We start from the raw sequence: 72,089 nt of genomic DNA on the forward strand, positions 1-72,089 counted from the left end.
GACATTTTCTATGATTATGCCTACTCCATACTTTTTTTCCTTCTTAAGTTCTTAAGATTGTATGCCTTCTCTTGGTCCTGCAAAGCTAGGTTGGTTGTTGAAAAATCTCTATCTGCTTTCCTTTGGGTGGTGCCAAATTGTCAAGTTGTACTTTCTCCCAATCCTACAGTGTCAGGCTTGTTTTCTGCATGTGCTCACCTGCAAAGCTTGCCATCTGCACATCTGCAGTGGCTTGCACTTGCCCCCTTTGAAGCATGTACAGGCAGTTGGCCATAGAGTAGGATGTGTGGGGGTGAGACTTGCAGAATGTTAGGGGTAAAGTGAAGGTGTTCCTCTTACCTTCTTCAGTACATCCAAACTTGGCTATTTTTTTTTTTTTTTTTTTTTGGCTTCAACAGCGTGCTAGAACTTCTCTGCTGGATTTCTGGACCTCTGCAATGGTAATCTTATCTGTGGGTGATGGTCAAAATTAGTGTTCTTGAGAGGAAGATGGAAGAAAACTCAATTGTGTCATCCTGTTTTAACTCCCCTGATGTTTTCTACTTGAATCTATTCCATTCTATCTTTTTAAAAGATACTGAGAAAAATTTCATGTCTTATGAATTGGTCACAAACTACAGTTTATAATGTATTGATTTAGAAGGTTTACACTTACACTACATGCCTTCTTTTCTCCTAATTTAAGAGTTTCCATGTCATATAAAAAATCAGCTGTCATACTTGCATCCCTAGTTACCTTGACTATTTCAGACAAGACCGGATTCCCACTTTCTCTTCCTTTACCCCAAAGTAAAGGGATAAACCTTTTTGAAAGTTCCATTTAACTGGTGATTTTCATCTGTCTCACCACATCACCAGTTATTAGTCATGGCAGCTACAACTCTGCATCCCATTGGTGAAACCCTTCATCTTTAACTCTTGCTTCAGATCCCGTTTGTCTGTATATGTCCCACCTGGCACAGCACAGGGTTCATTCACTGTTGGCCTAGGATTTGATCCACAATTCCAGGGTTTGCTACCACTCCTGTTATAAATATGAATAACTTGCCAAGTGTAAGCTTGTAACTTTCTTTATTCCTGAGAATTATCTACCAAGGAGAATTACCAAATGATTTCTTTTAGGAGTTAGCTAAGAAGATAGGTCTGTTTTCCTGATATTGTTGAAAAAAATATCAGACACCTTCACTTTACCAAGTCGCTTACATTTCATTCAGGAATTAAGATATGGAAGCTTTTTATTTTTATGAAGTGAGTTTGTAAACCAAAAATAGGAAATATAGTTTCATTATTGGGAGCTGCATTTTGAAAGGATCAGGCACAAAATATTAATCTATTTTATGTCAGCAAGAGAAATCTATCTTTATTTCTTCATCTTCCTCTTTTATCTCCTTTATTCTTTTTAAAATTTATTTGTCACCCATTTAACACATATACATTGAGAGCTTAGCATGTACCAGGCAATGGGGTGCAAAGGCAATAGGAAAGTGTCCTAATTTATTCTTAGGGGGGCTGCAATCTGATGGTGGGAGAAAGTCTCCAGTTAATCAGAAGTGATAATATCATAATAAAAGAGACATCCAAAGCAGAGTGGAGCAGTCAGGTAAGAGTTTTCTGAGAAGGTAATATTTGAGCTAAGTCTCAAAGGGTGAATAAAAGTATCAAGAAGTGAAAGAAAGGGAAGTAGGGAATTTGTCTCAGTTTGGGTTTCATTGAAAACAGAGCCTGTGATAAGGACTCAGGTGCAGGTACTTAATTTGCAGCATGATCCGGAAGCTAGAGTGAAAGAATGTGAGGCAGAGAAAGAAGAGAAAGTCAATAAAGGTTGTTTTTGAGCTTATTACAACTGTGGACAACTAGACTTTAGTCCACTGAGGACCTTTGGAGAAACATGTAAAATGTGCCACAGAATTGTCTTCCAAGGACAAAGGGTAGTGTCTCCATCAACTCCTATCCTCATTGGAATATGATGCATGCACATGTGCAGTGGAAGGAGCATGTGGCATTGTCTGCCTTGTTTTCTAACGGGTGAGGACCCTCATTTTTTTGCAGCCAGTAACAAATGGGGTAGAGTTGAGGCATTCTAAATATCCTGTACCATTTTCCAAATGTTCTTCATTCATGTGAGAGTTGAGACCTGAATTTTCCTTAATCTACCTACAACATGCCTTACAATTTGGATAGATTCTTTACACAGTCTCATGTAGGTAATACAACCAATTTCAGTTTCTAGTGTTGTGGATGTTCATTTATTTTTAAGTTCTATGATTCAGTGAAAGGTTAAAATGATCTTAATGAGGACTGCTCTCTTGATGGCATTTTGAACTCTTGTGTGATATGGTATAGTAGTTTACCCTATTATATATACTTGAGTGTGAGAGGTCCTATATCATCTTCAATAGGAACATCTGTAGAAATCAGCTTTTGTTTGGTGAAAACATGTTTAGGACTTCTTCTTAGATCCTGTTATTTCTAGTTTTTATGAGTGCAAGAAAGTAATCAGAATAATTATATTAATTTATTCATGATTGGTAAGCAATAGAGACCAAACTCAGTCTCATAATTGCAATGTTAAAAAGACAACTATGTTGCTTCCATATCTTGGCTATTGTGAGTAATACTGCAATGAATGTAGGAGTGTATGTGTCTTTTCAAATCAGTGTTTTCATTTTCTTTGCAGAAAATACCCAGAAGTGGAATTACTGGATACATGGTAGTTCCATTTTTAATTTTTGAGGAATTTCCCTCCTGTTTTCCATATTTGCTGCATCATTTTGCTTTCCCACCACCAAGTGTTCCCTTGTCTCCATATCCTTGACAACACCTGTTATTTCTTGTCTTTTTGATTATAGTCCTTCTGACAAATGTGACATGATACCTTGTGGTTTTGGTTTGCATTTCCCTGATGATTCGTGATGTTGAACATCTTTTCATGTGCCTATTTGGCCACCTGTGTGTCCTCTTTGGAGGAATTTCTTTTCAGATATTCTGCTCATTTTTAAATTGGGTTGTTAGGTTTTTTGATATTGAGTTGTGTGGGTTTTTAAAAGTTGTGTGGGATATTAACCCATGATCAGTTTTATCATTTGTAAAATCTCTCATTCAGTAGATTGCCTTTTCATTTTGTTAGTGGTTTCCTTCACTGCTCATAAGCTTTTTGGTTTGATATAGTCCCATTTGTTTATTTTTGCTATTGTTGTCCTTGCCTGAGGAGACCTATCCAAAACATATTGCTCAGCCTGATGTCTGAGAGCTTACCGCCTATGTTTTCGACAGATGAATGGATAAAAAAGATGTGGTAAATGTATACAATGGAATATTACTCAGCTATAAAACGAATTAAATTTTGCCATTTGTGATAACATATGCTGAGTGAAATAAGTCAGACAGAAAAAGACAAATATGGTATGACTTCACTTATATGTGGAATCTAAAACCAAAACAAAACAGAAACAGACTCATAAATACAGAGAACAATCTGGTGGTTGCCAGAGAGGATGACGGTGGGGGAGTGGGGAAAGTAGGTGAAGAGAATTAAAAGGTACAAACTTATAGTTATTAAAAAAATAAGACATGGGGATACAATGTACAGCATAGAGAAAACAGTTAGTAGTATGTAACAACTTTGTATGGTGACAGATGGTAGCTAGATTTATCTAGGTGATCGCTTCATAATATATATAAATGCTGAATCACTAGGTTGTATACCTGAAACTAATATAATACTGTATGTCAAGTATACTTCAATCAAAAAAGAACACTATGCACTAATATAAGAAAAATGTGGGTAGGAAAATAATTTTATAATTCAAAAACAAAAAATAAATTTTGGAATAAAATTTACCAAAAAAATATTATTTTCCATAACCAGATAGAATAAAATTACAGGATCAGATTAGAATAACTTTCTTTATAATAAAGTAATTGTAATAGAACCTAGTCTCTTGAATAAGTAAAATGAATTTTAGTATAAGAAAAATAAAATCATTGCTGGAATTATTATTCAAATATTAACTTGTTCTTAATTCTTTATACTTTCCAGATTTTATTTTCAAAATGGCTAAGTTATCGTATTTTCCCAAACATTACAATTTATCATTTTTTTATTTTTTCAAAGGTGGCATACTGAGATTGCTTTTTCAGCAGACTCAACTAGTTACTGAAAATGAAAAAGAGTTGAGGTGCAAATAGCTGCTTTAAAGTAGAGTTTTATGGGATTTAAGAGCTTTTTTTTAACAATACTAACAAGAAAAAATATTATTTCAAATAATAATTGAAATATATACAGAAATATCTCACCACTAGCATATGTTTAAAAGTTTCTGTTTTTTCTTTTATGGGACGTTTTGAGTAAAACCTACCACCCCCCCTCTTTTTGGTGGATATCATGGTCTCAAATAATTAAAATATATTTTCAGGGGCAAACACCCATGACTTCAGAAAAAGTTACTTAAAAGGTTCACTGACCTTCTTATCAAAAAAGCATCTTATAAATGTACATCATAACATTGTAAAAAATGGACACGTAAGTATTATGTCTATTTTAAAAGTGGAGCCACTGAATTAAAGATTATAGTTAGAATGAGAGACTAAATGATACTCAGGGATATTTGCAAGGTTTACTTCCTGAGATACGTGCCTACCAAATGATTATGATCATATGTTTAATATCTCTTTGAATCCAAGGATCCAATCATCTTTCATACCCAATCTTCAGGACTACTTCCTTCCAAGGTTTATAGTCAACCTACTGTTAACTGTTGATGTTTCTATGATCACTAACAGCATTTGTTCATCGTGTTGCACAATGTTTTCAACATGATAGGAATATTAGAACTTTAAACTTAGAAAGGACTCCTACAATTATCTACATGTATGGAATGTTTTTCCATTTCAAAACCAGTTAGGTATCTATGATGCTGATAAATGTTAGCAATCAGCTCTCTTAGGGGGAAAAAAAACCCTCAGATGTAAAGAGTTTGACAATTTCTATGGTGTAAATACTCCCACTATGGCCAATCTCAAGCTTCCAATATGATGACCTCACTGAATGTGGTGTTCTTTATATAAAATTTTCACCACGTAGATACAGTATACCTAAATAACTTCAAGAACATAGATAATAGTAAAATACTTACAAAGCGATAAGCTTTGAATATATACTGACTTAGTGTTTTAATATAATTTACTTAGTTGTATATAGAATTTTAGTTTATATAGTTGTTTATAGAATTTAATTTTTATTATTGGCTGTGCTTAAAAACTGGCTTGAAAACTTCCTAAAAATTTAGCAAGTAGCTCTCATGAGCTGGTAAAGTCAGCTGGAGTACACCACTGAACTATAAAGGTGTTATGACTGCTGATTTACAGATGAGGAAACTGGGACTCAAAAGAAGGAAAGTAAATGAACATGCATTGACTACCTATTTGAGGTCATGCATGGTGTTGGTCACTTAATAAATCATAGCTCATAAACAACTCAAGGAGCCAGGATATCTTACTCCAGTTTTATGGATATAAAAACAGATTTTTCTAAATGTCGCAATGCTATTAGGTGACAAACTCAGGATTAGAGCTCAGGTTCTCTGACTCAGGAGTCTTGATTTTATTTATACCAGTATCACTTGCTGTCTAGGTTTTCACATAAACTATGGAAGAACACCAAAGGCAGACACTGAGATACAGCCATGAGCTGTGTGGCTTTTAAAATACTATTTTTTGGCAGTGAATATGGCTATAGATTTCAAAAATAACAATATATAAATAGTGGATAATTATGACTGCATTGATTTGATTTCAGAAATAAAGATACTTGTGGGGTGCCTGGGTGGCTCAGTGGGTTGAGTGGGCCAACTCTTGATTTCCCAAGGTTGTGGGCTCCATGGGTTGTGGGCTCCCTGTGTCAGACTCCATGTTGAGTGTGGAGCCTGCTTAAGATTTTCTCTCTCTCTCTCTCTCTCTCTCTCTCTCTCCTCTCTCTCTCTTTGCCCCTCTCCCCTGCTTGCATTTGCTCTGTCACTCTCTCTCTAAAATAAAAAAAATAAAATAAAATAAAGACACTGGTTTTAAATTTTTAGTAACTAAAAAGCTCAGGTAAAAATAAGACTAAGGAAGGACAGAGAGAAATATATCATAGTACAGTGGTTATAATATTGAAAAGTATGATGTAATGATAAGTAAAGTGTAACATTACAGACATTATAAATAATTACTTTTTGTAAACTCAGTACTGTGAGGACTGGTGGCTCAATATAGAAATGAGACAGAAGACACAGATGTTCAACAAAACAATGTCTAAGGTGAATCCTTTATTCAGGAAATCTATTTTACTAACTTTCTTTTACTGTATGTTGCTTTTAATCGGAGATCAACAACAGAAAGAAATCAGCATACAACAAACTAACCTCCATCACCACTGATTGTTTGCAGTCACTTTGAAGATTAATACAATGTGATATTATCATGTAATGTTACTCAAAAAGGCTTAATGCAGTTGCTGTAAGAAAATAAAAATTAAATAACAATAAAATATTCTAATTATGATCAAGGTACCTTGTAAGTGAAAATGGGTTTAGAAGTGAAAGATCCACCTTTTACGAAGTCTCACTGTAAGCACACCATGAATTCGTTAATTTTTCTTATATATATATTTTGAAGCAATATAGGGTGAGAAATTTCTGTATAAATATTACCATATTCAAAAATAAGTGTTGTTATGTTTTATTTTTTAAAAAGTATCAGGTACTGTGTATTTCACTTAGCATAAATAAAATCAAAAATCTGGAACCACTAAGCCACAAATCTCTTTGGGCAATAGGAACTATACTGCTTTCAGGAAAGAAAAGTACTTTAAATTCTGAATGTTAAAGGTCTTTTTGGTAATGTAAATTATTATGTGTCTTTTGTAATTCTTGTCTTCTAAGTTACTGAACATCCATCACAATTAATTTTCTTCTTTCAAAATTATACCACCAAAAGTGACATTTGGAACCAATACTGAATTTAAACAGATTTCCTTGTTTTCCGTCTGCGCCCTTCATGGCAGCCACAGCAAGAATCGCTTTTGGGGTGATCCACAGAGCTGTTTCTAAGCGGGAAGTTCCCTGCCTTTCCCCAGGGCATCAGCAACTCTTTGGCACATTGCCACTAGCATGAACAATTTCAGAAGGGTTTTGTAAGACGGGGCCTTACCTCTCTGCCTGCTGACTCGAGGCCTGACAAATAGTGACAGGTGAGAGTGACAAATGGCCATTACTACCATCCGAGATATCTCCCATAAGGGCAGAGCCTGAACATGGCTCTGAATATGCCTCCGTGACACTCCCAACTTGGAGAAAACAGACCCAGTAAAATTAAAATCATTAAATTAATCACATTATTTACAAGTAAATAAATGAGGAAAAAAAGGCACTCATGCCCAGAAGAATATGAAAACATGGGAACATAGAGTTAGATTTTATCCTGATGTGTTTCTAGTATCTTTAGACATCGCATTTTGTTTCACTAATAATTTATGCAGTCATATCTGATATGCAAACAACTTAGATTCTTTCTCACGCAGCGCTCTGATTGTTCTATACTGTAGAATTCACTGTAAGGCAGACTCACTGTGTATCTTATCCGAAGACAGTTCTTATTGGAAGTACAAGAAAACCTAATCAAAACGCTTTAACATTTAGCCTTGTCCTCCACTGTAAATCTCTGGCAGTGCGTGGATTACATGTATATCGTAGGGTTTAAACTATTGCAGGACAGTGTTACCATTACTTCTCTTTTTGGTCCAAGATTCAGAAATCTAAGCCTGGGTAGCCAAAGTCTGAGTTTTTATATGGTGATTCAGCCAAAAAACACTAAAGAAGCTTCCTCCCACAATTCCTTGCTTTACTCCATTATCTGTCCACCGCATTATTCTTCACACTATTAAAATGTAATAGAGACCATGGGGAAATTTCTCTCTCTTTTTTAAAGCATGTCTCATATATTTGTCTGAGTGCATAGGCATTATAATGATAGGTGCTTTCAAAGAACCTAGAGATAAAAAGAAGCATCTAAATCAATGTCCAGAATACCAGAACCATTATTACTTGAGATGAGACAGAGAAGCAGGTCATACTTTTGAACATTTTTCTTAGGATTAAAAAAAATGGAAGAAAACTTTTATGTTTTAGCAAGTAAAAAGAGACAGCAGCAAATTGCTTTGGGAAGGAGACTGGAATATGAGAATGTGGCATGGGGGCCAAGAACAGGTCCTTGAACCAGACTACACAGAGTCAAGCCTCCACTCCATCTCTTCTACTGTGTCTGTGTCACTGTGGGTGAGTTTCTTAGTCCTCTGTGTCTCAATTTCCTCAACTTTACAATGGGGATAATAGTATCCGATCATTGAGACTTATTAAGATTAAATAGATTTATATAAGTACTTTGTTAAGTAAGCAATTAATATTAGCTATTATTATATTATACACCATGTTTAATACCTCATTTTTGATGATGCCTGGGTTGTGATGAGCACTGGGTGTCATATGTAAGTGATGAATCATTAAATTCTATTCCTGAAGTCAATATTACACTATATGCTAACTAAATGAAATTTAAATAAAAACTTGAAACAAAAAAAGTAATAAATGAAATAAAATACCTCCTTTTTTGCCATTGTGTAGAATAAAAGAGTACACAGCTTTTCCTGCCAGACCATTATGAGGATTACACAAATAATTGTTAATTTAATGAAGTGGGTACCCACTTGGATGATTGGGACGTTAATAGTTGCAATTATTAATGACATATTAATCAGGTGTCACATGTAATACTATGATAGACGTGTGGGAAGTAGGGGACTTTTATTAATTGTATTTGTAATGGGTTTCTTGGAGATGAATTTGTCAATATTTAGTTTATTCAAGCTCAGGAAAGAAACACAATTATGCATATTATGAAATACGCTTTCTTCTTGGAAAAACTCCATGTGAATATGTTTTACCTTGAATAAACTGTTTAGGACTTTTTTTCTGCTCTACTGGCCCAAAATTTGGATGTAATGCATTTAGATTTCAGCAAAGCCAAAAAAAGCCACTTACTGAAACTGCTCAATAAGATCTATAATGATAATAGCATTCTTTCTAATTTTACATAAAAGAAAACTAAAATTTCACATTTTCTAGCACAGAGTAGGCACTTGATCAATTAAAACATATATAGTGAAATATACACAAAGAGATCTAATTTTATTCCTGACTCCAGCATTTAATATTTGTTACTATAAGTTAGACTTTAAAATGCCAATTTTAATTTAATATACAATGTTAAAAGATGAGCATAGACAATACCGACACCTGCTAAAATAGCACTGGAGTCCTTTTTTTAAGAACCACATTTGACTTCAAGCTCCATGAAAGCAGAGACTGCTCCACATGCCCTGAACGGTGCCAGGCACACAATAGGTGCACAATCAGTGTATTTGTTGCCATTAAAGTTCTTGAATTAGACTAGAAGGAATAAGACCTTTGTCTTTACACCAAAAATTGAAAAAATAAAGAACACAAATAAGGAGAGACTAATGACAGTACTACATTTGAGATATGGTTTTACTTTCTTTTCTCATCCCTTTTTGTGAGAATGTGGAATTTTGGAGGGCCCTGAATGCACTTATTTAATCTAGATAGGTTTTGGATCCCTGACATTTTCATGCTTTTTGAATAATAGGGTTTTCGAACCATTTAGGCCACTCTAAGGGGTGTGTGTTAGGGGCATAACATACATAAATATATAAGGTGAATAGAAATTTGTGGTTGAGATATTTTTTTAAGATTTTTTAAGACCATTTTTACTTTAGGTTCAAGATGATGCATTCATTTTTTTTGGATTATTATTAGATTTTTATTTCTTTTTGCTCTAAGAGAAGCCAGCATAATAACAAAGCTATAACAAAGACAGTATACCTGTTGTATACTGAGTGACTGCTATGGGCCAGGTGCTGTCCTGAGCACTTGACATGTCCTCACAGGGTAGCTGTGAGAGCGATCGTGCACCTGGGCACAGAGGTTCTCTGTGAAATTCAGTGACTTGTTCAAGCTCACACACAGCCAAGTTCCAATGCCACATTGTGAGCCCACTCAGTCTGTCTTCCACCCTCATTATCTGATGAAATCAAAGCCTTGAGATACTTTATAAATCATATCATAGGAATTACATACAAGTTATATATATGGTATAGGCTTCATTTTCTAATTCAATTAAAGGCCACTTAAAAACAATTTTCCCTTGAGGAAGTAGAATCACAAATGATAAAGTTTCCAAGAATTCGGAAATGTTTCTTTACATCTTAGTACCTTATTTTCTAAAAATCTCTCCTATCAATGTTCCTTTCTACATATTCACTTCTTTGAAAATAAATAGAAACAAAGTCAAAAGCTTATCTTGATATAGTTTAGAGTCAGCCAAATTCAGCTTTTAATTAAAAACAATTTTTTTAAGTAGGTTTCACACTCAGCATGGAGCTTGAACTCGCAAACCTGAGATCAAGAGTTACACACTCTATCGACTGAACCAGCCAGGAACCCCCAAATTTAGTTTTTGAAGAGTTAAAGTCAACCATAAGTGCCACACTTGGCTGCTGGAAAGCACTGGCCATCCAGTAGCATTAGATGATCTTCCCAAGCCTTTTCCCAGAGACAGAATCAGTGAAGAGAGGCTGCTGAGAGAGATGGATGAAGATTATAGGCCATCACAGTGTACAGGTCTCCTGAGTGAGGCATCTCCTTGATGGTCACTTGCCAGAGAGTAATGGCAAAGGAACAGATGTCAGCTTTGGTCATTATGGTCTCTCAGGAGCTCTGGTGCTTGTTGGTTGTGTGTGTCATCTAGGTGGTAGGGAAGAGTCTGTGGAAACACAGGAAGTATTCTAGCTTCTCAGAGCAACCAGTCACCAATTTTATAGGCATCTTGCTTACTGATCAAAATGTTTACCAGCTTCATGTACAAGTGCACAATGCTTTATGAGCAAAGAAAACCAGGCCATTCACACAGCTAGGGAATGCTTATTTCCTGAGATATGTGAAAGTGTACACTTTCCCAAATTTAATTGCTCTCTGGTGCGGGAGTGAGGGCCCCTTCCTCCTCCTCAGGGAAACTGATAGCACCATATATGACTTGGTATAAACTGACGTTGCCACCAAACTTCATGATCATGTTGTGTGTAGACTGTTAAAGCCCACAGGCCTGTGCTGGCAGCCACAACCTACAAAATATTGCCACATCGGAGCCTTGATATATTGAGCTCAGGCCAGAAGTTCACTGGGATTCCAGTAATACGTTTTTAAATATTTTTTGGATATGTATAGGAAGAAGAGTCCAGGAAGCAGACTGGTGAGAAAGGTAAAAGGAGGAACAAGGGAGAATGTTATTCTAGAGCCAGGAGAACATACTTGAAAAGGTGGGATAGACCAGGAGCATCAAATACTGCATGGAGGCCAAGTAAGAGAACAAAACCCGAGGCTTTAAGTTTAGAAACTTGGAAGCCATTGAAATGATCCTCACTAGAATAATCTCAAGGTGTGGTTGAAGTAGTAGCAAGCTGCAAAAGGTTGAGGGATGCTAAAAGGGATGTGGAGACAGAAAGTACAAACAACTTTTACAGGCAGAGTACTTGAGAAGGAAGGAGTAAGGATAGGTCAAAGGTAGGCTCTTCATTAAATGTGAGAAAGGTGAACATATTTATATGGTGCTGAGGGAGGGATCCAGTTGAGAGGAAGTTGGTGATGCAGGAAAGAGATGAGATCATTGGTAGTATAAAGACCTTAAGTAACAAAGAGCAAATAGGATCTAAGGAACAGAGGAACAGATGGAGGAGTAAGGCTTAGGGAGAAGTTTTCTTCCTTTAGGACATGAGAAAAAGATGGCACAATTATGGCTAAGCATATTTCTATGGAGAAAGGAGGGTGAGAAAGATCTTTCCTGATCGACACTTTTTTTTTTTCTTTTTTTCCCCCTGTAAACTGTGAGGAATTACCTGCTGAAGGAGAAGGGGTTGGGGATGGGATATGCTGCCTGGAGAGAGTGATGGATATTAGGGACAGCCACTGAAGGGAATAGGAAAGAGGGCTAACCAAAGCGTGACTCAGTGGCCTGGGGAGGTCAGCTGAGGTGACAGGCAGCATGATATTCTTTGTATCTCCAGGAGTCTGGGCACAGGAGCAGAGAGCAAGTGATAGGTCTGAGAAGGGTCTTCAATTAGCAGAGCTGGCACAGAGGGAAGTAATTCTGATGAGAAAGTTTTTGAAACAATGTGCCATGAAGTCTAGGCTGGATCAGAAGGAATTCAGACAGGGAGGTGTCAGACTGGGGTGGGGGAGTAGATGATGGCCTGTGAGAAAGTAGAGGTGGCCAGAGCATCAGAAACTTCAGTGAGCTTAAAGATCACATGTATCAGAAGTAATGGAGTGACATTTCTGGAATGAGGAGGGCTGTTATCAGCGGGATATTTAAGTTGTTTCAGGTGATGGTTGTTCAGGATGTGACCCTGGGAACAGGGTAACTGAAGAGGATCAAAGGTACAGGCTGCTAGAAATACGAAGCTTGGAGTTGGGCTGTAACTTAGAAACTAAAATTACATTTTAAATGAATTTTTCATTTATCCAGAACCATGAGGGTTTGTTCCCACAACTCAGCTAAAGTGATGGTGGGATTACTTTGGTGAATATCTTTTGGTAGTTAACTTTGACTTGTGAGGTGTTTTCACTCAGTGATGTTGCTATGCAAAAATGTTCACGGTTGTTCTCAGGAGGGCAGACCAACTGGTGAGAAATATAAATCTAAAAATGCCACTTGATCATGGTGTATGCTTCTTTTAATGCATTGTCGAATGTGGTTTGCTAGTATTTTGTTGAGGTTTTTTGCATCCATGTTCATCAAGGATACTGGCCTTTCTCTACTCTCTCTTTTCTTCCTTTCTTTCTTTTCCTTCCTGCTTCCCTCTCTCCCTCTTCCTTCCTCCCTCCTTTCTTTTTTCTTTTCTTTTCCTTTCTTTTTTTTCTTTTCTTTTTTCTCTTCCTTTTCTTCCTTCTCTCTTTCCTATTCTTTCTTTCTTTTCTTTCTTTCTTTCTTCTTTTTCTATCTCTTTCTCTCTTACGCTCATCCTTTCTTCCTTCCATCTTTCCTTCCTTCCTTCCTTCTCTTCTTTCCTTTGTTTCCCTTCCTTCTCTTTCTTCCCTTCCTTAGTTTTTTTTCCTACCTTTAAGAAACAGGACAGAATTAAATAAAATATGGATAAATTATACTTGGTTTCTTTCTCTTTGCTTTTTCTTTTCTCTTTTTTTTAAATTTCAGTTTCTGGAAAGATATCTCCAAAACATGTTAATACTTAGAAATCCATGTGATATGACTCGGTAGTGTGCTAAAACACACGTCAAAGGCAGAGATAAGGGAATTAGGTTATCTAACAGAACAGACAGGCCTACTGAGAGAAAAGAGGATATTTACTAACTGAAACAGGAGTGGCTGCTGGCTGGCCTCAGGATCAACACCACCAAAGTAGAACACAGTCTTCTTCTCAAAACAAGTTCTTCCTCCTTCTGACTGATTTCTGTTAATGGACGCTTGAATCCTCTAATCTGCTGGATTTAAACACTGATGTAATTTCCTCTGATGCTTCTCACACCATTATAAGTTATCAAGCCTCTTAAATAATCCTTTATCACATCTCCAACAACCTGAAGAATGACCTGTCAGGCTCATGACACTCTGTGGCTGGCAGTTACAATGGACAGAGGGAGCAGGTCCATTCTGCCTTAGCAGTCCTACCTAAAAGGTGACCACATGTGTTTCTCTGCAGATTGTTGGCAATGTCCTAGGGCTGCATCTGAGTACTGGGTTATGAACTTTACTCTCACAAGGATCTGCTCCCTTCCAACCCTGGGAGGAGATTCTGTTAATGGAATGTGACCAAATGCCATTTGAAAAAGCAAAATATTGATACAGAGATTTGTTTTATAGATTAAAAGCTTGAAGGAACTGTAAGAGTTCTATCTCCTCAAATGTAATTGATATACACACACAAACATGCACACTCACATGCACAAACTCCTTTTGAAAATTACCATTTAAAAATGAAATCTTGCCATTTGCAACAACATGGATGGTGAACTGGAGGGTATTATGCTAAGCAAAAAAGTCTGGCAGAGAAAGACATATATGGTATCACTATATGTGGAATTTAAGAAACAAAACATATGAACACAGGGGAAGGAAAGGAAAAATAAGATAAAAACAGAGAGGGAGGCAAACCATAAGAGACTCTTAAATACAGAGAGCAAACTGAGGGTTGCTGGAGGGAAGGTGGGGGGGATGGGCTAAAGTGGTGATGGGCAATGATAGCACCTGTTGGGATGATCACTGGGTGTTATATGTAAGTGATGAATTATAAATTCTACTCCTGAAATCAATACTACACTGTATGTTAACAAACTTGAATTTGAATTAATATAATTTTAAAAAGGAAAAAAAATGAATGTCTTTAATTCTGCTATCTAGTCAAACCACAACACTAAAGAGGTTCTCCTTAATTAGCAATTACAAAGATGTTCATGGCTGTACTTGTTAGAGTAGGCTAACTGGTGAACCATATAAACCCCAAACTGTATAATGGGACAAGCAAGAAAGAAGTTCTTGTTCTTGTAAAGTCCTGAAGGGGTTTTCCTTGTTGGTAGCTGGCTCTCTTTCAGGCGATGATTCAGGAACCCAGGTTCTTTTTTTCTGTAGCTCTACCATGTTCAACATGTGGCTTCAAAGGTCTGCTTCAAGCCAGTGGGGGGAAAATGAGTGTGAAGAATTGAATACACATGCAAGACTTTTCCAGGCCTGGAAGTGGCACATAGGAATTTCACTCACATTCTAATGGCCAGAACTCGGTCATATGGGAAAGGGACTCTATGTTTCCAGGAACATGACATGAGGTCGACAATTAGTAGTGTTTTCCACAATGGGATAGCAACTGGATCAATATGGGGAATTTACAGGAAGAACACCTGCTCTCCTGTACCAAGCGTGGTGATATAGGCACACAAGAGACTATTGGCAGAGGAATATATCAGACCTTTAAGTGAACAAGGAAGCAGTGGTTACATTTAAGGAGAAATATATCTACTACATATTCTAATAAAGTCTCCTCATTGTCTAAAATACACCAAAGGAAGTTTTCTTAAATGAACACAATTCAGTTAAACAAAGTTGGCAGACTGACAGATTGAGACGTGGGCAGTAGTGAGTTGAAGGAACTAGGCAAGAAGCCCAGACCAAAGAAGCAAAGTCCAGGCAAAATCCAAGAGTGCCAGGGCACTGCCGGCATGAGAAATGAAATAAGTGAATAGAAATCAAGAAGCCATAGAAACCTTGAACCAAAGTAAAATTGGAGTCACAAAACCTGGACGTGAACACTGGCCTTACAACTTACTAGCTGACATGGGAGAAGACACTCAATGCCTCTGAGTTTGTTTTTTCATTTGTAAACTTGGGGTAATAATATTTATTTCACAAGAATTAACTGGAGAGTCAAATGAGATGCTGTGTGCTAAAGCTCATATGGCCTGGCAAAAGGACAAGAGAGCTAATTTTAAATCTATTTCTGTTTTTGTAAGCTTAGGGTTTTGAGATTTGGAACCTGTTGTATGCATAAGTTAAGTCTCTAGTCATGAATCAAAAGAAGGAGGTGAAAAACTACCTAGTGTAAAGGACTATGTAAAGGGGAAACTGCGGATTCAGGTTCCTTTATAAAACTCCTTCCTTCTGGGGCTCCTTGGTGGCTCATTCAGTTGAGTGTCCATCTCTTGATTTTTGGGTCAGTTCATGATCTCATGGTTTGGTTCATGAGTTCAAGCCCTGCATTGGGCTCTGGGCTATGACTGTGCAAAGCCTGCTTGGAATTCTCCCTCTCTCCCTCCCCCCGCCCCCCCCCTCTCTGCTCCTACCCCCTTTGTGCTCTCTCTCAAAATAAATAAACTTAAAAAATAAAGATAAGTGTTGCCTTCCTGCATGCCTTTCCCCTTCATTCATTTTCAGTCTGCTTTTCTTCCCCCTTTTCTTTTTCTTTTCTTTCCTTCCTTCTTTCCCTTTTTTCCTTTTTTTTAAAAAAGTTTTTTTTTAATGTTTATTCATTCTTTTTTAAATTTTTAAAAATGTTTTATTTATTTTTGAGACAGAGAGAGACAGAGCATGAGCAGGGGAGAGGCAGAGAGTGAGCGAGACACAGAATCCAAAGCAGGCTCCAGGCTCTGAGCTGTCAGCACAGAGCCTGAGGTGGGGCTCGAACCCATGGACCATGAGATCATGACCCGAGCTGAAGTCAGATGCTTAACCGACTGAGCCACCTGGGTGCCCCTCTTTTTTTTTCTTCCCCCTCCATCAGGTTGCTTTGTTAGATGAGCCTGGCCATTAAGGAGGGTATAACTAATTTATAAAGGTTCTAAACAGGAGCTTGCTAAAGGTTGGGGTTTAAGGATTGATCAATAGTAGAAACAGAAAGAATGCATCGTTGATAAATGTGTTATTTGGTGGAATTCTTTGGGGGGGGAAATGCATAGTAGGTACTCTAAAGATAATTCCCTTTGACCTGCATTAATTCTTCAGAAGATCCATCTAAAGGAAATAATCATAAATATAAGGTCTTATCAGCAAAGATGTTCATCATAGTTTTACTTTAAGTGGTGAAAAATTTGAAACAGGCTAATTGCTCGACATTAGACAAATGATAAATAACTATATTATATTCACAAAGTAAAGCATTTAACTGTTAAAAATTGTGTTTATAAACAATTGTGTTTATAATTGTGTTTCAGTAATGTGGAGTATCACGATAATAGCAAATGAAATAAATAGACTACTAAGTAATCAAAACAGAGTCAAAATTACAGTCAGGAAAAGCTTACAAGGAAATATATCACAACAGCAATGGTTGTTGGCATGGTGAAAACAAGTACTTCCCGCCCCCCCCCCCAACTTCTTTCTACTTTTCTGCAGTCTATAATTTATAATACATCTGTATTATTTTTACATAAGAAAATATAAGTCACTTTTCCTTTTTAAAGAAGTGTTGATACTAACTTGCTTCATTTAGCCTAGTGCTACTGAACAAAAAGCTGGTGTAATTAACAGCAAAACAAGTTCACTTCATGCATCATGATGTGAATAATGCTGTTCAAAAGTAACTAGAAATACCTATATAGATATACAGGTACCCCATGTGAATATATAATATAGGTATTAACATTATTCATTTCCTCTCTTCATAAGTCATGGTTTTGCTTTACAGGATTTACTTGGTAAGAACAAAATGTAAATTTTTGGTGCAAAATTTTTACTCTTTGTCATTATGACAGCACAGATTCCATGATCTGACTTATTGCATTTGCATGAATCATAAAGACTGTTGGAGTCAGTTAGAGTGAGAGTAAACTTTGATAGGATTTGGTGAATCTTCTTAATTCTAGCCACTGATATCCATGGAAGTTGTACCTCCTTTGTAGAGAATGGTAATGGGGACTACAAGCGATGAAAATATTTGGATAATCACCTGTAGACATTGACAAACATTATCAAACATCATCACACCTCAGATGTTCTGGGGAGTGGCTGGATCTATTGCAACCCACATGAGAGATGAAAGAAATTTAATGTAGCCTTGTTCAAATGCCTATTTCCTTAGAAAATATTGATTTAAAGCGATGCTCTCCCAAGCTCTAGATTTAAATGCATTTGAGTAGTCACTGCTAGCTGAGAAGAGATGAATAGACTATCGGGCAAGCAGGCCATCAAAAGCTGGCCCAGAAAGTCAAAAGAATCATATAGTATTATAAGATATTACTAAAGGGATAGGGAAAGATGACCAAAGAAAAGCAAAATATTATTTTCTTTTTCAACCCAAAATAAGATTTTGTAAACCATAAAGAGTGGATGTGGAGGGTTCCTATCTTAATATTTATAGCTTTATTTGGATTCACTGAAAGGTGTGCCACCTCCTACAACCTGGTAAGATTGCATTCAATATTAAAATTACAGTACAGTAAACCATAAAGTTTACACATGAGACTGAAAATGACAGATTTAGAATGGGTAAGGAAAATAAACCACAGCTGACAGGGGAAAAACATGACCTGAATCTGAATTTCCTGCCTATGCAAATGAAGTGTACTAAGAGACCAGGGAGCATCATGGTCTGTTTATGATAATAGGAATTTGCAGGTGCCTGGCTTCAGGTGAACCTCTCTGATATTTGGCATCAATATTAGTACAGGCACAAAGCTGTATTTTACTTCCTGAGCTTTCATGATGAAATTGAAGATATTGATTTGTGATCACCACACTATAGATCAATCTAAACACATGGATTTTGTGCTTTGTTTTATTTAAAGGACCTGGATCAGAGATTTCTATTTCACTTTATGTTCAAAACCTCAAGTCGGTGTTTCTCAAACTCTAAGGTACATAAGAATCCCTTGGGGTTCTTATTAAAATGCAGACTCGGGAATAAGCAAAAGGAATCTTTTATGAAGGAAGTCAGAATAGTGGTAGTGGTTATCTTTGCAGAGGTAATGACTAGGAGGGGCATGAGGGAAATTTCTAGGATATTTGAAATGCAGTACATGTGTAAAGTGTACTGAACACTGCGCTTAGGAATTGTATGCCTTAATAAATTTGTGTTATTCTGCAGTTATTATTTTTATAAAACAAAAATAATAAAACTTAAACATGAAGATTCTGGGTTATGCTGCAGGAAAAAAAGTACTTTAAGGATAGACCCCTTGTAATAAGGCTGGGCCCATTGTTGGTTAGAGCCAACTTGTTAACCAAACATCAGACATGAGTAACAGAAAATGCAGACACATTTTAACTGAGAGAACACCACTGGGAGCAACCCTACCTCACACCAGTTTTTTAGCAAGCAAAATTTCAGCTGCTGCTTTCTATAGTAACTCAGAAACCATCATTTCCTACAGGCATCCAAATTAGTCGAATCTTGAAGGTTTTGTCTTTGTATAGCAAGGGGAATGATAATTGAGTCATAATTCTTAGAACTGCATAATTACTGTGGTTGGGAACTGGCTTTTTATGATTACTTTTAACTCTCTTGTCCCTTACCTTTTTAAGGCCTGCAGCAAAACAGAACCAGCTTTTATTCACATGCAGACTGAAAGGATCTATCAGGTCAGACTTAATCTCAGCAGAATGGAAGTATTTTCCCACCAACTGTCACTTTCCCCCATCTTCTCGCGTGGTTTATGGGACTCTTCAGTGGGCCAGTCACTCCAGAATTCTATTCCTTGCAGACATGAGCTTATGGTCAGTCCCCAGAGGATATAGTTTGGGTAATTCTTGCTGGCAGCATTCTCTTCAAGTCTGTCACACGTCTTATTGCCCATCTGCAGAATAAACTTCTGGAGGAAACCCATGAAAATACTGCAAATGACAAATGGAACATTCTCCAAAGCTAAATGAAAAACTCGTGAATCATACTCCCATGGTGCTGAGTTATACATGGTGGAGATCATGTAATGTATCAGGTCTACCTTGATAAATTCCTCTTGTTAACTAACCATGACACGTCTAGCAATGAACAGGGAAGGTAAAGGAGAAAGAGCGACCCCAGGACTAATTCTTTCATTTCCCCCGGATATAAACTCTTTTGTCTTCAGATGTTAAACAGTTGCTAATTTCTTCCAGGCTTTAACATGGTTTGGTTTCTAGTCATTAAACAAAAAGAGAAGATGCCAGTTGATATAAAAATCCCTCTGCACACAATGAGTACACACATTTCTGAGCAAACTACAACCAGACTTCAGATGCCTGAGAAATAGCATGGGCTGAATTGAGTCTCGGAGAACTAATCAGTTTTCAGTTGTCCAGCCAAGCTCATGTTTGTCTATTTGTTTGCATATTCCTTGCCCAAACAGCAACATCAAAGTAACAAGGAGATGCTAGAAACTAGCACTACTTTAAAAAAAGACACTGTCTTTAATTCGCTCATTTATTCAACAAATATTATGGGATACTATCATTTACCAGATATTGTTCTAGGCACTGGGGATACAACAATGAGCAAGAGACCTTTCTCCACAAAGGGAATTGTCCTCTCATATCACATGAAATGTCTTATGATCCAAAATGAGAAAATTATAGTAATGATGAAATGGGTGAAATAATACATAGTAAAATAAATATGTTTTAATGGGAGAGGGAATATGGCCAGAAAAATATTTTCCTCAAGCTCTAAAATAAATCTTTCTCCCAAACAAATAAAATTAAAGAAATCTTAGGTATGTCAACCTTTGTTTTAATTTTTATTGTGAAGACTGTACTCAGAATAAAATGGAAATGACTTCTAAACACATGAGGATAGATAAATATGGGTGTAGATATATGGTATATAACTCCCTATAGGTTTCTCCAGTCCTTCACAAAGGATACTTGTTGAACTTTCTCAAATCCATTAGGTAAACCAACAAAAAATGAAAAACTAGAGGCTCTTTCCTTCCTGCCACCTACAAAATCAGCTCAGAGTCCCTTAGATGAGGCAGAATTCTTTTTTTTTTTTAACTTATTTTCCCATTAGTAAGTCTAAATCCCTCTCCTTTGGGACCAAATATATTTTTATAACAACATTTATTGTGTAAGCATGAATGTAACCAGTGACTTTTTGGGGCTTTTAAATTAATTAAACTGAAATAAATTTTAAAAATTCAATTTCTCAATTATCTATCTACATTTCAAATGCTCAATATCCACATATGGCAAGTGGCTACCATAGATATAGAACATTTCCACCATCACAGAAAGTTCTATTCTAGTGCTATTCTAGGGAGTTAGATCTCCCTCTACTTTGCCTGTTTAGAGAGAGAAATTGGAATTAGCTACTTAAATCTCATTCATTAACATCAGTTTGATGGTTAGTATCAGGACACATGTGGGGTAGTCTTTGGGGGATTTTCAGTGCTAGTGGAAGGAAGGTGTTGAGTGAATCCTAACGAGTTATTAGTTCATGATATGTTGCTACCAATGTTACCTCTCAAATGTAATACCTCAGGGGTGGGCACCATAAAAGAGCATCTGACTGAGTCCACCTGGAACTATTCTCTTGTTCCTAAGTGGCTTAGACAAAGACATATATACATAGGGCCACAGAAGTGTGGTAGCAACAAAAGTCATCACTTTCCTAAATTCAAGAAGCATGGACCATTACCCAAAACCTGAGTCACCCCATGCCACATGCATCTCAACATCTGCTGTGGGAAGATTTATAAGGAAGCTTGGCAAATCTGTTGAACACAAACACCACTGAATCAGAGAATAAAGTCATTCAAAGCTTAATTAAGCCAAGGGAGTATTTAAATGTACTAATAAAGAAGCTAATGAAGGATGCCTTTGGATCCTAACCAAACTACAACAGAACATTCAAAACAGCACCATATTTACCTTGAAACTAAATGGTTGATATGAAATTTATTGCCAAATTGGTTTCCATACGACACCCAGTGCTCATCCCAACAGGTAACCTCCTCAATGCCCATCACCCACTTTTCCCTCCCTTCCACCCCCCATCACCCCTCAGTTTATTCTCAGTTTTTAAGAGTCTCTTATGGTTTGGCTCTCTCCCTGTCTAACTTTTTTTCCTTTCCCTCCCCATTTAAAATAAATAAATAAATAAATAAATAAATAAATAAATAAATAAATAAAATGATTGTTCATAATCAATATTGTTAAGCTGAATTAAATTTGCAACATCTTAATCTATGATTCTAAAATACAAAGAAGGCATCTTTGTGAAATGCTTAGTTTCTAAGAAGCATGCAATGCCAATAATAATGATTCAATGACTTGTTCTGTCTTCTTTGCCTTAAATCCTATATCGCAATTGCTTGCTCCCCTAAGAAGAAGCAATAGTTTTGCTCTTAAAGTCATTTTCCCAGTTATACCTTTCTGGTTAATCTAGTGTTTCTTCACACATAAATATTCATGATAACTCCTTAGTAAATATTTTTTTATTTGATATTACTAAAATACACCCAATAGTCTTGCAAGTCATGGATATTAAGGACCTAATCATACCCTATAGAATGCCACAGTTGGAAGGGACATTGGGAAAAATCTGGTATTTCTGATCACTAGTCCATTAGTTTTTCAATCATGTCATGTTACAGAAAGTTTATGACACCAATAATAACTATCATTTATTGAACGTTTACTATGTTTCATGCACTTTACCAAGGACTTTATTTGAATTACCTTTTAAATCTTTTCCACAACTCAGGGCACGTGTATGGCTCAGTCAGTTGAGCTTTTGACTTCAGCTCAGGTAAGATCTCATGGTTTATAAGTTTGAGCCCTGTGTTCATCTTGCTACTGTCACTGCAGAGCCTGCTCTGATCCTCTGCCTCTCCCCTGCTTACACTTTCTCCCTATCTACCTCTTTCTCCCTCTCTCTCTCTCAAAAATGGATAAACATTAAAAAAATGAAACTATTTTGGGGAGCTTGGGTGGCTCAGTCGGTTAAACATCCGACTTCAACTCAGCTCATGATCTTGAGGTTGGTGAGTTTGAGCTTCTTGTAGGGCTCTGTGATGACAACATGGAGCCTAGAACCTGCTTTGGATTCTGTGTCTCCCTCTCTCTGACCCTCCCTGGCTCATTCTGTCTCTCTCTCTCTTTCTCTCAAAAATAAATAAACATTAAAAAAATCTTTTCAGAGTGCATGGGTGGCTCAGTCGATTAAGAGTCCAACTTCAGCTCAGGTCATGATCTCACAGTTCATGGGTTCAAACCCTGCATTGGGCTCTGTGCTGACAGCTCAGAGCCTGGAGCCTCCTTCAGATTCTGTGTCTCCCTCTGTCTCTGCCCCTCCCCTGTTTGCAGTGTGCCTCTCTCTCTCTCTCAAAAATAAACATTAAAAAAAAATAATAAGAAAAAATCTTTTCCACAACTCTTCAGTTAATGCTTTAATTAACCTCATTTTGAAGGGAGGAAACAGAAACTTAGAGGAGTAAGTAACTTGTCCGAAGCCACACACCTGGTAAGTATCTAAGCCACGATTCAAACCCAAGTTAGGTCCCAGAGCACTCAGCCACCAAACTGCATCATATCTGAGCATCCAGCTCCCAGCTCTAGCAAGATGGAGAGAAATGTACACATGTCTAGTAAGAGCAAAATACCATTTTAATCATTAATGAAAATACTCTTCAAGGAAAGAACAGAACCAACAGGCAGAGGCTGGTTGCCACAGGCATTCTTTATATTTCAAAGGTAAGGTGAATGATGTTAGTAGAACAAATACAGACGGCAATGATAGGAATTTTAATTCATATCAAATAATGGTTGTGCACTTTATTCTATTTTCATCAAAACCAGAATGCAATGTTGACCTCAAAGGTAGGTAATAGGAATACATCTGTGACTTGTTTTCCTATCTAGGAAAAATTATTCTGTGGTTGGTTTGTTTGTATATTTATTTATTTGTTTATTTATATATTTATTTAACAAAAAGCAGTCTGAGGGGAAAATGTCACAAAAAAAATGCCAACAAATCTCAGAAAATTGGCACGAAGTAAATGGGGCAAAGGATTTTCCATGTTTTTGAGATTTATTCCTTAAAATATCCACTTATGTAATTTTCAGTTTGAACAAGTTCACTGAATGACCATTCTGGTGAATAGTCCTCAACAAATTCTCATACAATTAAGTATATTTTGTTTTTAATTATGTGCTATATATAACTATGTAACACATAATTCCTACTTATCAATATCTGAGTGAGAAAGTACACAGAAGAGATACATGAAACCGTAAGAATGGAATGGTAAGCAAGGAACTGAAATTGTTTACTGAATATGTGTACTTGTCATTGATCTACTCTGAGTGTTATGACCAGGGACATCTAATAAATTTAAACAGAGACCTATGCTGACTTCTTAACAGAGAATTTGACATATAATATTTTTTCTTTGATAAACTTTTCAATTTGTGTTAATAACATACACATAGCTAAAAATTCAAATAGCCTCAATATCCTTGTAATAACAAAATAATAATCTTAGGTTCCATGTCTTCCTTACTTCCCATCTCAGCTTCCCAGGGGCAACTATTGTTACTCTTTTATTAGCTTCTCCTGGTAGTTTTTCCCAAACCTCCAGTTAATATGCTCTCAGGCTGCTCCTTGATCTATCCATTCTAGACATCATGTACTAACTTCTTTATTGTGTCAGATGAGGGTATGGTTCCTACACACAGATGACTCTCTTACTACTATCCTCACAAAACAATCATATCATAGTTTTTAAATTAAGTTGATAAGGGGCGCCTGGGTGGCGCAGTCGGTTGAGCGTCCGACTTCAGCCAGGTCACGATCTCGCGGTCCGTAAGTTCAAGCCCCGCGTCGGGCTCTGGGCTGATGGCTCAGAGCCTGGAGCCTGTTTCCGATTCTGTCTCCCTCTCTCTCTGCCCCTCCCCCGTTCATGCTCTGTCTCTCTCTGTCCCAAAAATAAATAAAATGTTGAAAAAAAAATTAAAAAAAAATTAAGTTGATAATATATACATTATTTACTGGAAGGCTAAGAAGTATACACGAATTACATTTACTTTCTTTTACAACTTTTTTTTCCTTGGGTCTCTGTTGTTTTCCTCTCCTGCATATGTTTCCATTTTCATGTGTTCAGATTTCAAGTGAGACATTATAACAGATTGTCTTGAGTCCCTACTTTTTGTTGCCAGAGCTTCCTTTCCTCCTGCTCTAAGTTGGACTGGATATGCTGTTGGCCTGATACACAGTTGTGTTCTTGGGACTTCATATTTTGGATTTGCTTTTTCCTCTATTCTGGCTTTTTCTGTTTCTAAGTTTATGTCCTTGTTTAGTTGGACACATCTTCCAATAACTTCCTAAGAACGAGTACGTGGGAGGTTAAGTTTTGAGTCCTTGCATGACTGTGTTAAAAAAAAAGAATTCATGAGTGACTGAGTATAGAGTTTTAAGATAAAAACATTTTTTTTTTTCTCAAAAGCTTGAGCTTCTAGCAATGCTAGTGAGAAGTTCACTGCTATTTGGATTTTCACTTCTTGGAAAGTGATGTGTGTTTTTCTCTCTAGAGATATTTAGATCATCTCTTCATTCTAGAATTTATGAAATTTCTAATTTCATAAATTTTGAATTACCTAATTCCTTGGTGCGGGTGTCTGCCCATTTGAGAACTGAAAAATCAGTGGGACCTTTAAATCTGGACACTCATGTTGTCCTTGGCTCTGGAAAATTTTTGTCTGTTTATTCCTTGATTATTTCTTCCTCTTTGGACCTCCTAGATTGATATTTGATATTTTAGCATTTCTTTCTCAGTCTGTCTCTGTTTTGTTCTCATTATGGGAGATTTTCTAGACATTATCTCTCAGGCTGTCTATTGAATTTAATATTTTGCCAATCTCATTTTTAATTCTCAAGAACTCTTTCTTGTTCCTGATTGCTCCTTTTTTACGTGTGCTGATTTTGTTCTATGGATTCAATATCTTCTCAAATATCTCAAAAGATGCTAATTAGAGTGTTTTCCTTTATTTTTTAACTTCTTTTATGTTCTATGAACTGGCTTTGTTTTCTCCTAGATCTTTTTATTTCTGTCTTTACCTACCTTGTTTGTTTTCCCTGCTGTTCACCTTGGGGGATTTTTCACTCCTCATATTTTTAGTTGACTCCTCATATTTAAGAATGAGTCACTAAAAACTGATTTGGCTTGTTGACAGCTAGGCATTGCTTTAGGTGAATCAGACACAGAGCCCCTTTTCAGTTGAGGATGCTATCATGTTCTGCCTCTGGAACCATTCAGCTCCTCCAAATAAAAGACATCCAGTTTTCTGCTTGGGAGCTCAATTTCTGCTTATAGATGATCTCTGTTTCAGAATGATTTGCCCAATTTTTCAAATACATACTTTTAATTGACCCTATTATTTCCAGTCCTAGGGCTTCACTTACACTCTCACTTCACTCCACTCTCAAGCCTTTTCCAAGTCCTAGGAGGAAACTCTGCTCCTTCCTAGTCATTTTCTTCTAAATTCAGTAAGGTTTCAGCTTCCTCTGCCCTGTTTCATGAGCAACCATGACTCCTTCTCCTTTTGTTCTCCACAAACCCATTGACATCCCTGGTTCATGAATGATGGTGACTCTACCATTCTTTTTATCACCGTAGCTTTCTAGAGACTTTTTTCCTTTACTAGCATTTTAATAAAGTTTCCGGAGAGAGAGGACACAATTGTGTGTGCTCAGCCCACCATCTTTAATGGTCAGTCAGGGTAATGTTTTCCAGTGATAATTATTGTACTATTTTATTTTTTGTGCTATTTTAAAGAGTCAGTCTATTTCAAAATTTTTACCCCATATTTTAGCTAAAAGTTTTCTTTTATAAGGCTAGATTGGAAATATCCCAGGCCTTAAAGTCAAACAGACCAATATTAGATTCCTGGTTTTGCTACTTATTAGTCATATAACATTGGAAAAGTCATTTAATCTCTTTGAGCTTCAGCCTTATGTTAAGTATAATAGTATTTATCTTGAAGACCTCTTGTGAGAATTAAATGAAATAAGGCATATAAAAAACAAAGAACAGTGCCTGGCACATAGTAGGAACTCACTGTCTTTGCTATGTTTACAGTGAGTTGTCTGCTACTGTGAACCAATTATTTGAACTCAAATCTCAAATAATCAGACCCCTTGGATTAGATACCACCTTTTTCAGGGAAACCTCCCTGACTTGAGATTGAGTTAGAGGTGACTTCTTTGTGTTCTTGCAGCACTATGTTCATTACCTAGTATAGTACCTGCCACTCTGGAGTGGACTTGCTTGTTTAATGATCTGTCTTCTCTATAAGACTGTAAATTCCACAAGAACAGGGATGTGGTCTGGATTATTCACCTGTATTTGCAATGCCTACCACCATGCTTGTACACAGAATTGGTGCTCAATGAATACTTGTTGAATAAATGAATAATACCATCCCACTTTTAAAAAGCTAGCTATATTCAAAGATTTAAAAATATATAAAATGTATTCTATGCTTGAATTTTCTCCTTTTTTTAAAGTCATTGATATTTTTAAAATTTATTTACTTATTTTGAGAGAGAGAAAGAGAGCACAAACAGGGGAGGGGCAGAGAAATGAGAGAGAGAGAGAGACAGAGAGAGACAGAGAGAGGAATATCCCAAGCAGGCTCCGTACTGTCAGCGCAGGGCCTGGTACAGAGCTCGAACTCATGAACTGTGAGATGATGACCTGAGGCGAAATCAAGAGTCGGATACTTAATTGACTGAGCCACCCAGGCACCCCTTGAATTTTTTTCTGTAAGGATACAAGATGACTTTTCTTATTATTTAGAGAGATAATGGATTAATTATCTATTGTTAAGCAAACAATATCCACAAACTTATAAATATTGTATAACAAACCAGGACTCCCTGTGAAAACCAAATCCAATTAAAACAATCAACCCTTTGTTTCCATCCTACCCCACACACTGCCCTCCCCACAATGGAGCACTGCAGCTTTGTAGTTAAAGGAAATTCAACAACTCATTTAAAAGTTGGTGTTGGTTTTGATTTTGTTACTGCTTCAAAGTCAAGCTTCTACTTAATTGCTCTGAAATCTAAATAATTCCTCAGTCAAAAAAAAAAAAAAAAAAACAGTCTCTGGATGGTTTCAATTTGGTGGCAATGCTAGAGGCTATAAATAGAATCAACAAATGTGTTTCATTTTTCCTTCTGGAATGCTTTCTTCCTTATCCCCACCATTTGGATACAGCTTCCATCACCAGGCAAAGAGATACAGCCTTAGCAAAAGTGATCTACTAGGAATGTAACCTGCCTGTTTAACTTACTTATTGGATTGTCCTGAATATTCCCTTCTGTTCCAGGAGTAATTAGGAGAAATGGTGTCCCTTTGCTGTTCCTCTCTCTGAGGAAGGATAGAAGACCCTGGGGTTCTGAGTTAAGTACCCAGAAGATGTACAGTCTCAGATGATCAATCTATCTTAGCCTATTAGTAATTGCAGACTTGCTGGGTGTGGTTATAGCAAGACTGAAGATCAGTCTTTATATGTTCTGCCACTTTATTTAGTAGAATTATTGAGATGGGGACTCTGTTATTGATGCTATTATTATTATTTTTATTATTTTAAACTGGAAACAATCTTAGTGATTATCATTCTAAACATTTCATTTTACAGAAGAAGAAATTGAGGCCCCCAAAGTCTGAGACTTATCCAAAGTTAGTTTCAAATTTATACAATAATGAGAACCAACATAAATCTCACCAGACAGAAATACTAACTTCCTGTAAACAGATAAAACTTAACTGTATTTGGGGATATTATTTTTGAATATATGTGATTCAAGTACCCCAAACTTAATGCATTAGTTTAGACCACAGTTAAAATGTTTGTGATTAACTGCCTAGGTTTGCAGTGTAAGATGTATTTTTCAGATAGACAATATCAAGAATAGTTATAGCCAAACAACTTTTTTTCAGAGGATGTCTCTACTCTCATGTCTTTAATGCTTCAAGATACAGAGGCAGAAGTAGTACTCAGAGCAAGTCCACCTACAGACTGATAAGAGGAGACAAGGTGTGATGTTATGAATTATGTTTTGTTTTTAATTTTTTCATTTTTGTGAGAGAGAAAGAGACAGAGCATAAGCAGGGGAGGGGCAGAGAGAGAGGAGACAGAGAATCCGAAGCAGGCTCTGGGCTCTGAGCTGTCAGCACAGAGTCGGATGCAGGGCTTGAACCCGCAAACTGAGAGACTGTGACCTGAGCTGAAGTTAGACGCTTAACTGACTGAGCCACACAGGCACCCCACACCTTTCTTGAATTTTTAATCAAGGGTCTGTCCATTATAACAATTTTTATAAAATCATAGGTTTTAGGAAAATCATAAGTCTTATTTAACCTAATGAGTGACTCTTTTCATAAGAAAGATAAACATTGTGTGCAAGGGCATTAGTTTGTGAATAGCTATTAGAGAGTATTATCCCAAAGGTGGCAGAAAATCAATCACTTCATAAGTACACCAATTTGTACAGTGATTAGGCTACTGAGATGGACCTAAAGCATTCATTTTTCAGTGGGATTGATGTACTAATGCTAAGCAGTAAAGTCACCTACTGGGTAGAACCTTATTATCTTAGACATGATATTTTTGGTTTTTAAGGAAAACCTAGTTAGAATCCTCTTGAAATTTTCACTTTTGAATGTCCATAAATAATTTCTACATCCACATTGTCTGGGTTTTTTAAATGAATGTACAGGAATATTTAATCTGTCATTCTTCACAATTCTGTCATTCTTAATTCATAACTTGATATTCGGAATGAATTATTTCTGTGATGATACTATTAATTGTAGATAACAAAACCCAATAAAGATGGCCCCTGACTTATGATGGTTCCAGTTATGATTTTTTTTTTAATTTTATGATGGTGTGACAGTGATATTCACTCAGTAGAAACTGTCCTTCAGTTTTGAATTTTGATCTTTTCCTGGGACAGTGATATATGGTAGGTTCCTGTCACCATGGGACAGTCAGTGAGCCACAGCTCCAGTCAGCTACATGATCAAAGGGTAAAGAAAAGACACACTTACAACCCTTCTGTACTCATACAAACATTGTTTTTCACTTTCAGTACAGTATTCAATAAATTAGATATTTAACACATTATACAAGAGTATTTGTGTTAGATGACCATGCCCAACTATAGACTAATGTAAGTATTCTGAGCATATTTAAGGGAGGTTAATATAAGCTATGATGTTTGGCAGGATGGGTATATTAAATGCATTTTCAACTTACGATGGGTTTTTCTGGATGTGACCCCATCATAAGTCAAGGAAGATCTGTAATAGAAGCTTAAATAATTAGAGAATTTGATTGATGTAGAAACAGAAAAGTCCAGAGGTAGGGTGAGCTCCAGGCATAGTCCAGCCAGGACTCTGGGCCCCTTTTATGCAGTTTGCTCAGATGTTCCCAGCTCCATGCTGATGTCATCTTTAGGCTGGCTTCCTCCATGGTTTCAATATGGTTTCTTACACCAATGTCTCTCATGCTTCCTCATTCATACCAATGGTGGCTTGCAGGGTGAGGGGCAAGGAAACTGCAGAATTAAGAATATTTTCTCCACAAACTAAGAAATAAGAGTCCTGACCTTTCAGTTAATTGGACCATCCTTTATCAATCACACTGACCAAAGGCATGCATTTTCTGGTTGGATAGGTTATCAGAGTCCATCTTTGTGGGGGTGGGGAGGGGGTGAAGAGATCAATTACATTTGAACTCATCTTAGCCACAAAATGGGAAAGGTAAGAATGGATATAGTTAAGACAACCTCAATTTTCTCTACATTGAGCAAGTAGAGAATGAATTAATTGTATATAATTTTCATTCTAAAACTTGAGAATTGTAAGGATGGAATTACCATATAATCTGATGGTTCTCAACATTTATTTGGTTTTATAGTATTCTGCTGTACTACACTGAGAGAAGATAGTATCATTCATCATACTATGTGCCTAAGTAGGTTTGTTATGAAATTTTTTCTTCTTGCTCTACTCATATCTCTTTTTTCATAACAGAGAGAATGTTGAAATAATGAGAGAAAAACAGTGAGCCATCACATGTAGTTAAGAGCCTCTAGATTTTTGATAGAATAGTACCTACAGGGGTGCCTAGGTGGCTCATTCAGTTAAATGTCCAACTCTTGATTTCAGCTCAGATCGTGATCTCACAGTCTGTGATACTGCATCCTGCATCCAGCTTTGTGCTGCCAGTGCAGAGCCTGCTTGGGATTCTCTCTCTCTCCCCCTCACTCTGCCCTTCCCCCACTTGCATGTACTCTCTCATGATCTTTCTCTTTCAAAATAAATAAATACACTTAAAAAATAATAGCACCTACCAGCTATAGGTGATATGAATATCTGCTTTATTAGACATGGACCATACCAAAAGAGAAATACAAAGTTCTGTTAAAAAAAGAAAAAGCTTTGCTAGTGTATTAGGGTTCTCTAGAGAAATAGAACCAATAGAAAATACATATCTAGAAAGAGATTCATTGAAAATCGTTGGCTCACATAGTTATGGAAGCTGAGAAATCCTATGATCTTCCATCTGCAAGCTAGAGATCCAGGAAAGCCAATGCTGCAGATGTCAGTCTGAGTCTGAAGCCTCATATTCAGGAATGGTGACAGAAAGAGGAGATCAATGTTTCAGCCCAGTCAGGTTAGAGTTACTTTAACCATCCTCTGCCTTTTTGCTCTACTGAGGCCCTCAATGGATTGAATGATGCCCATCTATACTGGGGAGGGCCATCTGCTTTACTCAACCCACCAATTCAAATGATCATCCCTTCTAGAAACACTCTCATAGACACACTAGATATTTAACTACATATCCGGGCATCCTTTGACCCAGTCAACTTGATGGGTCATTAACAGCCATGTATAATGTAGTATAGTGAAAAGAACACAAGATTTGAGCCAGCGTGCTCTAGCAAGGACATGGGCAAGGACTGGGTGAGTCATTTCAATTCTCTGAGACTTAGACGTATAAAAATGTCTAACCTACCTACTGTGTAAGAAGTTGTTGAATGCTTAAAAGGGATAGTTTATATGAATTAAGTTTTATAGACTGTGACATGACACAAAATTTCAGTATGAATTGGAAGTTAAAAATTATTAGAGATCGCAAGTTCCTCTATAGATTGTAAGCTCCTATTTCTTGATATATTGGTTCTTGATATACATTCCTCCATTCTGCTTATCTATCATCACCTCTTTATTCAATAAAAAATGACATGAAAATAAGAACAATAGAGTTGATTATGATAATTAAAAAAATATTTGTGGTATTGGAGAAAATGAGTTAAGTTGAAGGAACCAATGATAATATTAGGTAAAAGCTAGGAAGACACAAGGAAAATGTGAATTCCTGAAATGAAGCTAACAATATACCATCAAAATATTTGGAGTACCCATAATCTACCATGCCAGTGGGATATCCACTGTCTCACTAAGAGTTGGAAGATAAGATTGTTAAAGGATTTGTTCTTATGGGAAATCATGTCTAACTTTTAAAAGACATCCAAGGGAAATGTGATAAGCCCTAAAGCTGAATTTGCTGGAAGGCATCTAGACCATTTAGCAAAAATATACCTATATTTCTATATTCTGTATGTGGCTAGGGGATCTACACAATTGATAAAGCCCTTGTAAAGCTCCAAGAAAGAAAGAAAAATCTTTGCTACTTCAAGTATGCTCTGTAGTCCTATAAAAATCAATGGTACTCTTCACAGGAAACATGGAGTTTTAGGCACATGTGTTTTCACTCTAAAACTTCTTTCTATAACCAAATGCAATTAGTTGTCACATGTCCCCAATTTATTGCCATTTACCAACACTAAAAATTTTGCTAGGATGTGTATAGAATGCACAATTAGATACAATTCCTGCTGTGTTGGGGGCAGGGTGAGTTTTCGCCATAAAATAGTCAGTGAGGCATCTTCTGCAAACTGCAATAGGCAAGCCACAGATTCCAGCTACAAATCTTGCAAACTGTACTATTGGGAAACAGCACTTTAACTGATGGTCTGGTATTTCCAAAAGATAATGTCACCATGACATTTTCAGTCTTTTAATATCCTTTTATTGAGTCCCTTTCGTATCATCCTAGAGCTGAAACCACTTGAGCTAGAAGAGATGAAATGCATTTTTGTTGTTTGCCATGCTCTGTTTTGCCTAGCCAGCTGGGCCGTCACAATATAACCTCCCAAGTTCTTAGCAGGAGGCAACTTACCCTCCCACCACTAGAACAAAGATGTCACTTGTTGTGAAATAAGAAAATGTTCCTTCTGCCATGGCTCTGTTTTCAGTAAAGGAATGTCTACTATTGAAAGTCTTCCTGGGTTGATCTGCCATTCTCATTCTATGTCACCCTAGAACTAATAGAGGTCAGCAATGCTCTTTGATCTATAGACTCAGACAGATATTCTTGGCCAAGATTGTGTGTTTGTGTGTACGCGCATGCACACACACACATGTCTCTCTGGCAAGGTTGTATATAAAACGCATATGCAGTATATAAAGTCATTTAACTAGATTATCATACAGGGGACTACATTCAAAACTAAAAGTTATCTGCATTTAGGAAAGAACACCATGAAAAGATAAATATTTTAATTGGTCATTTTCTTCCACACATTAGAGCAACTATTCCCATGATTGGTAACCCATAATCTCAATGTCACCATCATCTCTTCATACCTCTCTCAATTATTCATTTGCTCCTCTCTTAATAGATAGATGATAGATAGATAGATGTTGCATTAGGATTTTTCAGAGAAACAGAACCAATAGGATGTGTGTGTATGTATATATTTTAGGCAGTAACTTATTTTTTCTTATTCCTTGCCAAAAAGTATTCTTCCCACTATTTAAAGTAAATCACTACCATTGTGAAAAATTTGGAAAAGACAGGAGAATATAAGGGGGAAATACCAATCACTTATAATTATGACTAATTAAAAATAACAAAAAAAACCCCACCCTTTTTATTTTGGAAAATTGCAAACACATAGAAAAGTAAAAAGGATAATATATTAATTTTTTAATGTTTATTTTATTTTTGAGAGAGACAAAGACAGAATGTGAGTGGGTTAGGGGCAGAGAGAGAGGGAGACACAGAATCCGAAGCAGGCTCCAGGCTATGAGCTGTCAGCACAGAGCCCGATGTGGGGCTCGAACTCATGAACTGCAAGATCATGACCTGAGCTGAAGTTGGACGCTTAACCGATTGAGCCACTCAGGCACCCCAAAAGGATAGTATATTAAATGTCTATGTCCCATCACCCAGATTCCTGAATACCAATCCCTGGACAATCATAGGAAAGAGATTTATTTTTAAAGACTTGGCTCATGTGACTATGGAAGCAGGCAAGTCCAAGTCTGCAGTAAGGGCCAATAGGCTTGAATCCCAGGAGAGCCATGGGGTGGATGAAGTCTGAAGGCAGTCTGCCGGAGAATTCCCTTTGCTCTGGGAGGTTGATCTTTTTGCTCTGTTTAGGACTTCAACTGATTGAATGAGGCCCATCTACACTATGGAAGGGCAATCTTCTTCCTCAGAGTTCACCAGTTTGGATGTTAACCTCATCCAAAAGCACCCTCTTCAACTGACACATAAAGTGAACCATCACAGGTTCATATAGGCCTATATCTATTTCTGCATCTATTTTTATCTACCTATAGATATACAGACATACCTTTTGCTTTTTCTCTCTCTTAGTTTCATCAAACAGACCTGAATCCAAACCACAGCCCCCAAATTATGTGCGACTTATGGCAGATTGTTGAACCATCATAAGGGTAAATATTCTCATTTATACAACAAAGACATCACACCTATTCCTTAGGGTCAAACAGCAAGAGTGTTCAGGATGGAAATCCAGCCCTCTGAGTTCTGAAAAATGGCATCCCTTTTATTCTGCTCAACAGTGTGAAATGCTCTTGATAAGAATTTCTGACATAATGAATGTGAACTGTGTTATCTTTCTTCCTTGACGCCTGCCTAAAATGGACCGTGTGAATTGGTCTATGAGAAAAAGCATGTCAGTTGGAAGCAGAGCACACGAGAGAGAACACTGGGATACAGGTCCTACTATCAAAATCAAATGTCGGCTACTTATTATTTATTAAAAAAAAATTTATGTTTATTTTTGAAAGCAAGAGAGACAGAGCATGAGTGGGAGAGGGGCAGAGAGAGGGGGAGACACAGAATCTGAAGCAGCCTCCAGGCTCTTAGCTGATGTGGGTTTTGAACCCACAGATTGCAAGATCATGACCGGAGTCAAAGTCGGCTGCTTAACTGACTGAGCCACCCAGGTGCCCCTCAAATGTCAACCTTTTAAATATTAAAGGTTAATTTTGCTAATGAATCAATAGTAAAGCAGGTGGGACCCCAGGATGAGGCCTCTTCCAACAAACACTAACATTTAATGTTTAATATGAAAAGTATTTGATCCTTCCTGCACCAACCTTTGGACTCGATGAATGAAACAGGTATATGAAGTAACTCTAAATCTGACCTTTTAACATCTTGATATAAAAAGACAACAGGGGTGAGTCAAATAGAGACCTTTAACTCAAATTCACAGACTCAAGAAGGCCAGAACAACGCCTTCCTGTGAGGTGTAAAGGGAAAATGTTGCCACGTTTTTCAGTAATGTGTCTTTTTTTTTTCTTTCTTAAATAATCTGTTGATTTGGGTCTTCCATCAACTTAAACTCTGAAAAAACACAAAAATTAGATTTTTGCTACTTTGTCACGATATAAACAAGCTGTTTTAATATGGCAATTAGCAGTTTTGTTTTTCCTTTCCTTTGTTTTTTTTCTCTGCTCTTGAAGGGTTTAAAGTTTAAGTTGTCTTTGCCCTCTATGAAAAAGGGGAACTAGCTTTGATTGATTATGGCTCTGGGTTTGTTTTTCCAGAAGACTTAAAAGAAAAGGGATTTGTACCTACAGACAAAATGTTTTTTTAAAAGCAGACAGGAAATGGAAGTTTTCTTCCAGGCAAGAAAATATTTCCTCCTGCTGGGGAGGGGTGGGGGGGGGGGGGAAGGAGAAGTGAAAAGCAGCAATGCCCTAAGGGAGAAACTGTGAGAAACTTCCAGGTGGGTGGTCCCATGGGCCATTTTGCTGGGACTCCTGCACCCCAAGTAAGGCAAATGAAGCCAGGAAAGATACCCTGAGGGGCTAACAAATGGGGAGGGAGGGAGCCTTCATCCCTGGTACCACTTCATTCTTGCAAGCATGGCCCTGCAAGCATGAGCAATCTATGCCCAGACACATTGTTTCCTGTCCCTTTCATTGGTGTGTCATCACCTAGCACCTCTCCAGAGGCTGCGAACCAGGGCTGATGCTCGTCTGTGCCCCTACGCTTGGAGACCACGCTCTGATAGGGCAGCCGCCCTCTCAGCACCTCATGCTGCCCACACACATCAGCAGCAAAGTTTGATTGGAGCAACTCCAGAGCCTCTGAGTGAGGACAGAGATTAATGATGCCTCCTCTATACAGCTGATTTAGGAATTTATTTTGGTCCCTTGTAAATAAGCATATTTGTTTAATAAACCTTCTCGGGCAGCGCTTTGTAAAAGCTGGAAACTTCTTTGCTATATTTCCCTCACAGGAAACATTTGAACAATTATTCTCACTGATCCCCTAAATATAACACTGCAATATTGAATACCCTGAGTCCCAGAAAGAACGAATCACTGATTCTGCCTTTAGAAAAAAAATTTTTTTTAATAACAAACACAGCTTCTGCCTTCAACCTCCTAAGTTCTCTCTGTTCAATTAGCAAGAAACCCTAACTGTGGGAAGTGGATCTCCTGAACTGTTAGATTATAAATCAGTGTCACTATTTTGATGATTTCCAAGAGAGATGACTAAGGGAAACTGCATCCAGCTAAAGGAGAAGACAGAACTGACTGCCTGAGTTATTTCAGACACAACCTCTCACAGCCCTGACATAGTTTCCTCTTTGAGCAATTCCTAATGGAAAGGCAGCATTGGACCCTCCTCTTCAGGGGTTACCCAGAAACAGAGGTACACTTGTCCAACCCTCTAACTTGGGTAGAGGTATCTTTCAGATAATATCACAGACTCTGCCATGTATTCTCATCTCCTTTAGGAATACATTTCCTGCTCCCTTGGAAATGACATATAATTAGCATCGTCACTGAACTCAAAAGAGCTGGCAAGTACTTCTACTTACCCACTCCATGTCTCCACTGTCCACCTATACCATCCACTATATACCCATACAGATACATAGACACCATAATGCCTTCATAAAAACCATGACAAAAGTTAGGATTTTCTGAGTTTCTGATAAATCCAGAGTTAAAAGCTCCATAAAGGTTTCCTTGATTTGAATTATTTGAATCTTGCAAACATGTTAAAAAAAAATCACTGTGTATGCAAAAGGTTTGCTATGCTTTAGAGTTTGATACATATAATGCAGGTATTACAAATTTCCTTTAAATCTCAAGGTGAGCTTTTCCAAATGTCCTAAGTCTTGCCACCACAACCTTTCCATTTTCTGTAAAGAACACGATGCAGTCTTCCTGGCTCTGCCACAATGACTGGCTGACACATAAAACCGACAGATAGCTGTAGGCAATTGACTAAAGACATGTTCCTCCCCCAATTTATTGATTCCACTGCAATATAGCTGCATTTATCTTACTTTCTGGAAATTGCTTTTGCTAAGGTTACTCATGACCCAGCAGAGTTGACCCAATGAAAATATTTTGGTTCTCATTTTACTTGCTGTCTCTCTTATACTCTTTTCTTCTTCTCATTTGACATACTCTCTCCCTAACAAGATTGTGACTTCCTGATCTGATTTTCAGTTCCAATAGCTTACTAAATGTCTCTATTTGGGGGTCCCGCAGGCATCTCCAACTCAACAAGTTCTAACCATATTTGAATGTTTTTGGCCTCTTTCTTTATAAAATTGCTCTTCTTGAATTCCCTATCTTCCTTGGTGATTAATACTCTCCACATGTCCCTTAGAGGGATGAGAATGGCTGCGAAAGGGGAGAAGGAGCCCCAGGCTAAACAGGAGCCTGGAAGAGAAGTTTATTGGGCCCAAGGTAGACACCTAGGTTCGGGGTGTGTGCACAGCTAATAGCCAAGTTGAAGTGAGCTCTGGACCAAAGAGCGTATGATTGGATGCCAAAACCAGGGGGACCCAAAGCCAGAAGTCCGAGTGCCACAGAGAATGAAAGCCAGACTGGAAATCTGAGGAAACTGCTTGAAAAAGGCACAGTGGACTGAGAAAGGCCATTATGTACTAGAATAGTGAGCAGGCAGGGAAAGGACAGTCAGTGGTTTACAAAATACTTCACATTTTTATTTCTTTGAAGCAACAGCTCTGTTGCTCTGTTCCATCCAAGTTTAGGAAAGTCCAAATGGAGATGGGAACAACTGCAACCCCCAAAATGATGTTGATATTTCAACCATAGTTGTACCTCCTGTCGTAGTGTTGTTATTTTCTACTCTCTCCCACCTCTGCCTGTGACCCCTTGGCCAAAACAAACATTTGCCTTCAGTAGGCTCTTGCTACTCACCAATAATGCTTATTTGCCCAAAAAGCAACCAAAAAGGAATAGAAAGGAGAGTTGATGTACTATTACTTGGAGGGCTGAGACCAATTCATTTTGCCCTGGGATCACTACATTTACCACTCAGGTTTTTAAAAATTCTTAATTTAAAACTGCAAGTGTCCGGCACTGAAGTCAATCACCACAGAATAAGACCGAATTTTCTTCTATCTTTCTTTTATTTTTTTAAGCATTTTATTTATTCTTGAGAGGGAGAGACAGAACCTGAGCTAGGGAGGAGCAGAGAAAGACAAGAGAGGGACACAGAATCTAAAGCAGGTTCCAGGCTCTGAACTGTCAGCACAGAGCCTGACGTGGGGCTCGAACTCACAAGCTGTGAGACCATGCCCTGAGCCGAAGTTGGATGCTCAACCGACTGAGCCAGGCGCCCCTTCTTTTATCTTTCAATTGAATCTTTTTAAAAAATCAATCAATCAATCAACTAATCTTATTTATTTTGAGAAAGGGAGAGAAAGTAGGGGAGGGGAAGGGAGAGAGGGAGGGAGGGAGAAAGAGAGAATCCTAAACAGGCTCCTTGTTGTTAACATGGAGCCCTATGTCGGGCTCAATATCACAAACTGTGAGATCATGACCTGAGCCAAAATCAAGAGTCAGACACAAAATCACTGAGCCACCCAGGTGTCCCTTTCAATTAAGTCTTAAAATTGTCAACTTTGTTCAGAGGCAAACTTCTTGGCAATTCAGTTCATTTTAAAACATGACTGGCTATGACTACAGAATAGAGTATTTGCAAAGTGGGGGTTTTAACAAACAGGGCAAAAAAACAAACATCAAATGAAGCACCAGTTTCAAAGGCCAAATAAAAATTATCTAAAAAATAATGGCCAATATTTTCTTTGATGGATGTTTAGGAAGGCACAACCAGTCTCACAGTTCTACTCCATTTCATAAACTACAATCATTTATGGTTTATAGTGTGCTTACAGGGGCAGTGATCCTTAGAAGAATTTGCCATTATGTTGCCTAGATTATTTAAATTGCAGGAGTGTGGGACAACTCTAGGTAATGGACAATTCTGACTGGATTTTTTTCTTGTTTTTAGAGGGAAATTGGGCTGCTAAGCAAATGTTTAATGTTCAATTATATTTCCCTCATATGCCAAATACACCTTAAAATTATTTTTGCTTTTTTTTTAAAAAAATGTATATATTACAGAGCCAATGAAAAGTAAAACCAACAGCAAAATGAATCACACACAGTAACAACACTGCCCTGATATAACAATTGTTATGTGTGTGTGCTCTCTTCCACTGTTTCTTCAAACATATATGTTTTACACAGCAATAATATACAATTCCATTGAGTAGATATATCATAGCTTATTAAGCCATTCTCTTGTTTTACATTTAGATTCTTTCTGATCTTCCATTGTAAACATTGCCTTTTTAAAATGCTTAGTGGATAGGGCTGCCTGGCTGCCTCAGTCAGGAGAGCATGCAACTCTTGATCTTGCAGTCATGAGTTCAATCAAGTCTTGCGATGGGCATAGAGATTACTTAAAAAAAAAAAAAGCCTGTAAAAGGCTTGATGGATATAGAATACGATCACCATTATTTTTGCAAGGTGGAGAAAGGTGTTACCCTTACATACCCTAAATAAATATAAGCCCAAATTAACCTAAGAACCATTTTTGGATGTATATATTGTTCTCCTCTGGCCTCCAATGTGGTCAAATACATGTTTCCACCACTGACTGTCATTAAACCTGAAATAGCTCTGCTCCAAAAGACCTAGGGTCCTTTGTGTTAAGTGTTACACGCAAAAAATGGCTAACGCCTGCAACTGTAACATAATACATCCTCATTTGTCCCTCTAATTGCTCGATGAAAGGGTAGATCATATAAACTGAATTGTTTATCTCAGTGTAGCTCTGTGGTGACAAACCTGGATTTTGAAATCAAGCTGACCTAGGGTTCAAGCTCTAATTCTGCTCCTTAAAGCTGTGGACAGGGCAGCCACGTTGTTCAAGTCCAGAAACACAGTCACATTACAATCTATATGAATGGCACCCCCTAGAGTACAACAGTGTAGCCACCTCCCTATACCTCAGTGGGAATGCACTCAAAGAGTTATGTGAGGTAGCTGGCCAGGCTTTGGTAAATTACTTAATCTCTGAGCCTAAGCTTCTAAATTTGTAAGACTGGAGAGTGATAATGGTGTCTAATTTATCAAGCTTTGTGCAGATCACAGGGGAGAATATTGTAGGAAAGTCTTTAGCATAGTGCCTGAATGTAGTAAGATGGTAACTCAACACGGTAACTCTTATTACAATTTTCCCCACCATGTATACTTTTCAAAAAAGAACTTAGAAAAATTGAGTGTTTTTTAAAAATCCTTTCCCACTGTATGGTTTGCTTCTGCTCTTGGTTACCACATCAGTCCACTCAGAATGGAAGAATAGCATGAAAAAAGAAATGAATAGAATAACCATCTGCTTATATTCTCATTCCCGAGCCTGAAGGCTTATCTAATTTTATGTTAAACCAAAGTTTAAGAAATTATCCTGAACTAAACTGGTTGCAAACCAAAGCCTCTTGAGAAATCAGCCATAGGAATCTCTTTTTGCTTGGATGGGATTCAGTGAGGCCACAAGCTACAATGGGGACTCCTTAGCTAAGTTGAGGGAACAGGAGTAGTTAAGGACTAAGGACTGGGTAGAGCTGGAAGACATGCAGGGATGGCCAAGTTCAGAATGCTGTCAGAGGAGTCTTAAAGGCAGTCATATTCAGGAATAGTCAGAGCAAAAGAGTGTGAGTACCATCATACAAGTCTATATAAAAACCATTCATAAATCTAATAAACACTATTGAATGCCACTATGTACTAATTCTTGGAAATAAAGATGGAAATGGACATGAGAGATAATAACATTACTTATTCTCATTCTACTTTTGTTTGCATACTGGGGATAGGATGGGAATAGATTGAATCCGAGTAAAGAGAATAGAATAGACATGACACTGAGGTTTGAGTTCAATCTCAGTTCATACAGCCGCTCAGATCATTCCTAAGGCAGTTCTAGATCTCCAAGACTGTCTACCTTAATCCTCTAGTGGCTTGCAAATTAGACGGAAGGAGAACCACTGAGGTCAACGGGCATGTCTTCCTGTGCTGTCTCTTACTCCAACCCTAAAGGGATTGGGAACAGACCCAACTATTTAAGGATTTGACTGAGGAACTGGGGTGATAAGGAACATGCAAAAGAGCTGTCTAATTGGATACAGTTTAACCTATGCTGGACTTCCTCAAGGAACTAGTCTATAATGAATCAATTGGACTTTTGGACTTGCAAATCCAGAGAAGAATGTTCAAGAAGGGGAAAAAGGAATCTGGAAGTGGACAATATGCTGCAAATTAAGAAATTTTTTGGACCTGAACTATTATTCACAGGATGACAGTTTAATCACGCTGATTCCTCAGCATAAAATATTGTTTTGTCAGATAGATTTTAACCATAATTTCCTTTAACCACCCTACTGCAGTTCTAAGACAGACGACAGCCAACTCTGTCAGAGAGAACTCAATTTGTCCTTTACAGTGTCACAATGTTCTTGTCTCAGGTGAGAAGTCCCGATAACTATGCACAAATTTCTTCATAAATTACTTCTCTGTTAGATGCTGTGTATTTACCACTTCATGTGTTTCCTTTTAGGTTTAAGTTTGTAAGACATGACTCATATTATATTTCTAGAAGGCCAAAGCAAAGTAAATGTGCTTCAATATAGTAACATTCAAGGATGCAATTAATCTTGCAAGCTTCATTTAAAGAAGGTAAAAAGTAGGACAATAATTCACTCTAAAGTCACTTGTGTAGGCCCTGGAAGTCATTTTTTTAGCTATAAAAAGGGCTGTTTTCTGGAAGAAATAAAAGTATACACATGATACCTATAATAATAATGCAATATGTTCAATTCTTCTATGGAGACCTTTATCTATCTGTGACATTCTTGCTTCTGAGCCAGGCTGAATGTTCTCCCAAGTGAGTTAACATTTCTACACAATGGGGGAGAAGAGATGTGGTGTGAACAAGAAAGCATAATAGGCAGCTGCAGAGGAGGGTCTACATTCCATAAGAGGAGGAAGAAAACAGGGGGATGGTTGAAGATTTCAGGTTTTAGGGGCCCATTCAGAGCTAGTTCTAGATATAGGTAGTTAAGGAGGTTAAGGATTGTTTAGTTAGGGATTGTTTGGTTATAAGAGACAGAAACTCACTCTAGTGAGCTTAAGAAAAAGGTGCGTGTGAGGGGCGCCTGGGTGGCGCAGTCGGTTAAGCGTCCGACTTCAGCCAGGTCACGATCTCGCGGTCTGTGAGTTCGAGCCCCGCGTCGGGCTCTGGGCTGATGGCTCAGAGCCTGGAGCCTGTTTCCGATTCTGTGTCTCCCCCTCCCTCTGCCCCTCCCCCGTTCATGCTCTGTCTCTCTCTGTCCCAAAATAAATAAACGTTGGGAAAAAAAAATTAAAAAAAAAAAAAGAAAAAGGTGCGTGTGTGTGTGTGCATGTGTGTGTGTGTTGTGTGTGTATTTAAATACTTAAGAGCAAGAAGTATGGTCCAGTCTCACAAAAGAAAGAACCACCTCTGGAAAAGATCTTTGTCTCTCCAGGACCACATGGTCTCTTATCTTTGCTGTCAATGTTTTTACTTAGTTTTACTCTCTACAGACTGGCTTTCCATGTTTTGAGATCCACAGGCCAAACATGGCCACAGGCCTCATCTTTGCATCACTGCTTGTTCTAAGGTTGTCACAGACTCACAAGAGCCCCTGAGTCCCAAATCCAAATTCTTAGAAGAGAGATTCTAATTGACTCAGCTTGGTTCAGGCATCCATTGGGCTGGTTGCCCACTTAGTGAAGGTTATGGGGGTAGATTCTTTAAGGAGTATTGGGGTGGGAGAAATAATTGGCAGAGGAAATGATTTAAGAAACACAATAGCAGGGCACCTGGACGGCTCAGTCAGTTAAATGTCTGATCCTTGATTTCGGTTCAGGTCATGTTCTCATGGTTGGTGAGACTGAGCCCTACATCGAGCTCTATGCTAGAAACACAAAGCCTTCTTGGGATTCCCTCTCTCTCTTTCTCTCTCTTACTCTGCCCTTGCCTCATGAGCGCGCTCTCTCTCTCTCTCTCTCAAAATAAATAAACATGTTTTTAAAAAAGAAACATAATGGCAATCTTTAGCAAAATTTCTTTTCCCCTATTATTTAATTATAATCCCTCTTTTAGCTCCCTGAAACAGACTAGAAAGTATTATTAAAACATACATGCATCACTTCACAGGGGTAAATACATTAATCCACTAGCATCCATTTTAAGATCCTATCACAAAACAATCAGGTTAATCAGTCAATAACCCAATCAGCCTACAAAGTCTCTAAAGGGAAAATGTTAAGGACAAATAAAATGTGATTGCAGTTAAGGAGAAAGAGAAAACGGTTAGGGTGGAGGAGTTACCTAGATAACATGTAACAGATGGAGTTTACTGGGTGCCCACAAGCCTAACCAGTTTCAACTCTTTACAGAGCCAAACTCCTTCTCACCCCAGTGCCTTTGCACATGGACACATTCATCTCTTCTTTACCTTCCTAACTCCTACTGTCTCTATAGCATTGTTGGGGGTTGAATTATATCCCCCCCAACGATATGTTGAAGTCTTAACCCCAGGTGCTTGTGACGGTGTTATTTGGAAATAGGGTATTTGCAGATGTAATCAAATTAAGATGAGGTCATATGGGATTAGGGTGGGTCCTAAACCAAACAAATGGTTTCTTTACAAGGAGACAGAGATTTGGAGACACATACAGGGAAGAAAGCTGTGTGACAATAAAGGGCATGTGACAATGGAAGCAGTGATGTGGCTATACATCCTGCTATCCACCAAGGATCGCCAGTAGTCACCACAGGTGAGATGACGCAAAGAAGGATTCCTTTCTAGAGACTTCAGTGAGAAAAGATCACTTGCCAACACCTTGATTTTGAACTTCTAACTTCCAGCAATCTAAAAAACTATATTTTTGTGATTTTAAGCCATCTAGTTTGTGGTACTCTGTTATTGCAGTCACACACACACACACAAAACAAATACAAATGCTATACTCAGGGATTGCCACCCCTGGTTTTGCTTCCCAGATAATATTTGTACAGTTTGAATGTCTGTGTCCCCCTACAATCCATATGTTGAAATATTGACTGTTTAGGTAATGAATGGTATTAGGAGGTGGGGACTTGGGGAGGTGATTAGATCATTCATGACAATGAGCCCTCATGGCTGGAATTGGTGCCCTTAAGAGACCCCAGAAAGATCTCTTGCCCCTTCTACCACGTGAGGACACAGAGAGAAGACTGCTGTCTAGGAACCAGGAAGCAGGCTCTCACCAGATGCTGAATCTGCCAGCACTTTGATCTTAGACTTCTCAGCCTCCAGAACTGTGAGAAAGATCTCTGTTGTTTAGAAGCCACCCAGTTTATAGCTGTGCAGACTAAGGCAACATTCAAGGACTGTGCTAACGACCTTTCTCTGTACCAGCATACAGAGCTTCCCACTGCTGTATAGCCACCTCTCGCTCTCATAGCACAGGTGACACTGTTCTATAACTGTACTTGTCTGTCTCTGGATTGTAAATATTTTGAGGTACCAGAAACCGTCCGTATTTTTTATACCTCCCATGAAATAAAGATTATTTCCATTTTTATGAAATCTACAATGTTCTTGTGTGAAAATATTTACATTTCAAATATTTAAGACAAGCAAGTATGGAACAAAATAAACTCACATTCTTTAGTTTTACCCCATATGTTAAAATATGCTACAGAAGGGGGTGCCTGGGTGGCTCAGCTGGTTAAAGTTCCAGCGTCGGCTCAGGTCATGCTCTCACAGTTGGTGGGTTCAAGCCTGGCATCAGGCTCTGTGCTGACAGCTCAGAGCCAGGAGCCTGCTTTGGATTCTGTGTCTCCCTCTCTCTCTCTGCCCCTCCGCCACTCACGCTTTGTCTCTTTCTGTCTCTCAAAAATAAATACATGTTAAAAAAAAATTTTTTTTAAATATGCTACAGAAGAAATTGGGAAGCCAAATAATTAAATAACTGAATGTACCAACTTCTATTTGGTTGCCCCCCAGCCTCAGTAAAATAAGAAAAAGTTCTTTGAATTTAAAAACTACACCTTTTTGAGGAAAAAAGAGGCCTCCGGTTGGTTTTTTGAATTTAACTCTCCACAGAATCCCTTTCCATTCAAATAAAGTAATTGTAATTCATGAATTCTGAAATGTGGTACAAATGCAGATGAAGATAAATAGCACATGAGCCATTCGAGGCAGACAGATTCACGGGGGAAATTAGAAGCTGTCGTCAGGAGAGTTAATGGAAAGTCCACTAATCCTAATTTCAGACAGGATAAATGGGAGTGTGTGCTTCCCATCAAACTCACTTTCACCTTAGGTCTGCTCCTCTAGAGAGGATGGGACGGTGGTTCCATTTACCACCCCACCTCAAGTATGCATGAGCAGCCACAATGTCATTTTTGCAATGTCTGCTATAAATTTGGACCTGTTTTTATTTTTTTTAAATGAAGAACTAGCTATGAGACACTCCGTATTGTGTAGGGATTTAGTTCTCTCTAGTGTGAGTAATCACTACTTAATGTTAGACTGTTCTTCAGATAAGTGGCACAAATGGTCTGCTGAGTGGCACATAGTTCAGGGGGTGCTGAGCAAACAGTTTCATCAGCACATTAAATGACATCATTACACATTCTATCATGCATGTCACTATGGTAGTTGGGTCAACAGGGTCTATTTTTATCTACTTTTTTCTTTTATTCAAAAGAGCTTTTTGAATAAAAAAGCTCTTTTTTTTATTCAAACGAGCTTCAATTTCTAGATCAAGATTCTAAGCATAGTCACTGAGAATCATTCTTCCATTATATTTGTTACACTCACTTAACCAAGCTTCTGAAACTTCTTTCTCATATCCAGTTCCTTGTGTAGTAGACATTGAGGATCCTTTCCCAATTGTCATTCCATTTTGATGAGTATCCTAATCCAGGTTAAAGATTGGTTTAGGAATGGGTGTGTAACAAAATTCTGTCCAATGAGATGTGAGAGAAGTTTAGTGGGGGTGTATGTGCATATTCTAGGAAATATGTGCTTGCTCCTCACAGAGAGACAGAAGACATAGTTCCTCTTTTGCATCTGGTTTGGTCTGAATGTAAAGCCTGGGATTTTTGCAGCCATCTTGCCACTTGAGGAAGAAAGCCTCACCAAGATGGCAGAGTAGAGAAATGAAAGAATTTGGGCCTTTAACGACAGGTTTAAGCCAATAAGCCAAAGAACTTTGAGGTCGCCTCCACTTGGAAACTTTCTATTAATATGAAGTAACAAATCTCCTCATTATTTAAGCCAGGTTTTATGTGAATTGCATCTGAAGGCATTCAAACTTCCATACTCTGCTTAAATTCCATTGAAGAGATGACAGGCCAGTGACTAAGCTGCAAATCAATAGCTGAGTCACTACCTATAGTGGGCATGTCTTTTTCTGCCTAAACCTTCTTTGATACACCTTCCTTTCCAATTCCTATTCCATGTAGCTTCAGGGGCTAATCCAAATCTCCACTTACACAGGGGTTTGTGAACCGGGATCTGGCCATTGTAGTTACCCCAGCAACCTGGCTATAGTGACAGCTTCCAGGATGCGCTCATGACCAGTGAGCAGCATCACTAACAATCTGACTTCAGCTCTTGGAAAAGGGGGATCTTTTTCTGCCAGAATTGCCAATATGTGAGGTTATAATCTTAGAGCCACCAGTACCATTTTTGTCTTCTCATCATGGGATGAGAATGGAGCATGGAGGGGAAAGTAACTAAGAAAGATGAAGAAAGAGAAGGAGTGCACATACCATAACATACTTGCTTTGGTCCGGGCAGGCTGCTATCACAAATATCGTCGATGCAGTGGCTTAAGAAACCAAAATTTACTTCTCACAGTTCTGGAGGTTGGGAAGTCAAAGACCAAGACACTAGAAATTCAGCAGCTAATGAGGGTCCACTTCCTGGTGCACAGTCACTGTCTTGAATGGTAGCAGGAGCAAGAGAGCTTTTTGGGGTACTAATCTTTTATAAAGCACTAATCCCATTTATGGGGGCCCTGTCCTCATGACCTGATCGCCCTCAAATGGCCCTACCTTATAACACCATCACACCAGTACAGGATTTCAACATATGAATTTTAGGAGACACAAACATCAAACCATAGCAACGCTGACCCAAACTGTGCCAGAAGCTCAGCTCTACACTTGGATTTTTCAGCAACGTACACCCAAAAGGTCGCTTTGGCTTAAATCGGCTTGGGTTTGTTTCTTCACTTGTAATCAAAACTGATCCCAATGAATACAAAATTATATCATTAGCTACCATTTTCTGAACACCAATTATGTTCCAGGCATATTATATCATTATCTCTAGGCTCACAGTGACTCTGCAATGTATTACTTTACAAATGAAACAGCTGAATCTGAGAGGGTTTGAGTGATACGCCCACTTCACACACTATTGACAGGCAGAGCAGAGAAACAGACTCCGAAAAGACAGGGTGCTTTCCCTTATATCACCTCTCCTCAGTAGCATTAGTAACATCCACACTGCATTTCAGACAGCCATACTTCTTTTTAAAATTTGTTTTTCAAATACTAATTTATCCTTTTAATATAAGACAGAAATGGATTCAAATTTCTATTACTACTTCTTCCTTCATTTCCCAGAGGGAAATTACACAGAGAAAGCTACCTGGTGGAACACTTGCAATTTCTTAGCTCCTTTGTTCTTGTTTTCTTCTCCTGGAATTTTCTGCTGTTTCTACATGATCGAATCCCTGGCATCCTTGATGATACAGCTCAAATGTTACCCCTTTCACACAGTCTTCTCCAACACCTTGAGATCAAACCCATCTCTTCTTTGAACTCTCCTTCCACTGCATTTGTACCTTTCCAAAGACAATCTCCTTTTAACTCTTAATAAAGTTATTTGGATGGGAGCCTTTTATCCCTTAATAGCATGTAAGCTCCTTAAGTAATAGGTATTTGGTCCAACTTGGCATCCTTATAATACTTAGCATGGGAGGATTCTATAAATGCTGATTGAGTCAATGGATGAATGAAAGGAATTTACAGAGCCACCTGTGTCTAAACTGTTTTGGCAGAAAGGATGATTTGCTGTTACTTTTCTAACATCTGTTCCTCTGTAATTACACAATTCGAACTCATAATATATGTGCCCATTTTTAATGCACTCTTATAGATTAGTCCAGTCATGTATTTTCAATTCTAAGTTACCTTTAAAAATTCATGTTAAATAAATGCAGCTAGATTCTAAAGGGTGGGAGTGTGAACTTCATTGTCCAAATATAATCCTTAGAAGACAATTTTCATATCAAATGTGTCATGTGATGAAGTAAACTTAAAATTCCATGCAATACTGTATTTAAATATTTTAATATCAAAGTTACTTATGATTAGTGTGTTGAGAGATTTAAAAAAATTATTGCAAAGTCTCAAGTAAGCCATGGTGCACATTATCGCATGTATATTACAGATATATATTTTAGGGAGCCATATTTGACTTACTTTTCTTAAAACTTTTAAGGGAGAGTTACTTTGTAAAATTGTGTAAAAATAGGTAAATCCTGGTATTGGTTTCTCAGTTTAGCTCAATTTCAGATCCTTTAAGAGGAAAAAAAATCTCTAGTTCCTGAAAAGGAGAAACAATATCCTAATTCACAACAGTCATAGGCCAGAACTCCAAGTTCTAGTTTCTCTTTCCCACACTTAACTAGCTATGCAGAAACGGTCTAGTTCTTTCAGGCCCCCAGGTCTCACATGCCTCAGAAATCCTCAACTCCATTGTCCCACAGTCTACGTCAAGCTTCCTTTAAGGGCAGCCGTGACAATAGCAGTCTTTGCTTTTGGAGTTCATTATCTCATTGGGCACTACCATTTCCTAAAGAAAAGTAGTTACCACATTTTATAGTCTTATTTGATGTACAATGTTCAGCTCTCATTGCGTTTGAATACTTGAGTATCTGAACATCTCCAGAAGCAGAGTGATTTTTCATATATTTTCTTTACCAATATTATTACTGCAGAGAATTTAACATTTATAATTGAACATTTTAAAAGTCACATTTTGTACCATGATTATTTGCACACCCACAGATTGTGCAATATTACAGTGTTTTATAAGTTGACTATTATGTCATTAAATCTTATGATCTAGTAGCCTTGAGATCAATGGTTCACAACTTACTCTTTCCTTTATAGCTGTAGCTGATGGTTCTATTGTCTATCAGTTTAGCTATAGGACTAAAGTTTCTGACACAAATCCCTAGTTACCGACTGCAACCCACATAGATACAGATAGACAGAGACACACATCTACACCAACACGGTCACATCTACCAAATATGTGCGAACACTGAAAATGCTTTGCATGACAGAACAGTCTCACCACCTGCAATAAATGGGGACACCATTACCTACGAAGAGAAAGGAGAAATGCACAACAATGTTCTAAAGAAGCCGCATTTTAAAAATAATGCTTGAAATGCTTAAGGACAAAAAGTTTCTTGGCATTTGTAGAAGATATTGAAGGGTAAAGCATTATGATAAACTTGATCTTAGGTGATCTGCCCTTCAAAACTGTTCAATCCTCATACTGTCAAAGAAGCATTTTTCTCTCTGTAAGTGTCCTTTGCTCTTTTATTTTGTGTATAATAATCATGAAATCATTGCATTACACTAAAATAATTTTAAATCATCATGGTCATTTATACTTTTCTGCCTTATATATAAGTAATGTACTAAAGCTTATTTCATATTTATCTGTGAAGTACAGCCCCTCTCCTTTGGAAAAGATACAGATGCAATTATGATTTGATGTTAATATGCTTCAGTAGACTATGCAAATTTTACAATATAATTATCTCATTATGTTTATATATAATCAAGACAAAAAATTATACTAAGACTATTCAAAGAACTTAATTTTTATAATTAAGTGATTGCTATTATTTTTATGCTCTTATGTATTACCAAAGCACTTTTTTTTATTAAAAAAATTTTTTTTAATGTTTATTTCTGAGAGAGAGGGAGGGAGAGACAGAGGACAAGCAGGGGAGGGGCAGAGAGAGAGAGGGAGGGAGACACAGAATTTTAAACAGGTTCCAGGCTCTGAGCTGTCAACACAGAGCCCAACGTGGGCTTGAACTCACAGCTATGAGGTCATGACCTGAGCTGAAGTGGGATACTCAACCAACTGAGCCACCCAGGCACCCCCCAAAGCACTTGTAATGTTTATCCTTATTATGACACTTATCAAGCAGTATTTTTTTAATGTCTCCTCACTGGACTAGAACTAGTTCCTAGGCAAGGACTTCATAGTATTTATTCATTCTAATGTCTGTGTATTATCTGAGAAAGATAGATAGGGGATAGATACATACATACATAGATATGGATTCTGCCCTGTGGCTTTAATCCTCCAAAATCAAACAAATGATAATCAAGCTTGCTATCTTTTGATAATCACAGTTAAGTAATGTCTTAAATAGATAAAGCAAAAACCAGAAAATATTTAGGGATAAGGTTAACAAAAATTTTTAAATACTAAAATTGATTCTTCAAGGATTGATTTAAATTCACATAATGTGTTTACAGTAAGTGTTTACAGAGCAGCTAAACTGAGGAGGTAAACAAGCAAAAAGGATAAAGGAGGAGAAAAGTATTCTTTCATGACTGTTGAAACTCATTAATCTAAATTGAAGACTATGGAAAGCAAATGTGAAGACACTATCACCATTCTGAGTTGGGCTCAAAATCATTGAAAGCCAGATAATGTAACTAGAAGTTACCATCAACACTATAAAATATGAAAATGTGAATGGTAAACTTGGGACACTAGAACTGAAAGACAATTTCAGAAAACCTTAATAATCTGCCATAAATATAGATGTTGTCCCTTTCTGTGTCAATTGTGATAATATTGTCAATATCTTAGTAGTGAAGAGATGAAATTTTGGTATTTGAGGGCATGGAAAGAAACAGACTCCATATAAAGGGTAGAGACCATTTCTTTTTCCCTATAAATTCACTGTCCTTACAATAACTGGGTATGTCTAGCCCTCCTTTCAAGCCCTCTGCCTACATGTGGTACTCTTGTTAGTGTTTGGGAGTGGACCACAAAGGGATACCAACACCTTATACCTGAAGCTCTGCAGACTGGATTCTTCCTACCAGCATATTACTCTCTTTCTAGGTAGAAACTATGGGTCCAAAGTGAAATGCAACTAGTTTCTAACTACCACTTGTCTTGAGTGTGGTTGTGTTACTCATCTGTAATATATAGTAAGATCATTTGTTTTTGTTTCTATTCTAGTTGGGGTCACTCTCGTCTATGGATTTTCTTCTTTCTTACTTTTAGTATGTGAAATATTAACATGGTTCTAAATGTTTGATTTATATAAAAAGGTCTTTTTAAAGCTTTATCCTTACCCCCATTCCCTCTACCCTATTCCCATCCCGCTATCCCCCTGTATCTTTTTTGCACAACATGTAGCATATTTTATCACACAAAAAGTAGCACATTATACTCTTTGGTACTTTGATTCTTTCATTCAACAGTATGTTCTAGAAATCGCTCCATACCATTTCATAGATATTTCCCTTTTTCTTTTTTTATATAGCTGTATAGCTACATAGTACTCAACTTTGGGGGTGCATCAAGGTTATTTAAACATTCTCCTATTCATGAACATTTTGGTTGTTTCAAATATTTAGCAATTACAATGTTGCAATGTGTTTTGTGTATTGTGGGAGGCTTATTCTAAGAGTAAAGTCCTAGAAATGGGATTGCTGGGTCAAAAGGTAAATTTATGTGTATTTCTGTTATATATTTCCACATTTTCTTCCAGAAGGATTGTATCATTTGTATTTCTACCAGAAATATATGCACGGACCTTTTTTTTCACAATCACGCCAACCAAATGTGTTACCATACTTTTTAGTTTTCTAATAGGTCATAGATGATATCTTCGTATGATTTTTTAATTTACTTTTTTTCTAAGTATGAGTAAGACTGAATATATTTTCCTATGTTTAAGAGCCATATATATTGCTAACTAACTGTATTTTTATGCATTTTTCTACCAAGTTTCAAGTGTCTATTCAGACAAAATTCATAGAAATGAGATTTCTGACTCAAAAGATGCATGAATATGTAGTTGTGTTAGATATTGCCAAAATCTCTTCTAAATGGCTATAGTAGTTTGCATTCCCACCAGCCATGGGTGAGAACACCTGTGTTTCTATAGCCTTGCCAACAGAATGTGCTGCCATATACATTTTAGTATTTGCCAGTGCTATGGTCTGCATAATTGTGTCTCCCGGCCACCAGTAAATCCATATATCAGAATCCTAATGTCCAATGTGATGGTATTAGGAGGTGAAGCCTTTGGGGTGATTGGATCACAAGGGCCAACCTTCATGAATGGGATTAGTGCCCTTATCAAGGAGGCCTGAGAGGGGCACTTGGCTGGCTCAGGTGATAGACACTTTTGATTTCAAGTTCATGAGTTCAAGCCCCAAGTTTTGCATGGAGCTTACTTAAAAAACAATCTTAAGGAGGCCTAAGAAAACCCCTTTGCCCTTTCTACCATATGAAGTTGCAGGAAGAAGACAGCCATCAAAAAGGAAGCTGGGTCTCACCAGACACGGAGTCTGCTGGCATCATGATCTTAGATTTCCTACCCTCCAGAACTGTTAGAAATAAATTTCTATTGTTTATAAGCCACCCAGTCTATGGTATTTTGTTTTGGAGCCCTAATGGACTAAGACAGTCAGTCTGACAGGTGAGAAGGGTATTGTGCCCTCTGCAGATGGGCAAATTGATGGCCAGCTTCCACTCTAGAACATAGTGAAAGTGCATTATGCTAAACTCCCTTCACTGCCTGAAGTATCTCCCCAAGAGGCTCTTGTGTTCTCTCCTGCCAGCAAACCTCAGGCAGGAATATTCCAGCCCAACAGACAGGATCTTATCATCCTGAACCTCAAAAGGTAGGTGGTCATAGTCTCCCTATTTCTCCCAAGGAGTTGCCATCTTTGCAAAATTCCTTAACCCCTACTCACCCCTAAGTTCATAAATCAAGAAGTACCACAAGGGGAAGATTTTATGAACTATGCAAGTTCCTGATATACCCTTGTGCCAAGGAAATGAGTTGTCTCTCACTGACAAAAATCAGAGGTGCAATCTCCTGACTCTCTTGAGCAAAGATATATGTCCACCAGGACAGAGAAACAGCAACCAACATTAAATTGATAGCTTCTCAAAGTTCCAATTTACTGATGATTCCACTGGCCCAAAAGGTGCCATATCTAGGAATGCTTTTCCATTATCAAGTGCCTCCTGGTTAAGTCTTACCCTCCAAGAAGCTTGATGGACAGCTCTGGGGAATAGGCTGTCTAATTATGAAACCACTAGCTAATGTCATAGGAAGTGACAGAACTTCTGAGGAAGTTCTAATAGCCACTGCCAACATCCTTAACACAAGGACTCTTCTAATGTAGAAATTTGCCAATTGGCACAGACACTGAACTTTCCCCCAACACCACACCAGGGTTCTCAGGCCTCAGATATTAACTGTCTTCAATGAAGGAGCAGGGCAGTCTCTTTGTTCCCTACCAGGAGTGGCATCTGCCCTTGGTTCTCCCTTATCCTACTCAGCCAGCTCTGGATACCTGGCAGCTCTGTGGGATCTGACCTATTTTAACCCCCTATGCCCTGATGTAGCATTCACCACACTCAAAAGATGCTGAGGGATCAGAATAGTGCTAAGCTACTTCTATAAACAGACAACCCCAAAGTGGACTCCCCCCACCTAGCAAGTGAATAGCTTTCCAGGAGACCTTTTAATAGATAAAATAGTGCATGAAAGAGCCAGGAAGGATGACAAGGAGAGAAGTTTACAGAAGTGCTATGATATAACACCTTCTAAATCTATCGGTGGCCAGGCAGAGTGGCAACCTGCCTGCATATTTCAATTTTGTTCTTTTTTTTCATTATTTTGTTTTATTATTTATTTATTTTTAAATGTTTTTATTTATTTTTGAGAGAGAGAGAGAGAGAGAGAGAGAGAGAGAGACAGCAGGTAGGGGAGGGTCAGAGAGAGAGGGAGACACCGAATCTGAAGCAGGCTCCAGGTTCCGAGCTGTCAGCACAGAGCCTGATGCGGGGCTCAAACTCACAGACTGTGAGATCATGACCTGAGCCAAAGTCGGACGCTTAACCACTGAGCCACCCAGGCACCCCTGTCTATTTCAATTTTGATCACTTGTTTATTACTTAGCGAATATACAGTTAATAAAGAGCTATAATTTTTAAATCATCCAATATTCTTGCCACCTATTAAGTTTTTGTAGTTCGACAAAAGGAATAAAACCAAAAGCAAAACTGAGAAATTTGAATTAGATATTTTGATTATTCCCATGCCTACTCTCAAATAGTTGTGTCCCATGTATATTAAATAACTATGCAAATGTAAAGTATAGCACTAATCAGCTACTTTTTTGTATACAATCTGAATCCCACAGATAATAGATCAACTTCTCAAATAATGAAAAATCAACATTCATAAGCTAAGTATCTGGCATACAGTAAATGCTCAAATGGTTTTTGAGCATTTATTTAAAAAATTAAGTATAATTTCATATATACTTTTTCTGTAGAGAGAATCTATTTTCATTTTCAATGGACTTTTTTCCCCAAAAAGGTTAGCAACAACCAGAGTTGGGTATGGCATGTCTTTTAATCTGTGTTAAATATTACACACATATTAAAGCACTAGTCATTTCATTATGCAATCTTTTACTTTTCCTAAATAAGTAACATGGTCTTTGCCATAATTTTAATGACTATTTAAAGCAATAAAAATGAGATATGCAGACATTAATTTAGTACACTATATCCTTGAGCATTATTATCTATTTTGCTTGACAAAAAAATTCTCATCCATTTTTAACAACGAACAGGTTGGGTTTCCACCACCTACCCACCCACCCCCGCCCCCCTTCTTAATGGTATTTCCTTCTAAGGATATTCACTTTGGGAAAAATATAAATGCTCACAAATACAAACAAAAGAGATATTCACCTTGTTAAAAATTTCTATCAATCATTGTACTGTTTCAGGAGTACTAATTCTATTTGCCAGAAAATTCAGATCTTTTATATATCACGTCTTTATTTTAAAAAACAAGCCATTAAAGTAATGAATGAGTACGGAGATGAATTATGAGAAACTTACAGAAGTTTTTTTTTTTTTTAAGGAACTATGGTGGCTGCCAAGATAAAAAGAAGCAGCAAGATAAAAATCTAAAAGATGAGTAAATATTTGGCACTTGAACAGCACAAAGTCATATAAATCACTTCCACCCAGAATTATTCATTTAAATTCTAGTCCCTCCAGCAAAAAGTCATAAAGGAAGAGAAGCCATGAAGTAGCTCTTAGAACTTAATTTCAATCAACAAAGGGACTTGGTAGCAACATGGGAATGACAGAAATAGGAAAAAAAAGACCATGTTATCTGGGAATTCACAAAAGAAAGGGAATGAAGTGCTGGACATTCTGCATATGCAGACTGACTTAAAAGCTGACTTCAAAAAGTTCCAGGAATAATTAGCATATGCCCACAGCCAGAGACACAAGGGGAAAAACGACTCATGAAGATCACAGATCCTGAGCAACGAAATTCTGACTAAACATTCAAACAATTCAAATAAGAGCTGGAGGTGAGGAGGTGGACATCAGGACAAACTAGGATAGCTGTATAAGGAGCCCTCTGACAAGCTCAGGCTTTTAAAGGACATGAGTCAAGTATGAAGGAAATCAAGAAAAACAAAGGCAAGTATAAACAATAGCATGAATGTCAGGGAAGTCAAAGAATGAAGTGAGGAGACACTTGAGGAAAAAAAGCACTGAGGAAAATGCGGTGTTGTTTAAAGCATTTGATACATGCCGAGTGGTGCAGACCATGAATTACATGTTGTTATTTCCTCCATTTTATAGAGGAGAAAACTAAGATGCAAAGAAGTAAAGTAGCTTCTGTGATATCATGTGCCTTTTAAACAGTGGAACAGAGATTTCCAACCAGGGACCAACCCTTATTCTTTACTCATATCTGCTTCCATGTGGAGGGACACCCTTTAATCCTGGCCTTTCTCCATCTCTCTTGCCTCTCCACTGTGGATATATGATTAACAAGCTTAGAAGGAGAAATTTTTCTAGTCAGCCTCTTCCCCACACTCTCTTCTTCCTCTTCTTCTTCTCTCCAGCTCTCAGGAAAGAGATGCCTCTCTGAGCAATACTCTCACGCACTCTAGCCTTGATGCAACTTAGAGATGAGGGCTTGCCCCCTTGGAGAAGGTCCACAGTGGTCTAGAGCTGCCTGTGACTAACTGGGAAGGTCAGTCAAATCCTGGGGCAGTAAAACTCCAGCTCATTAGCTACCAAATATGTTTAATCCTCCCCTATCAGCTCTATCAATCATATAGATGGTATTTTTATTCCCAAAGGCCTCATTTTGGCGAGGTTCTGTTTCTTCGCTTGTTCAGCATATGGACTTCTCAAAGACCTTAACAAAACCTTGCTTTGTATGATCTCAGTCCCAAGCTCCTAACCACTTAGCAATATCATTTTGCATATATTTTGTGTAAGATGGAATAAAGCTTACAGATGATGGAGAGAACTACCAGGTTATTTTGTGATACTTTTTCCAGAAAATGTAATATTTTACTAAATTAGAAATGGCAAAGTATAATTAAGAGAACATTGAAAATCAAGACAAAAAGCGGGATAGTGGGGTGCCTGGGTGGCTCAGTCAGTTAAGTGTTTAACTCTTGATTTTGGCTCAGGTCATGATCTCACAGTTTGTTGGTGAATTTGAATGCTGCTTTGTGCTCTATGCTGACAGTGTAGAACCTGTATGGGTTTCTATCCCCGCCCCCCTCTGCCCCTTCCCCTCCCTCTCTCTCTCAAAAAAGAGGGATAGTAAAAGACCCTGCAAAATAATTGAATAAAATCAATTCTTTAGACCCAGAAAACTGAAACTGTAGCCTAACTAAATAGCATAGGTTACACCTCAGAGCCACTTTTGGCATTGCTAAGAAGTCATGGAGTATGGGGAAATGTCTCCAGAAAAAGTGGAGATGAGCAAATGTCCCTACTTTTCAAAAGGCTAAAAAATGGCAAATTCTCAGTAGGCTTGACATCAATCCCCAGGAAACTCATAGAACAAGTTTGTGAGAGAATGATATAATGAAAAACCATAGGCAAGTTGGGTCTGCTAAAAAATGTAAGTTACTCCAAAATCATTCCATTAACATTTTTGATAAGTTTACTAACGTGTTTATCAAGAAATGTTAAAAAAAACCATAGGGTATCTTTATTTCAGCAAAGCACTGAACAGACTTTCATAATATACTTGATGCAATGGTAGAACAGGAAATACATGGTTACCCTGTTAAATAGCTTGGTATCTGGAAGATCAATCATTGTGAATGTGAATGCCATTTGGGAGGTGAATGGGGTACTGGCCTTCTCATCTTGTTGTACCCTATTTATATACAATTTTTGCTTGTCAGTTATGTCTCCGTGATGCTGGGGAAAAATAAAAAGCAAATACAACCTTTAAGTAGAATTAAAAGAAGAAAAAGCCCCAACTCATGGAAAGAAACACTCTCAATGCACTCTTCAATAATAAAACCAACCATATTTTGAGTTTTCTGTGAGATTCTAGGTACCATCTATTAGGAGAGATGATGACAAAGAGGAGCATGTTCAGAAAGCAGTGAAGAAAGGGGGAAGATCCTGGCAATCAGGTCCATTAGAAGAAGGCTGAGGGAGTTTGGAATTTCAGTTGGGAGACTATAGGGCGGTGGTAAACATGGAGAGTGGCTTGGAGTCATTTAACTGTGTTGGGCCTTAGATTTTGCTTGTGTAAAATGAAAGGGCTTTATGAACCCAATCTTTTTTAAAAATTCGTTTAATGAGTTTTATTTTTGAGAGAGAGAGAGAGAGAGAGAGAGAGAGAGAGATAGTACAAGTGGGGGAGGGGCGGAAAGAGAGGGAGACACAGAATCCAAAGCAGTCTCTGTCAGCACAGAAACTGACGCAGGGTTAGAACTCATGAGTCATGAGATCATGACCTGAGCTGAAGTTGCATGCTTAACCAATTGAGCCACCCAGGTGCCCCAAGAGATCCAAATCTCTTGAATTGCATGCTTCATCATCTACCCAAACATTTGAAAATTTATAGTAAAGGACAAAAGCATTTGATCCCTCTTACTGAAGAAGGCAGAATCAAAGCCAATGGGTAACTGCAGCAAAGAGGTAAAATTTTTAAGAAAGCATAATAGAACTTTCTAACAATGAAATATATCCTAAAGGAACGGGGTGTTGATGGCTCATACCTAGACTGATAATGGGAATATTATGCAAGCAGTGGGTGGATGATGAGAGGAGAAGATGATGTTTATTAATATTTAATTATAATTTTGTCATTACAATATATTAAATGTCTACTATATGTCATGCTCTGGTGGGGCACTTTACATATGTTATCACATGTATGGGTGCGCTTCTGTCAGAATTGCATGGTAGAGAATTCTTTAGTGGCTGGAAAGATGGTCTACATGGGTTGTTCTCAAACTCTAGTATTTTGGAATTGGTAAAACGCAGATTGCTAGGTCCTGCTGTCAGAGTTTCTAATTCAGTAGGTCCAGAGAAGATCCTCAGAATTTGCATTTTTAACAAGTTCTCAGGTAATCCTGATGCTGCTGGTTCAGGAACCACAACTGGAAAATGACTGATCCTGAATATTTTCAACTTCACATCAATGCTAAAGACTCAAAGTTTTAATAACTACCTTAACTTTTCTCCATGAGAAACAGAGATCCTCATTCCCTCAGAACAAGACCTGAAAACAGCAAAATAATTTTTAAAAAATCAGATCGCTTAGAAATATCCATTGATTTAACCACTTAGGCTACTATGCCCACCTTTCCCTCACTCCTTTCTTAAAATGCTGTTTTCTTATTTTTTTTAAGTAGTTAAAACGCTATTATAGTTTTGAAATGGGCAGACAAAAAAGCAAATTTCCTTTTCTTTGCCTCAGTTCTTCATTATAACACAATGTCTGACACTCTCATTGTTATCTCCCAGGATCTGGGATTAATGAAATCTAATTTGAAAAAAAAAAAATCTAATGCTGTAAAAGAAATTATTACCAGTATGATGTAATGAGAATATTATTAAAGGGTTTCAAAATTCTGGAAAGATAAACTTTTTGGCTGAGAGTGAGCATGAGAGTATTTGAAAATGGTGTGTGTGTGTGTGTGTGTGTGTGTGCGCACATATTCCATAAAAAAGTAACATTTCATCCCTCATTGCGTCAGGTGACTTCTCTCTGCTATTTTTTAATGCTTTCATTATTTGCATTTGCAGCACCCCAGGGGTCTTTAGCTATTTCAAGAGGTGTCATGAAATCCTGAAAAGTTTCTCAAAATAACATTTTAAGTCACTTCAATGGAAAAAAAAACCCACATATTTTCTGCATAGAAATTTTCCAGAGTGGTGAAAGGGACAAAGGGGGAGGTTTAGAATTGAAATAAACAAACAAACAAAAAAGGAAATTTGCTGATATGCTATTTACTCTTCCATTCTGTGCTGGCTCCCGAATGAATTGCAAAGTTGTATTCTGTGCCCACAGAGACTGGGCATCTAAATCAAATGTAAAATGCCCCACATATTTTGAAATGAAAAAACACCTCATATTTTCAGGCAATTCTTAATTATCTCATTAACAGACTGCTTGTAATGGCTGAAAGCCCTAAATGATGGTTTCTCTTTAATCTGAGACTATTTTTATATTTAGAGGTGAAAAGCTGTTTTCCTAATGTCCTAAGAATTAATGTTAAAGGTGTCACTAAGAGGATCTGGAAGGTGGTTCACGGCCCTTTTGCAAAAGAAAGTTTTCTCAAATCATGCAAAGCCTCTTTTCTCTTAATGCCATTCCTAGAGCTGGGGAAGGGAGAAAGCCAGTATCTGGATTAGAAAGAGCTTCCGGACCTCTAAGTAAAAAGAGGGAGTTGAGATATTAACCTTCTAATCACATCAATTAGGTCTTAACACAAAATTATTTGATTTTTAAAACTAATAAGCTGCTATGTCTGTATATGATGAAGGAATGAGTGCCACGTTCTTTATTTAAACACCAAGCAGTCATTTTGTTCTTCTCTCTAAATGAGCAGCAGATGGGCCAGGGAGGATCTGGGATATCTGCAGATTGTGCTGGCTGCATATACCCACGAAACAGAGCAGTGGGAAAGGCCTGAATTCCCAGGTTAACCCCGTCACTCCAGTGGTCTCTGTTCCTCAGGTGCACCTCCTGGACCTTCCACTCTCCCTGGACTCATCGCGAGTGCCCACTTCCCCCACTCCAGTTTTCAACCCTTTCAAACAATGCCAACTTTTTATAAATATAAACATCTCATTCACGCCGCCCCCAGAAACTCAAACATGTCCCTCAGGATTAGGGGAGGGGAAATTCTAGTCTGCAATCTCTGTTATTTTCTTTGTAACCTAGCAGCAAAACGGGTGTGGTTGTGTTTTGTTTTCTGAAGCTGGCATTATAAAAATAATAGTTTCGTTATACTTTTCTAAAATAAAAACAAATGACAAGACCGCTTAGGTCTTCGAAAAATTTTCAATCGCCTCCTCCAACCCCCCTCTTTCCATCCCCCAGAGATTCTGGTATTTCTCTTAGAACCCATTCCTCCAAGTGAGAATTGTTGCTCGAATTTCTATGTCATGACCGGGACTGGCTACATAACTTGTGGGGCTCAGTGCAACATGAATATACAGGTTCCCTTGTTCAAAAATTATTAGAAATTTCAAGACAGCAACAGCAGCGCCTTAAACCAAAGGTAGGATCTTTCTAAGCTTGGGATCCTACGCACAGATCATACGCTATGAAGCTGGTCGTGACTTCCACTTCTGCTACTCCTATGACTCTTTCTCGCTGTGTTTCCTAACTCTGATTTCCAAGAGAGATAGCATTTATTCAGGATATTTCAATGGTTGCTGGCAAGCCTATTCACTGGAGATCCCTTGGTCAGTTAAGTAAGTTGGGACCAAGCAGCTGCTGCGTGTGACCAAGGGTGAAGGGGTTGGAAAGGGAGTAGAGAATGGATCTCCAGGCACAGGACATGATCACCAATGCAAAAGGAACAGTGGATGAGGCAGTTTTCCCTAGGAAGGGATGTAGGTAGGCCGACAATCATTGACATTGTTAGTATAAAATATAGCAACATGTATTTACGATTTGAGCCTGGTGTCTGTGTGCGTAAAATGGAGTCATAATATTTTGGATGATAGTTTAGGGACTACAAATGAGATAGTGGCCTAAACAAGTGGGATGTAAAGCCCTAAAAAGTAATTGTTATTGCTACTGCAACTAAGGGATCTCATACATAGTGAAAACCAATTTAATATTTCAAACAACCCAATACTTAAAAAAGTACGTGTATAATACTAGGCTATTAGGACATTGCTCTTATGGTATGTGCTCAGGATGACTATTATCGTGAACTAAACAACACAAATTCCATGTTCTGAGGACAGACACACACCAGGGATTGCATCTTTGTTCAGATATACAGAGCAATTGATACTAGAACTGAATAAGAACCAAGAGACAATCTATTTAATAGACTGTAGCTTGTAATATTTGTAATCTGTTGATGAAATAACATGTTTCCTTAGAAAAGAAAGAATTTTCTAACATTCTCCCAAGAAAGGTTTAAGCTGCCCTTGATTCTGTCAGTAACTAGGAGTGACTGTCTCTGGGTCATTATCACTGTGATCACACCGGTTCCTCCTCTAGGTTTAAAGAACTCATTCCCATATTTTTCCCTGGTGAGGATTTTTGTCTAATCGATGATCTCCTTTCAATTTAACTACTGGATCTAGTCATGGGTTGTTAACACCAGACCCCACTTTTTACCCCTTCCCTTTCCTTTGTCCTATTTAAGTCAAATTTTATAATCTGTACAAGAATTTAAGTTGGTCACATGAAGGATTTTGAAACGTTAAGGATTTCTGAATTCCAAAAATGAGATCAGTTGCTTTTAATGTTCAGGATTCCACCCCTCCCCCCACCCCGCCCATATATGAGACTGGGTGTGTGTATATGTAAAGACTATTTAGATTTACAACAGTATAAGAAAGAATTCAAATTGCAAAAGCCAGGAGTTACACCATGTAGAAATTTTGACACAGTCCTATGGGATAAATGCTACTCGCCAAATGAATTGTGACAAAGAAACTTTCACATTATTCTATTACTAACAAGAATCAGGAAAATAAAAGTCTACAAAGTTCTTTGGGAAAAAAAAAGAAGAAGCAACCCACGACGGAACATTTTGTCAGTAGATGAGGATCATTAACCAATGGTTAAGCCGGGAATGCCTGCTCTCTTTGCTCAAGCAGTCACAGGCAGAGCAGGCATTCATCTGCATAACCCTGTTACTTGCAGGGTGTTGCCTTTGCCTTCCTGGTGACTTACATTTGTTAAAACACTACACTTAGGATGCACACACCACATTAGCAGTTCCAACATGTTTCCCAAGATCAGTTTTAGCCCTGTGTGAGATTCTACTAACCACCCTACAAATACTTATTTGAAGAATATGTGTTGTATGTGCATGCAACTATGGGTTCGTGTACTTAGCCAGCATGCTGTAGAAAACTGGTTTTTTAACACTTGCGTCTAGGCAGAAGTAATTTCAAAACCCCTTAGTTTCTTTGAATATTGATTACTGCACCAATAGAAAAAAAAATCACATGCTTAGAGAAAACGGAATTATAAACAGCCTTAGGATATTACCCTTTTCCTTCCACCATTCAAAAGTCAATTAACTTTCTTGGGGCGCCTGGGTGGCGCAGTCGGTTAAGCGTCCGACTTCAGCCAGGTCACGATCTCGCGGTCCCTGAGTTCGAGCCCCGCATCAGGCTCTGGGCTGATGGCTCAGAGCCTGGAGCCTACTTCTGATTCTGTGTCTCCCTCTCTCTCTGCCCCTCCCCCGTTCATGCTCTGTCTCTCTCTGTCCCAAAAATAAATAAACGTTGAAAAAAAAAAATTTAAAAAAAAAAAAAAAAAAAAAAAAAAGTCAATTAACTTTCCATTTTGGTACCACACACTAGGACAAGTAAAGAGTGCATATGAAAAGTAAGATTTCAAAAATGTGGTAAGGAGTGTATCAAAATGCCTTAAATAGTTCTCAATATGGGGGCAGGAGAATTTTCAGCTAGCAGATATTCCAGTGCTCTGAGGGGTTCTTTGCAAGAACATATCATCATAGGTTTTAAAAACCATCAATCTTGGGGCACCTCAGTGGCTCAGTCAGTTAAGTGCCTGACTCTCGATTTCGGCTCAGGTCATAGCTCAGCACTGGGCATGGTGCCTGCTTGGGATCCCTCACTCTCTGCCCCTCCTTGGCTCTCTCTCTCTCTCAAAATAAATAAATAAACATTAACAAAATCAGTCTCATGAAGAACAAAATCTAAATACTTTTACTATTAAGAAAATATCTTACTTTTCTCACCATGTAGGTGAAATCTTACAGACTAACACAAACTGTTAGTTTGTGAAGGAAGCATAAGAAAATAACTTCCTGTGTGCCCAGATTGGGGCCAATAGAATTTTGAGTACTTTTAAGATCTTTCTATTTAGACTTTCCATAGAATTGATAGAACCCTGATTCTTTGATCAGAAATTCACTTTGGACTATGGTTAATATGACCAGATGTGCCATTTTCCCAGGGTAGTCATAGTTTGTGCCTGGTATCTTGATATCTCATTTGCTTTAGTATTAGTTCTGAATGCATTAAAGCATTTTTCAATAATAAGTTATTAATGGTGGCATTAAAATGAGCCAGAGTGAGTTTCATAGGCCTTCATTTTATACTTTCAGTTTCTGATACAATCTCATCTAGTAGCATTTAAAACACACATGTAGTGATCACAGTTCACACTTAACATGTAGTTAAATGTGAAGGATGACCAGTGACAGACAATTCATCTTTCCTTGGCTGACCCTTTCCAGACAGAATTTAATTAACACCTTCTGTATCAGCTATCTATTGCTACATATTAAACCACTCCAAATATAATGGCTAAACATAAGAATGGTTTATTATTTTTCGCAATTCTGTGGAATGACTGAGTGGCTCTTCTACTAACCTCATCGGGGTTACTTGTGTGGCTATATTTATTTAGTTGGTAACTGGGATATGTTGGAAGACCCCAAATGGCTTCACTCATATGTCTGGGGTCTTGGTGCTGGCTATCAGCTGGCATGCTGTGATACTCTTCCATGTGGCCTCTGAGCTGGACTTCATAGCATAATGGTCTCAGGGTTCCAAGGTAGAACTTGGAAGACTTCCTATTAAGGTTTAGGCTCCAGAATTCATTCAACATTATTTCTAACATATTCTATTTGTCAAAGCAAGACATAAGGTCAACTTATATTAAGAGAATAGAAAAACATATTCCATCTCTTGATGGAAGAGTGACAACATTCCATTGCAGAAGGCCTTTACACTGAAAGGCAGGATTCATGGGAGGCCATTGTTTTACTGATCTACCACACCTTACTTTAAAGGATAACATGTACAGCTCTTGCTGTAGAATTGAAGTATGCTTAGATACAAGTAGTTGGGACACCTACCTCATTCTGTTCTCTAATAGTGGAGAGAAAAGTATTTAATAGTTAAAAAAATTGTTTTTAATGTTTATTTATCTTTGGAGGAGAGAGAGAGACAGAGCATGAGTGGGGGAGGGGCAGAGACAGACGGAGACACAGAATCTGAAGCAGGCTCTAGGCTCTGAGCTATCAGCACAGAGCTCGAAGCGGGGCTCAAACTCACAAGTTGTGAGATCATGACCTGAGCTGAAGTCAGATGCTTAACCAATGGAGCCACCCAGGCATCCTAAGAGAAGCATCTGATATTGTTAATTCTACTGGCCACTTGATGAACCAGCTGGTTGTACCTTGTTCTGCATTGAGGAGTCTAAGAAGCACAAAGCTCCTGGACTTCTACCCAGCAAGGTTGCTGAGAGACATGGACAAAAGTCGATTAGGCAAGTATGAAATATGTGTAGAAATTAGAAGCTAAGCAGTTCTACAAATATTGATTTAATTTTTTGCTAACACTTTTCTCTTTTGCAATAAGTCATCTAAGAAGCAATGGACTTTTAAAATGTTTGTGACTTAGGGGGTACCTAAGGTGGCTCAGTCAGTTAAGCATCTGACTTGGTCATGATCTCATGGTTCTTGAGTTTGAGCCTTGCGTCTGGTTCTGTGCTGACAGCTCAGAGCCTGGAGCCTGCTTCAGATTCTGTGTCTTCCTCTCTCTCTCTGCCTACCCCCCACTCATACTCTGTCTCTCTTTCTCTCAAAAATAAGTAAACATTAAAAACAAAAGTAAAAATTTCATGACTATGATGAATATGGAACTTAGACAAGACACTTGCTAACATTTAACCCCACTGAAGCCACAATGCCATCACTATTTCAGAACTAGAAGATACATATATGATGAAAAAGATTCAGTATCTACCTAAAAATTAGTAGGATTTTAGAAATACTGTGCCCAAAGATAATGATTTAACACACAAAGCTGCAGATGTTAAGTTTACATAAAACTTCATAAAGCATGACTTACCATTTAGATCCAATAACTGCTTCACTCATATACCCAAGTTTTTGTGCACATGTGAGAAATGAATTATTATTATTACTTTTGGTTTTTGAGAGAGAGAGAGAGAGAGAGAGAGAGAGAGAGAGAGAGAAAGAGAGAGAGAGAAAGAGCGCGTGCACAAGCAGGGGAGGGGCAGAGAGAGAGGGAGACAAGGAATCTGAAGCAGGCTCCATGCTGTCAGTGCAAAGCCAAAGTGGGGCTCAGACTCATGAACTGTGAGATCATGACCTGAGCCAAAATCAAGAGTTGGAAACTTAATTGACTGAGGGCTCCAGGCATCCTAGAAATGAATTATTACTAACATGTTGGTTCCAGTACTAGAAAAAGAAGTACAAATAGTGGAATGACATTAGTATCATCAAAGGCTTCAATAGAAAATCAATTAAATCAGTAATAACTTTGTTTTTTAATCTAATTCATGAAATTATAGTATTTTATAATTTCATTCTGTCAAAAATAATATATATCTCATTACTATGAATGTGAAATCATTTTAAAAGTTCATCATTGAAGGAAAATTAATTGCTTTTCTGGTAAAAATACAAATTCAAACTTTGGTGAATAAGGCATCATGGAGAAAACAATATCTTTACTAAATTAAGAAAACTATAGATCAGAAATATACTTGGAATGGTGTGGGTGTGGTTCAGAGCTAATGTTGAAAAAAATTAGCAGGGTAGTATGAAATTTCTCTTTTGGTTTCCCATCAAAAATTGGAATTTTAAAATGTTTGATACTTTAAAAGACTGATTTTTAGGTAAACCTAATGTACCAATCTGATATTCTACCATGATAACAAAATCTCCTATATTAATTGGGGTTGTATTTTGTTTCAGATTAATTGGACATCTTTAGTCAAATAATCAGCAAATGGAGTAAAGTTTAACTTTGAAGTTTTTAGCAAATTCCAGTAAATAAACAAAATTTATAAATAACGTATCCTACAAAAGCAAAACAGAAAATAAATGAAGTAAGCCAAGAGAGTTCTCACAGTGTATAGGATATAATTTTGAAATTACATAATTGTACTTTGGAATATCTTAAAAAAGAAACTTTTGATGTAGCTTATATTTCAATCATATAAATTTATATTTTGCCTTGGAATGAAGTAAAATTAATAAAGCTTAAACATATTATAGTATTTAAATTTGGCAAAACATCTACATGAATAATGAGTACAGGCAGCTTACTGGTGAGTTTTGTCTTACAAAAATATTTGCTGAAGGAAGCTAATCTAAATGGAAGCAAAAAGTTCTTGAGGAAATATTTTGACACGTAATGTAAAAATATATCATTAGCAATATCCTCCATTTGTCAGAATTTTCTCTGAATTTATCAGTTACATCAGTACCTAAAGAAAGAGCATTTTCTCTATTGAAAAGATCATGATCTATAGAAATGAACCAAATGAAAATACAACTAACCATAATTTGAACCTCTGAAGATTTCAGGCATTTTTATGAAAAAAAGAAAAGAATACTATATTGAAAAAATGGTTTTTCAGGAAATAATATTAATGAAGTGGAGAAATTATATAAATACATTATAAGAACTATTACCTGTTTTTGTAGTTTTAATGTTGAAGTAATTGATATAAAGAAGGGTTTTGAAATCTTTATTAAATGCATATGGATGTAATATATGCTAATATTTTTATTTTATTTATAAACAGATTTTTAAATTTATAAAAATAAACCAACTTAATAATAAATATAACAGCTATTATAACAAATAAGTTGATAATGAAATACTAATTTAGTATTAATTATATTAAAATTTTATTATAAGCATAAAACATACGTCATATATGTTTATATAATGAAATAATATACTTATTTCAAAAATGTTTCAAACATAACTATTTTTGGATCCACTATATAATCAATTTTTGTTCACTACATAAACATTATGAAAATGATATATTTTCAGTTATTTTTACTGAGCCCTTTTAATGTAATACACATTCTTGATTTAGATCATTAATAACATTATCTATGGTTCTTTCTCACCTTTGGCCCATAGTCATCTTCAAGTTCAGCTCTTTCCCTCTAAGCCTCTAAAAATCTCCACTTCAGGAAACTACTAATAGATTGTTTCTTTTGGAACTCCGTCAGTCTTCATGTTTATAATGTGACAAATCCAAACTTCCACTGCATCAAGCGTTAGTGTTAGTAGCTTCAAGTGTTAGTAAGCATGAAATTGCCTCCAAGGTCAACATAATGTGAAGTGTTAGAGTTCTGTGGTAATGTATTAACAATTATGCTTAGAAATAACAATTATGAGAACCAATAACCATTATTTGTAATTCTATTCATTGCTTTCTTTTAAAAAAGCTTTCTGGGATGAAAGAAATTGTATTTTTGTAACTTAGGCATCAATGTAACACTGCTAACAATCTTGCATATTGCAAATATGGATCATTAGTATTTACAATGTATTTGATTCATATAGAAGTTTCCAAAGAGCTCAAAGTGGTTTCACATATATTAGATTATTTATCATTTCTAGTGAAGTAGATTTTAAAGCACACTCTTTTGAGGTCAAATCTCAGGCTTCTTACACATCTCCTGGAAAATATAACTAGTTATTAAAACACTTTTACACACTTTGATCAATTACACTGAAAAAACTTTTCTAGACCAAAATTATCCAGATGGTTCAGGCTATAAAATGGTACATATACATATAACCTTTTCTCAAACATCTCTAATAGCTTACTTTCTAATATTGCCTAAATAGCACATTTATTTTTGACATCTGGGCAGTGTACCTTCTAAGTGCCTTACTTAGAGTTGTTCAATGTATTCATTAATTACTTAAAGACCTACTTATTCAGGACTTCCATTATATAAGCAATGGTATGTGTGCTGCAAAGATACAACATGAAGAAGGGTTTACAATCTCAAGGAAGACACAGGACATCTACTCGGATGGTTATAGTATTGGTTAGAAAGGGAAAAGAAACAAATGAGATGTATAGATGAAATTCTATGGAAGGTTAAATGATGAAGGGCTTACTTCAGCTTGAGATATTAATCCGGGGTCACATTATGATTTCCCACCGATCTAACCTATCCCTGCACTTATCTTTGTGTCACTTAAGAGAATTTTGTAAATGTAACTAATAGAAGACACAATTGAAAATGTTCCAAACAGGGGATTTGTCACCTCATCTCACAAGAAGTCCTGAGGCAGAGAGACTCCAGAAGTGATTAATTCAGTGGTCAGTAGCATCACCGCCCCCCTTTATGTTACCACTCTGCCCATCTCAGCATATCACCAGGCATACACTTCAGATCCCAAGATGATTACGGCAGCTTCAGCAGCTATTTTTTTTTTTTTTTCATACCAATGTCTGAAGGTAGCAATACAGACCCTATTTTTCCTTGGGCTTTTTTATAAGAACTAATAAATCTTTTCCAGATGTGTTACTTCCTATTAACTTCCCCTCAGCATCTCATTGGCCAGAAGTAGGTCACATGACCCTTCCTAAGCCAATCACGGCAGTGATTAGTTACAATGATTAGCTTAGACTAACCTGGATTCCTTTACCATAAGAATACGGTTATATAGCAAAAAGTGAATAGTCAAATTTGGATCTCTTCTAACAAGAAAGAAGTGGAGGTGACGGAAAGCGTGGGATATAGACCACCAAAAATATCTCTTACATTACCTGTAAATTTGCTCCTACCACTAACTATCCTAGTTTACATCTTGGTACCACAAATCCCTCTCGCTTAATGGACTCAATATCTTAAACTGGTTCTCTTCTGTTGCCTTCATATCTCATTACCAAGCATCATAAATATTAATTCCCATGTCTTGAAAATGTTTCCCAAGTTCCAGTTCCAACTTTTATGTGCTTGGAGTATTGTAAAATTCTCCTAACTGGGGGAAATGTATTAATTTATCTTCCAGGCCAAAATATTTTTTGAGACTGAAATAATGTGCTATTAATGATTATATAAGGAAACCAGGTATAAACTATAATCAACCCGGTATATGCTTCTCCTCCTTAACTCATCTTTTTTAAGTCCAGTTTTCACATTCTCCAATTCGAGTTTACATTGTCACTAAATTACTCATCCTAACAGCCCGCCCTGATCATGCCATGTGCCGGTGCAAAAACTTTCAACAGTTTCACTATACATGTGGATTTAAACACAAATTGCTTACCTCAGGATTTGGGGATTTCCCATAGTCTGCCTCCAAATTAAACTTTCCTGGCTTCCCATTCAATATTTCCCAAAATATAAACAAAATCTCAGCTACATATGACCCTTCAACCAAAACAGGCTACCTGTAATTCCTTAAGTGTGCCATACTCTCCTACCTCTCTGTGTTTGCTAATGTGGTTTCTTCTCTTTGTTAATGTCTTTCTCTCAATGTTGATATCATACTCATCATTTGAGGTTATGGCAAATGTGTCTTTTAACAAGTCACATGTAATTCTGTATGCTTTTATTCATACAATTCTTATGGTTATGGTTTACATGACCATGTTTCCAGAATAAAGATCAGAACTTGTGATCTGTTGTGGACTATAACAATGGGATGAATCCCAAACTGGGGCTTTTCTTACAAATGAATTTGATGGAGCACCTGGGTGGCTCTGTCCGTTAAGCATCCGACTTCGGCTCAGGTCATGATCTCACAGTGCCTAAGTTGGAGTCCCGAGTTGGGCTCCATGCTGGAGCCTGCTTAGGATTCTGTGTCTCCCTCTCTCTCTACCCCTACCCCACTCACACTCTGCCTCTATCTCTCTCAAAAATAAATAAACATTAAAAAAATAAAAAAGATTAAAAAAATGAATTTGCTAGTTTTTCTTCCTAGATGATGGGCTCTGCAGTGGGAAAAATGGGTCTTACTTATCTTGCACTGGCATATTGATTTATGCATACCAGTTCTCTATAAATATGTTTGTATAAATTTCCTAATAAACAAATCACCTAGACTACATAGCTATCACACATCTCTTCGATTGGCTTAAAAATCTTTTACAACATGAAAATAATAACAGTTTTCACCTGTTGGAGGCGTGAAAATTGAGTAGACAGAAAACGGTATGGCAAACATTTCCTATATACCCTTTTATACTTTTTTGGTGTTTGAGTTATTTACATGTATTGCTTATTAAAAACTAATTTAAAAGCATAAATTTTCGTTGGAAAATATGCTTTATAATAAAGGGTTTATATTTAAGTTTTCTTTCTAAGAGTCTAAATGTCCATCAACTGATGAATGGATAAAGAAGTGGTGGTCTATATATACAATGGAATACTACTTGGCAATGAGAATGAATGAAATTTGGCCATTTGCAGCAAAGTGGATGGAACTGGAGGGTATTATGCTGAGTGAAATAAGTCAGTCAGAGAAGGACGGATATCATTTGTTTTCACTCATATGTGGATCTTGAGAAACTTAACAGAAGACCATGGGGGAGAGGAAGGGAAAAAAATAGTTTCTAACAGAGAGGGAGGGAGGCAAACCACAAAAGACTCTTAAATACAGAGAACAAACTGAGGGTGGATGGGGGGTGGGAGAGAGGGGGGAAATGGGTGATGGGCATTGAGGAGGGCACTTGTTGGGATGAGTGCTGGGTGTTGTATATAAGTGATGAACCACAGGAATCTACCCCCCAAAACAAGAGCATACTTCACACACTGTATGTTAGCCCATTTGACAATAAATTATATATAAAATAAAATACGTTTTCTTTCTAAACACATATAAGGTATGGGGTCCAGTACTACATCTTCATGGGAATTCTGCACATAGAATTTATCAGAACTGGAAGTATTATTAACAGACACAGTAGAAAAGAAACCAATTACTCTATAAATATAGGTTATACATTATTTTACTATAGAAGGATATGTTAGAAAATATAAAATCAAAGACTTTGGTGATGCAGATTTTCTCGGAAAATCTTTATCTTGCTTCGACTACGAATGCACAACCAAAAGGGAGTGACATAGATGGTCAAAAGGTACCAGCAACTTCCATG

At 37.5% G+C, this 72,089-nt stretch overlaps 1 pseudogene; it reads right to left on the minus strand.

The window, feature by feature from the left end:
- Positions 1 to 10,315: 10,315 nt before the first annotated feature.
- On the minus strand, positions 10,316 to 19,520 carry LOC109500106 (annotated as a pseudogene).
- Between the last annotated feature and the right edge of the window lie 52,569 nt (positions 19,521 to 72,089).

This window comes from Felis catus, chromosome B2 (assembly GCF_018350175.1).
Source record: "Felis catus isolate Fca126 chromosome B2, F.catus_Fca126_mat1.0, whole genome shotgun sequence".
Lineage (NCBI taxonomy): Eukaryota > Metazoa > Chordata > Mammalia > Carnivora > Felidae > Felis > Felis catus.